This window comes from Passer montanus, unplaced genomic scaffold, assembly GCF_014805655.1.
Source record: "Passer montanus isolate IOZ18808 unplaced genomic scaffold, ASM1480565v1 scaffold75, whole genome shotgun sequence".
Classification (NCBI taxonomy): domain Eukaryota; kingdom Metazoa; phylum Chordata; class Aves; order Passeriformes; family Passeridae; genus Passer; species Passer montanus.
The window spans coordinates 3,574,977-3,646,435 of record NW_024372702.1 but is presented as its reverse complement, the minus strand read 5'-3'; the positions used below and the strand labels follow the sequence as shown (position 1 = coordinate 3,646,435).

General features: G+C 46.0%; 2 protein-coding genes across 8 annotated transcripts in view; one reads left to right on the top strand and one right to left on the bottom strand.

Annotated features, from left to right (window-relative positions):
* Positions 1–14,156, top strand: part of SYT13 (synaptotagmin 13) — a 17,894-nt gene extending 3,738 nt beyond the window's left edge. Inside the window, exons 2-6 of one of the 2 annotated variants that reach the window (XM_039731035.1) lie at positions 1,803–2,025; positions 3,930–4,064; positions 5,569–5,882; positions 9,741–9,870; positions 10,585–14,156. In XM_039731035.1, the coding sequence (XP_039586969.1) occupies positions 1,803–2,025; positions 3,930–4,064; positions 5,569–5,882; positions 9,741–9,870; positions 10,585–10,889 (1,107 nt within the window). In that variant the 3' untranslated portion in view covers positions 10,890–14,156. Of the gene's footprint in view, positions 1–1,802; positions 2,026–3,923; positions 4,065–5,568; positions 5,883–9,740; positions 9,871–10,584 lie in introns of both variants that reach the window. The other variant, XM_039731034.1, reaches the window with a different exon arrangement.
* A 5,890-nt stretch (positions 14,157–20,046) lies between these two features.
* PRDM11 (PR/SET domain 11) lies at positions 20,047–69,161 on the bottom strand. Of its 6 annotated transcripts, none has more exons than XM_039730950.1 (8): positions 68,584–69,061; positions 51,458–51,576; positions 50,972–51,075; positions 49,748–50,010; positions 48,890–48,957; positions 34,292–34,479; positions 30,542–31,192; positions 20,051–29,704 (listed from the first exon to the last, which is right to left on the bottom strand). In XM_039730950.1, the coding sequence occupies exons 1-8, from the start codon at positions 69,010–69,012 to the stop codon at positions 27,540–27,542; spliced, it is 3,987 nt and encodes a 1,328-aa protein (XP_039586884.1). In that variant the 5' UTR covers positions 69,013–69,061; the 3' UTR covers positions 20,051–27,539. The 6 variants fall into 6 exon arrangements, with proteins under 6 accessions (XP_039586887.1, XP_039586884.1, XP_039586886.1 ...); XM_039730951.1 differs by lacking the exon at positions 68,584–69,061 and adding an exon at positions 69,094–69,161 and having other exon boundaries at positions 27,540–29,704; XM_039730952.1 differs by lacking the exon at positions 30,542–31,192 and having other exon boundaries at positions 20,052–29,704; positions 68,584–69,058.
* Between the last annotated feature and the right edge of the window lie 2,298 nt (positions 69,162–71,459).

Here is a 71,459-nt window from a genome sequence, read left to right as displayed (position 1 = left end):
GGCAGGACAGCAGCCTGACACAGCAGCTCCTGGAGAGAGGACAGCAGAGGCTGACCACCACTGCGTGTGCTGGATGTAATGCATCTGCACAACAAAAACAACCTGCCTTTTCTAGCTGCTGTCAGTGATTCCTCACGTATTCTGCTTGGTTTGCTTTAATTTTAGAAGCATGGAACACTACATTTAAAATTTGGATGAGTAACTTCACATTTCCTAGGTATTTTAGGACTGATGAGGCTCACATCTCTATCAGAGGGATCTCACTTATGGCCCCACACCATGTAATTTACATTATATCTAAACTCCACTGAATGCTAGGTGAGGATGTCACACAATGACGTCTTTCTGTCTCAGCCCACTTCTCTTTCAAGGCCCTTAAAATTAGACAAGATGCTATGTTGCACAGTAGCCTTCCTAAACACTGGTGCACTGGCTGCCTTGAGAAGATGGAGTCACTGACCTGATTAGTTCCCTACCACTGCCAAGTGTATGCAACCAGGATCTCCACAAGCAGAATATGACTAGGCTAACATCCAAGACAGCCCTCTTTCTTCAGCTCTGTTTCTTGAGAGGTAGGTGTGCTTCCTCTGGACATACAAGCTGGGACCAGGAAATCCCAACACAGACAAGAGATTCAGGGCACCATCTACGTTCATTATCAATAGGAAACAATAAGACTAATAAAAAATTTTAATTACAGTTATGAACCTTTTCTGCCTTGTCCTCAGTCTTGACCAAAAATAGGTTAGCAGGCAGTAGGTTGGAGATAATCCCACTGCACAATAATCAACCAAAGTGGCTGTTTTAGTTGTGGTTTTGTCTTCCTTGTTTTGGAAACATTAATAAAATCTGTTGCAAGGGTTTGGGTCACTTGCTAGTCAGCTTTTGTTCTTCCCCATCAATGAATCCAAATAGAAATGAATCAGGAATGATTAATTTATAAGGTGGGATGCTTTCTTGGGACATAAGCAGAAGAAAACTGTTCTATTCCATTAAAATATTTTGTTTTGGGAGAACAGTAATGCCTTTTCTGGTAGCCTTTGCTTGGACTACCTGAGCATCTTGCAGGTTCTTCTGCTTATCCCATGTTCATGATTCAGCAGGGAATTGAAGTGTTAAGAACAAATCAGACATAAATCCAAGTTTCAGTCCTGGTATAATAAAGGGGAAATGTGTGTCTGATGGTCAGATGGAGCTCTCGTCCACAGAACCAAGAGGCTGACATGACCATAAACTCTTCTTGGTTTGCCAGTCCAGGGCTCATTTGTTCAACCAGCTCTCCTTAGTCTTATTGCATCAGGGTCATACTTGCTTCACGTTTGATTTATGTCTTTGCACTCTTAATGCTTACTATATACTCACATAAAATATAATGGATTCTGTGAGATCTCTTACTCTTGGATTTGACTTCAAACATCAAAGTAAATATTGCCATATCTTAATCAAAGCAAAATTAACTTTGTGGTTAATTTCTTTACTAAAATGAAAGGATTAATTTATGAAAATATTAACTGGTACCAGAACAGAGGAAAAATCAAATTACAAGAATATATATTTTTCTTATAATAATCAAACATCTGTAGAGGAATAAATCTGAAAAGAAACACACCAAGTACAAGGTATCATTGTTGGCGAGAAAGTCTCCAGACATACAGGCAGTGGTTTCTACAAGCCAAGAAAAAAATGATGGTAGGACTGACCACAGGCCCTGCTTTTTTCCTGTCTCAGCTCATCTAACGTTAAGAGAATTGGAGGAGTTAATGTAATTTGTGCAAAGTAATAAACAAAGCTTTAATTTTCAGTTCAACATTAAGAAAACTGCAGAGCCAGTCCAGCCTCGAGCACTTCTGAAGTTTCCCAACATTTATGGCCCCAAACCAGAAGTAACTTCACCTGAAATTGTTAACTACACGCAGTACTCTCTAAAGACAACAGAAGAAGCAGTTACTGGAAAACATACTGCTTTGGATGAGAATAGGATGAAGATACAAGTCAATGAGGAGTTGTTTGTTCTCCCTCAAAACGGTAGGAGCTTTTGGTCTTCAAACTAGCAATCGCTTTAGTGGGTGTGGATCTGTCATACTTCTAAGCATAATGTGAGTGTTGTCAGATAAATAAATGTGGAATTTATTGGATGCTTTTCGTTTTCTTATCATGAGCACTCTGAGTTTTGCTTTCAACACATTTGTTTAGTAGAAGGAGTCATGGAGCTCATAAGAACATTCTGATAACAAAGGTGTAGCTGTATCTTGTTGCATTTTTTTTTTTACCTAAACATTTTTTGTTTTGAAGAATCTGTCTCCCAGGTAGCAGATATTTTGCAGAAAAGCACATTTAGTGTAGTTGTGCTGAAAGCAGTAGCCAGAGTATGTGTGAAATATCTGGCCAAAATTAGGCAGAGTATCTCCTCCAGGTGAAATGCTATCTGTCCAACAACTGTCCTTGTCAGTGACAGTGGGGCTCAAAGCTTCTAATTTTCTCTCTCCTTTATTGCCATGGTTTGGTAAGATGTTCTTGGCTTATTGTAATGTGCAGTGAAACTGAAGGCTGACACCTCAAAAGTTTTTGCCAAACAGAATTCCTGTTTCCCAGCCAGCCCAAAGAGTAACACTCCAAATCCTGAAACATAAGACTTCTAGAGCCTGAGAGAAAATGCAGTCTTAATTATATGCATCTGTAGGCAACATGTCTGGGTTTCTTCCATACTGATTTTTAACTTCACAGCCATATTTTAACAGAGTAATTTACTCTTATGGTTACCACTGTAATAAAACCTTCCTGAAGGTTTGCCAGAGAGACAATGCCATCTGCCGCTATTTTTACTGAGTATTCTTTTTAGTTATTTTTAATTTTTTGAGATTCTATTTTTGCCCTTCTGGAAGGACAATTGCTACCTTCACCCCTCCAACCTGAGGCTTGTGAGTAAGGAAAAGAAAGTACCATGGGAATCAAATGCATTGGAGGAAGAGGCTGTCTAAGCCACATCCTTAGGTGTCAGGGAAAAGATTATCAGGGTGGAAAGGATGAAAGATGATAGCTGCATTTAGGCTAAAGCTTTATATAAGTGTTGGTGTAGGAGCCTCGCTGCACTGCTAATGGCACAAGCAAGTTTCCTTCCTGCTCTGCCTGATTATATAGCTCAAGTGTTGCTAAAATTAAGCAAGAATTGTTGCATTCTCCTTTTGATGCCACAATGAACTGGTCTGAACTGTGGCTGAGATTTTTAGGAGGAAGTGTGCTGGTCTCACTATTGTGTTCTGTGTGAATCAGAACTGACCTTGCAGATAACAGCTTTGGATGACAAAAATCTCTGGCTTTTCTTTTAGTCTTGCAACTTGCTTTATTTCAATATGAAATACATCCTCAGCTCCAAAATCATGCATGGAGAAACTGCCTTATGGATTTCAAAGTTCATTGCCTTCAACCTGATCAAGTGCTATGGAAATGGATGTCTTTTGCATGACAAAGACTTCATTGGTAAAATTAAAAGAAAAACAAAGCAAAATGTTTAGAGAGGTCTGACCTAATGCAGAGTTGCACAGCAGTTCAAAAGCAGACTCACATTCTTATTGCAGAGAACATAAGATTTAGTTTAATAATACCAGTTAAAAGAATATAAAACAAGTAATGAGTGTCATTCAGACACCTTGGTTTAGTCATAAGGTAAAAGAGCAAGTGTGTGAACCATCATAGAGCACAAGGTGGTAGAGAGCAGAAGTCTTGTCCAAATGCTGTAGAAAGAGCTGAAAGTGCAAGTAAACAGAACAAAAAGGATGTATGATGATGGATGAAGAAGGAAAATAAATTCTAGTCGTGCCTACAAAGTGCAGAAAGAGTGAGACATTTAGAAATGTAAAGTCAAGAGAAAGTGGATTTGCTGTCTTGGGAAGGGGAAGAGCTGCTTGCTAAAGGGGCTATTTCAGTTCCAGGTGTGGTCAAGGACGTGTGTGTCACGGAGCACCTGAAGCCCGAGCGGGCAGGCGGCGCGCAGCAGCCCCCCGAGCTGCACTACTCCCTGCTCTACGACCCACAGCGGGCCCAGCTGCGCGTGGCCCTCCTCCAAGGTAAGGGCACTTGGCCCGAACGGGGCAGCACACAGGGTGATTGCACCTACAGACAGCTCCCCTCCTATCTCAAGGCCAACAGGTGCCCTCAGGACCACTGGATGTTTCACTGGTGCTGGGCTGGCAGAACAGGAATAGCTGTCAATGTCACTGCTTGAAGAGAAGGCCTGGCTTGGGAACAGTTGTTTGCACAGCTTTGTCAGGAACTAGGATGGGCTCCTCCAGTCCAAGACATGGTACAAAGCAACCTCTTATTTTTATTTTTTCCTTTGGTGGCAAGACGAATGGGGTTACTACCTCCTTCCTCTCCATATCTTTCATGTTTTTCAACCTGATCCACTCCCTACTGCCCTTTCCTCAAGTCAAGCCAAAGCCTGAGCTGGAGATACCAGACTTATTTTAAGTCCCTTTGTCAGTGCCTGGCCAGGCGGCCAGGCTCTGTGTCACTCTTTGACAACTGCAACAGCTTCTCCACTCAGGGCTGGAGCATCATCAGTTCCTCTGGGAGAGTAAAATAAGCTGACTGAATAATTCATGCACAGTGTAGATCTCTGTGGAAACCTAATCAAATCACACCCTCTGAGGCAAGAATTGAAAGGGTGCTGAATGGCAGCCACTGCTGCCAGCAGCGAGCCTACTGTTCCCCTCAGGATGGACACCCACGCTGGCTGGCTGCCACCCTGGCACTCCTGTGCACAGGACCTGCTCTGCTCACCAGTGCTGAAGAGCCCTGTGACCCACAGGTCCTGGCAGTTCAGGAGCAGCTGTCCTTGGACTCTCTGCAGCAAGGACAACAGTTTTCCCCTCAAAGCTGTGATATTCAGTGACCCCTTGGAGGAGGGGGCGTTCCTCTTGCTGCCAGAGAAGGCAGTGCAGCTCTGTTGCTGCAACTGAAGAGGAGTGTGAAATGCCATTCTCACTCTAGACTTTTCAACATAAAAGGGATATAAAATTAGGGATGAATGTCTCTTGATGCAGGTCTTTTGGGCTGTGGGGTGGCTTCTGATGGATTCATTTACCAGAGGTTGGACCAGCAGAATGCAATGACCCTTAGACATTGGCCTGGAGGGATGGATGTGTGCCAAGGGAAGCTCTATCCCATTTCTGATGTCTGTGACTGACTTTCCTGTTTTTAAAGTCATTGTAAGGAGCTTTTTTGTGTGCCAAGGTAAAAGTAAATGAGAACTGCCAATCCCTGTTTCATGCTGCCTCATTTCAATACTGTTATACATCTTTCAACAGAATGTGTTTTCTTGAACTCAGCTGTTGCTCTCCCAAGCACTGGCAGCATCCTTCTGCAGTGGCACAAGGACAGGGACAATGTGCAGCCTGAGGAAAACACCACAGCATGGGCTCACAGCTTAATCTGCCCCCACGCAGGCAGGAACAGGGGTCAATGTCTATGCAGCTGTTTTATTTTATTGCTGTCATGAAACAAGCAATTTAGCCACAGATATTTCAGGGCTGTCTTTTGTGAGCGGTCCTTACCATCCATCTTTTCCAGCTATGCATGGCGGAATGAGTGGGGACCAAGACACTGGCTGCCATTGCTACATACTGGGCACACTGGAGAGCAAGTCTGGCATTGCTGAGGCCCAGACAGAGCTGAAGAAGAAGGTGCTTCACACCCTTTGGGAGGAGGTGCTGCAATTCCCACTAACAGAAGAGGAGATGCCAGGAGGAACACTGACTCTCACCCTGAGAAACTGTGACAAGTTCTCCAGGCACAGCATTGTGGGGGAACTGAAACTGAACCTTGCTGAAATGGAGGAATCCTTTGGGAAGGCCCAGTGGGAAAGGCTGAAGAGCCCAGAGAAGGTACGGACTCAGTCTGTGTTTGTAGCTCAGAAACCCTAATGATTAAGAGTTTGGACAAGAGAAACCCTTTTCCTAGACAGCTGTATGTGGGTGGGTGGCTTTATTTGTTTGCAGCAGGTTTAGAAGGGTGATGTTTGACTGCAGAGATCACTCAGCACAGCTCTGTGCTGGTCTGTAGCTCATCATATCAGAAGCCCTTCTGTCTAATGCTCCCAGGTGTTAATGTGTCACAACTCCCTCAACTCCTCCCCAATTACATGACAATCTGACACTGGCATCTGTAATTCAAATGCTATGTCTAGAAAAAGGTGTGTGAGCTTCTGAGAATTATTGACACAGGACTAGAGTGGCAAGAGCTGAAATATCAGAGTACCTGCAGAGCCCAATGGAGGGACTCTGCAAGGCTGGGTGTGGTAAGGTACACGATGGTACCCCAGGGAGCCTAAATCTGGAGTGAAATGGGACTGGAATGCTGGACTGAAAGACACTTACACTTACCAAAATCAATCCAGTGCTATTTGTTCTGGGAGATATCAAAATATCATTCATTGCATTGTCTTGGTTTCCTTAAACATCAAAACCTTCCTTTCTTTCCTTATCCACGTTTTGCCAGTTGCACAGACAGAAAAAATGGAGGGAAGAATTCCAACAGTTCTTGAAGTGGGTACAGAGGATGCTTCATGTGCACTAATTCCTTGCACATTTCCTCAGGAGCCTTTTTCCTGCCATGAGCTAGGCTGTACTTCTAGCAGCAGCAATTCACTTAGCATGGCAGCAGGATGCTGCTACCACTGCTGCTCGTTCATCACAACAAGTGGGACCACTTGTAGTCTGCTGTGGTATGGCTGAGCAATGCAAAACAACACCAGCACCATCACTAAGCACAAATTATTACCTGTCACCATCAGGGATGAGGGCTCTCCACTGAGCTGGCCACAGACACGGAGTTAGCATTTCTGATTTCCAGTAGTGCTGATTTATCTGATAACCACTTGAATACTAACAGTACTGTCCACACTAAAAAAACATCTGTCAGGGGAGAGGCAGCATAAACAAACGGGTGGTCTGAATGAGTTTAATAAGCTTCAAGCATGAGACTCAGTACTTGTCTAATAGCTACCCTCCTCCCTCCCCTCTCTCCCCATACTGAAGCATCTGCTTTTTTAGCAATACACAAGGCACATTTTGTTCACAGCAATGATAAGTTGTTATTCCAGTGCACCTGATGGAGTCCTGATATACAGGGAATTCTGCCTTGGTCCAGCTTCACAACCACACACAGAAACAGGACAGCATTCATTTCTTCTCCAGGCTGACAGCACAAGGTTAACACCAGCAGTACTGCTGAACAGTGCCCCAGTTTGAGCTGAGGATGTGCAGTGAAAGCTGAATTTGCGTCATCTGGGACCTGAGAGAGCCAACCATTGCACAGATAGCTTATGTATACAGATCCTGAATCATTCATTGAGAACCAGAGGGAGGGAGTGAGGAAGAGCTGATCAAAAAAGAGGAGCTATTTTTGACAACATTCATCCAGGAAGAAAGTTACTGAGCTTTGTCAAGAGTGTGACACTTCCTTGAAATGCCGGGAAGGGCAGAAAATTCGTTCTTACCTTCCCAGTAATTCTCCCACACAGGAGGGAAGGAGCCCAGAGTGGAGCTTACAGCTAACCAGGTAATGCAATTAGCATTCAGGAATTCATTGAGTCCTGTGAGCAATGCAAAGCCTAGATACTGGAGACTGATAGCCTTATCTTGTCTTGCTTCCCTCCCACTGCTTTGCTAATGACAGTAATGATAGTGGGTTGATGGTAGTGTGTCCTTGCATAGCAACTTCCCTTTTGTGATTTCATGGTGACCTGCACGTAAATCATTGATAACCCCTTGTTGCTTTTTATTCACTTTGCATAGAAAGAAAGAAAGACTGAAGCTCTGATGGTTGTATGAATTTGCAGGATTTCAGCACAAAATGTAGGTTATGGACTAAATAGAAAAAAAGAAACAAAGAAAACAAAGCCCAGAAGGGGAAGGGAAAGTACCTCTGGTTTGGTCTGTTCAAGCAAAACTCCAGCAGAGACCAACTATTGCAGGTTTTGTTTTCATGTGGATACAGGCTGGCCAAAAATTTGATCAGCACACTAGGAGCTAGAAAGTCATGAGTACAAGGTGTGATCCGAGTACAATGCGTGTGTTTGTGTGTGTGTGCACGTCTACAGAGCCCCACCCCCTCCCAATCTCCACCGCATCTGTCTGTGCCTGCAGCTACAGGAACCAAATTCTAGCCAAGAGCTATAGAATGGGACCTGCTGAGATGTGGTGGGGGTAAATAAACAAAAGCAGCTTATGACATGCCTAAACGCTGGGTTTGCATTGAGGTGGTGTTTGGGTTTGTCCCTGAGTGTACAATTCTTTTGTGGTGGGCATACAGGCATTTGAAACTGCCTCTTTTTATGTGTGAGCTTTTATAAGATGCAATTCAATTTAAGACAGGATTCATATAAGTGAAATGCATACAAGCCCTTCATTACTACCTGAGTGCATGAAAAAAAGATTTACTTGGGCTGACTAGGGATTGAATTTCAGGCTTCCTTGCTAATGCCCTTCCACCTGATTTGTGCAGGACAAATTAGTCATTTGAACCAGACAGTGATGACAGCCATGTTTTCTGGAGAGTCAATCAGCTCATGGAGAGCATACACGGCCTGTCCTTGCCTGTTTTGAGAAACTGGTTGAAAACTTAATTTGAAATATTTATGGCTCATTTAGTAGCGACACTGCAGAGCACAGAAATAGCCTGGAGAGAAGGGCTGTCTATCCTCGAGGATGTAGAACACGCTAAGGAGCCCAGAACTGTCTGTTGAATTGGCATTGGCTTTCTGGGGACTCTTCTGGGTCATTAACCTCACACTAAACCAGATTTCTGTCACAAGCTCCCACTCACTGAGAGAATAACTACTCCCCTTTTGTTCCTTGCCATGGGCTGTCGGCTCTGCACACAACGGTGGGGGATTTCTCTCCTTCCCTGCTGGCTCCCGAGAGGAAATGGCATTACTCTTTTACAGGAGAGCAGTGGTGGTGTGACTGTGACCCTAGGCTTTCCCCCCGGGGGCTGCTTGTCCAGGGCAAATGGAAGTAAGGGGAAAGGGAAAGGGAAAGGGAAAGGGAAAGGGAAAGGGAAAGGGAGTCTCCCACAGGGGATGCAGGGAAAGCTGCTCACAGTCCTGATGGAAGGCAGGTGGGAAGGAAGACTAATGTACTGTGCCCAGCTCGTGGAGGATTTCAGCTTGGCTGGGTTTTTTCTCATACCAAATAGGGTGTCAAGGAAGGTGTAGTCCAGGTCCAGGTCAGACTCAGCCCCAAGCACCATCTCTGCTTTCCCAAGGAGCCCTACATTCCTGAAGGGCAATGCAGGCTGGAGGCTGAGTCCAGTCAGAGCCTTCTGGGAAATGGAGAACCTGGAACCAAAATTGAATTACAAAAAGCATTAAAGGGGATAGGGGACATAAACACAGGACAGTTAGGTGGTCTCTCAAAATAGGAATTCCTGACTATTTGCACTGTTTGTCAGTGACAGATCTTCTTCTGATTAAATATTGCACTAAAAGTTGATGTCAGGAAGCAGTTACTTTCCAGTGCCATAAGGTTTCAGTAACTCACATTATGGGAGCCTTATGAGCCTCCGACATCTTTGCCAGGTTTATTCTCATCCAGCGTAACTGGAAAGATCTCCTGCACAAAGACAGAGAGACAACTTGTTTGGTCTATGTCATTCCACCCATCAGTCTTCTGCTGTTGTTTTCCTAATGTTCTGACCAAGATTATATAAAAAATTAACCCTTTCTGTGTCTCCATTTCCAGGAGCCATCCACGGGCCATGGGGAGGTTCTGCTCTCTATTAGCTACCTGCCAGCAGCCAATCGCCTGCTGGTGGTGATTATTAAGGCTAAAAACCTCCATTCCAAGCAGCTGAAAGATCTGCTAGGAAGTGGTGAGTGTTATAGCAAAGAAACAGATACTATTGTTTCTGCTATTATGTAAATCTAGAAAGAAAGGGGGAAGGGTGAAGTCTGTCAGGAAAAAAAAAAGCCTGGCTTAGAAAGCCAAAGAGATGTGAATAATTTCTAAAAAGTGAAAACCAAATGCCCCCTGACAAATATTTTTACTGTGCTGTCTCAGTTTGATGTCACCAGTGTAAATTCTCTTGCATTTTGGGGTGCAGATTCAGGCATCACATTGTAAAAAAAAATTAAGATATTAGAGAGTGTCCAAAGGATGGCCATAAGGATGGTGAAGTGCCTGGAGTGGAAGCCTTAGAAAGAATGGCTGAGATCACTTGCTCTGTTCAGGCTGGAGAAGAGGGAGGGGAGCCCCTATTTGTGGCCTTCAACATCCTCACAAGGGGAAGTGAAATGGCAGACACTGATCTCCTCTCTCTCATGGACAGGGACAGGACCTGAGGACACAGCATGAAGCTGAGTCAAGGGAGACTTAGGCTGGTCACAGCACCAGCCTGACTGAGTTCAAAAAGCATTTGGACAACACTCTTGGGCACATGGCGTGATTTTTGGGGTGTCCTGTGCAGGGCCAGGAGCTGGACTCCATGATCCTGATGGGTCCCCTCTAACTCAGCTTTATTCTAGTCTAGCCTAGTCTATTTGTTGCATGCTCATTAACATGGGGTATCTCTCCCCTCCTTATACAGATGTTTCTGTCAAGGTGACACTGAGGCATCAGTCACTGAAGCTGAAGAAGAAGCAGACCAAACGTGCAAAACACAAGATCAACCCTGTGTGGAATGAGATGATCATGTTTGAGGTGCCTCATGAGCTCCTGCGTGCCTCCAGCGTGGAGCTGGAAATGCTGAGCCAGGATGGAGCTGGCCAGAGCCATGTGCTTGGCAAGTGCAGTCTGGGCTTACACGTCACAGGAACAGAGAGAAACCACTGGGAAGAAATGCTGAGGAACCCCAGGAAACAGATAGCCATGTGGCATCAGCTCCACATGTAGGCTCATCGTGATTACTGACAACAAGATTCCCACCAGGCCTCAGAGCCTGGTGGAGTAAGCTGGATTTCATCTTCCACCTTCACCTCCATGAAATTGCTCAGCACAGCACTCTTACTACAGCACCCTTCTCTGATCTTCCTGCCCATGCTAGCCCAGGAAACTGCCGTGAAAATGTATTTAAAGGACAGGCTCTCACCTAATCAAGTGGTTGTCCCAAACAAGGGGTTGGCTGCCTGGATGGTTTGAATTAGTTTTATTTGCCTGCCCACTGTCTCTTCTGAGAGATCTCCATTTCTGTAGAGGAGCAGAGGGGAGGAAAGAAGAGCAAAGTTATCATGGAAATATAAGCCCTTTATTGGCATCTAATGCTGTCACCCAAGTCCCTTGATAAACGTTGGCTCCATAATCACAAACACGCAACTGTTTTATCAATCACTGCTTTTCATAATACTCCACAAGACTGAGAAATGAAGATCAGAAAAGTGACTGTCATGGCAGGCACAAAGAAGCAGTATGAGAAGGAGAGTGAAGCCAAAGTGCAGTAAATGGATACCTAGAAAAATATACAGAATGAAGGGAGAGAACAGAGGAAGAAGAAAGGGAGAGACAGTCAATACCCTCATCCTGTGTAGCCTTTGAAGCAAACACTGCCGAGCAAGAAGTCAATTACCTTCCTTTACTTTTGTTTCCTGGAGAGTTTGATACCTTGTATTTAAGGTTCATGAAAACTGCTGAAAATATGAATGTTTAGTTTAGCAGAATACCTGTACCATTTGTCTTTCTATGATGTCATCCAGGAAAATCCTAAATATGGACAAAAAGTTATTGTTGATTTTACCTCCTAAAACTTGGACCAAACCTTTCTGTTTACTGCCATATTTTCTGTTTGGGTTTATCCCAAGTTTCAAATATGCTAATTATATTCCAGACAACATCTAAAATTAGGCAAAAGAAGTGGGATCATTCCATACTTTAGCAGCTGATGGTTCTGGTTTGACAGTTAACTATTGCACTTAAATCCTCATACCAGCATTATTCAAAGACAGCCCTTATTAACTACCATGTATTTCATCATTTCCAGACAGAAGGAATTCACCAACTAGACAGACTCTCCAGGGCTTGTTTTTGTGTGCACTTTCAAGATTTGATGTGGCTTAAATGTTACTTTTAACTGTTGGGTTTTTTGTGTCTCTAGATGGACTGAAAGTCTGGCATTGGCAGTGATAATGTCATGACCCTGTAAGCACACTGCTTGTCCTACTACTTTTTTTTTTTTTAAGTAGTAGACACGATTTTAAGGGACTTCCATGGGGACAAGGCATCCAAAAATCTGGAAACAGAACCATATAATTTGTAGCCCTGAAAATCTCAGATTTTAATTTTTGCAAGGTCAGATTGCTTCTTGTTCAAATCAAAACATTAAGCTAAGTTTTAACTAGTATCCATCCCATTTTGATGGTGCAGTCAAATAAGTCTAGCAGCTTGTCAAGGGAAGGCTGCCATTCTGTTGGCAAAGAGAAAACAACAGAACCAGTGTCTGAAAACTGGCTGAAGCACCACCATAATGGTCATGAACTGGGAAATGAAGTTCAGCTGGAAGTCAGTAACTAGTGGTGACTGGGGCTGGTTGTGAGGCTGACAGAGTTTAGCACTTTCATAAATGACCTTGAGCAGGGCCTCTGCAGGTTTGTAGATGAAGCTAAGCTTGGAGTAGTGATTGATACACAAGGCAGTTGTGCTGACATTCAGAGGGATGCTGACAGAAATGCTGGAGAAATGCTGGGCTAACAGGAACCTCCTGAAATTCAACAAGGAGAAGTGGCACCTGAGGAAGAACAACGCCTTGCAGTGCAGGGGTGAAGGCTGACAATCTGTAAAGGAGCTTTCCAGAAAAGGACCTGGGTGTCCTGGTGGGCACCAAGTTGAACATGAGCCAGCAGTGTGGTCTTGCAGCAGAGAAGGACAACAGTGCCTCGTGCTGCGTTAAGCAATGCCAGCAGGTCAAAGGAGGGGAATCCTTCCTTTCAACTCAGTACCAGTGAGGACACTTCTGGAATGCTGTGTCTGTTGCTGGACTCCCCAGGGCAAGAAAGATATGGAGATTCTGGAAAGAGTGCAGCAAATGGCCATGAAGATGTTTAAGGGACTGGTGCATCTTCTGTAAGAGGAGAGTCTGAGAGAGCTGGAATTGTTTACATCAATATGTACAGATACCTGACCTGGGAGAGGACAAAAGAAGATGGAGACACTTTTCACTGGTGTCCAGTGACAAGACAAGAGTCAAGGTCACAAGTTGCAATGTAGGTAATTCCATTTGAACACATGAAAAATACCAAGAATAAACACCTTTTTTTTACTGTGAATACAATCAAATACTAGAACAAGTTGGCAGAAGAGGTTGTTGAGGGTCCCCACGCTTGGAGACAGTGAAAATTTGATGAAATACAGCATGAACAACCTTCTCTAGTTTATCCCACTTTGAGCAGGGGTGAGTTTGGACAATATGATCTCCAGAGGCCCTTTATATCCTCAGCAATGCTACGATTCTGTGAAGAAACTGACAAGGTTGATGCGTACTGAAAACTCTTATCTTTACACTACTATTTCTTTTGTGGGTGGTGTAGCCAGGAATTACAGCATCATTTTGAAGAGAGCAATAAAATCATCTTTGAGCAACCAGACAGACAGAAAAGCTAAGTATGCCCATGAACCTTACACCCAATATTTTAATCTCTGATATTGATCTATTGGCTAGAGGGCATGCAAACAAAAAAAAAATTGGTTTCTTGTTTTGCTCTTCTTGTACAGGGTTTTGTTTACTAACAAAAAGCTGTAGGATACTGTGAGTAACTGGACACAGGGGTCTACTTGATAGTGAATTCTTAATGCTTACTGTGATTCTGATTTGCCTGTAGTTGTACCTATATGTCTGGAGTAATCATTTCCATATAAGTGCAGAAATTATTGGAATGTTGGCCTAATTCACATATAGGTTCCAGGCAGCACAGTGATTTTTTGGAGGATAATGATCAGAAGAATAGCTTCACATAATGATGCCATTTGGCTGACAGTGGAAAGCCTGAAGGACCAAATATTTGCCTTGCTGCCAACTCCTCTAGTTCTGCATCCTGCTTGTTTCACTGAGCCTTTTATAACATCTTGATGAGTGATTATATGAGCATTATCTGCCTGTGCCCTGGTGATTCTGGCACACTCTCTAATAGATATCAATCGGTCCTATGGCATTTAAAAGCACAGATCCTCAGAAACTGAGCCTTTTATAACATCTTGATGAGTGATTATATGAGCATTATCTGCCGTGCCCTGGTGATTCTGGCACACCCTCTAATAGATATCAGTCGGTCCTAGGGCATTTAAAAGCACAGATCCTCAGAGTCTGACTTAGCTCTGGCAAAACAATGTCCTCTTTTCCAGCAGACAAATATGTGTATACACACTACTTAGCCACGAATGCGTCTAAGGAGCAAAGTGGTGCCATCAGTGTTAATGAACGGCATTGTTTCCTCCTTCGCTGCAGTGGGATTTAATGGGAAAGAGAGAAAGAGTGAAAATGCATACATCTTCCCCGGATGGATCATTCTTGTTGTCTGGCATTTTAGCCTGCAAGGAATGCTCCTCGCCATCAGCACAGCCGAACAAAGGCTGCCAGGAGTGCCTGGGAGGAGGCGGCCGCTGGCCGGGGCTGACAGCGGGCACGTACCGGGGACCAGGAATGCTGTGTGCGTGTGGTACCCGAGGGGCAGGGACAGACCGGCCTTTTGAGCTCTGCTAACAGGAGCTGTGTGTCACCCATCGCATTCCAGCGTCTGCCCAGGCCCTGCCCTCACCCCTCCGAACAGCCTGTGCAGCAGGGCCTGGGTGCCCCTGAGCCTCAGCACCCCGAGGTGCTGAACTGTCCCAGCAGCCAAAGGGCTGCGAATGGTTGTGGTAGGTGACAAAGTCATGAGGATAAGTCTGAAGTATTTGGAAATGCCATTGCATCAAGCAGCTTCAGCAACTTGAGCTGTCAAAGTATCACTGAAGTGCAATAAGGACAGAACCAGACAGGCCCTTGTTTTTCATCTCCTGAAGCTGAAAATGCAGGAGCAACAGCAAGCACCACTGTGTATTAAATTAAAGGATGCTGCTTGTAAATTGCATTGTATGAGAAGAAGCAAAAAAACCTCAGCTATGGCAATTAATGTTCCTAAGACATATGTGTGACCAAAAGCAGCCACAAGAGTCCCCAGTGGCTAGTTAGTGGCTGAACTGATTATTTTGCCTGCTATAAGCATTAATATGAAGAAGCTGTAAGCCAAAAGACTGTAGGGAATAACGAAGGAGGAAAAAAAAAAAGATGGTGTGAGGCAATCTACCTGGTCAGAATGAATGACCCTTTTCACTAAAGGCCAGAATTGTGAGTTTAAGGACAGGGATTCACAGTCCCTCATCCAGTGACAAAGCACAAACAACCAGATTACTGTAAAAAAGCCTGAGAAACGCAGCTCCCTTATATTACCCAGCTTTGCCTGGGAAAGGTGGCCTCCTGAGGTGGCCTCTGCTCAGGGGGGGCTGAGGCCAGAGGAAATGACTTGTGACTACATTGAGTTCCTTTGTTAAAATATAGACTGTAGCCATCTGTTGTTTTGCCTCAACCTGCCCTCAGAGCTAGATCTTCCTTCCCAAAAATGATCTAGTTTGATTTTAAGCAATTTGTCCTACAGTAGAAGGATTGATAAGCACAAATCATCAATAGTCACTAAAATATCTGGGATGTTTTAGACTCATTACTACCCTCAGCACCCTTCCCCAGTTGTAAGGGGAGTGGTTACAGCTGGTGCCCTGTAAGGGTTATATTTTTTCAGTGCAGGGTTTTCCCCTCAGTTGTTATTCCAAATAGCCTTGCATGCTAATAAGAAACATGTTTGCTTTGCAAAGGTAATACATCAGAAAGTAATGGAAAATTCCTTTCAGCAGGACTGGGAAAATTTTCAGGCTCAACTATTTTCCCAGGTTTTGATAGGCTTTCAATACCTTGAACAGCTGTACCTTGTATTTGCTAGCATCTGTCTTCAGTATTATCTGGCAGTAGTGTTCAAAACCACTCTTCCCCCCCGCACCAAAATGAAGTAGGTTGTCATTTGGGGCCTAGAATTACAGTCCAAGGTTTGCCCAAATTTTCCTAATGTCTAAGATGAGTTGACTACAATAAGATTTAATATGAACTGGAAGCTAAAGTGGCTTGGACCATGCTTCTTGCACTCTTTTGATAGTCAGTTTGAAGTCTGATTGAAGGACAGACCTTTGACAGCATTTTTATGTGTTTCAGAATTTAACTAAGTGTTAAAATGTATTTTGTCAATTTGTTGAAAGAAGCATGATGAGAAAATAGTAACACTCAACACTTAATATTATTTCTTCTGTTTTCAATATGAACAAGAAAAATAGCAAAGTGAAATAGTGATTTGTGGCCTTCCAGCATGAGGGGGCTTTTCTGCTTACTTGGTCCTTTGGTGTCCCAGTGTGTTTATTGTACAAAGCCAGATATTGTTTGTCAAGACTCGATATTGTTCTCACAATCCAAGGCACAAAAACAGAGCATGACGCTCAGCCATTGTGTCTAATATTACAGCACAACATGTAAAACACTGCAAGTAAATAATTCCAAGCTGTACCAATGCTGTGTCTGCATTGTTTACTCTACAGTAAGTCCCCTCTGCTTGCAGCTCATGTCAGGGGCACAGAGTGCTAGCATGAGTCAACAGGAGGTCCTCTGAAGGGTGTCATCAAAGGATGGGTGTACAATGAGGAGAGGAGGAGTCAGCAATAGAAGCCTGTCCTGAGCAAGCACAAGAAATCTGTTGGCTTTTTCAGAAAGGTGGCAGCTAAACAAAGCTCTAAAGGAGCTACAAGGAGATTAGAGAATGGGATCTGGGGACCAGTTTCTTCCCAGATACTGGCTCCATCTCTGAAACAAATCTAAGAAGTTAATTTAGAGGGGTTTTTTAATTATTATTTTGTTTTTTGCCAGTCTCAGTACTTTCAAGTTGGTGTTGATGATACTCTATAAACCATGCATTCATAAGGAGGAAAACATGCTTGGCTGACCTAATACCATCACCAGAATTAGCTGGTTCCTAACAAGATACACAGATCAAAACCTGCACATAAAAGTAAAAGAAAAGAGATTTTTGGAGCAGGAGTGGGAAGTATTTACCTCACTGACAGTTTGGGGGCACTCACCCATCATAGTCAGCGTTAAAGCACAAGGAGAGAAAACAAAGCCAGTCTGCAGAGCCCCAGGCTGTTGCTAGCTTTGCAAAGAGGGGTGCCTGTCAGCTGCACAGCGAGGCAGATGGCACTGAAGAATCTACTGTAGAGAGGAAGGAAAAAGCGCATTTTTGCTGCATAGTGAGCTGAACATGGGTGGTGCATCTGCCAGGGACAATCCTTCCCACCCTGGGGGATTTGCACAGGGCTACTCAGTAATTCCCAGCTCACCATATTGAAAAGCAGCAATAACTGCCGCAGAACCATTCTTCTCTTAACCCTGCTGTTCATTGTCACTTCAGATTTATTAGACGCCTTTTTCCCCCACGGTATTTAAAAATTAAACTGGGATTGTCCTGTAATCCTCTGTCTGCCAAGAGAGAGTAGCACCTAATCCAGCAGCTATATCACAGTATCGCCACTGCTAGTTCTGAAGGTCTGCAGCCAGTTCCTCCACTTCCCTAAACCCTTAGTGATCACTGAATGTGGAATAAACCCAGCAAGGACAGGGCTCCAAGATGCCCCTGAGAAAATAGGTCACACCTAAAACCAACACAATACCCAGTTCTCCAGACAGCTCTCCTGGACACCAACAAAGTGCAGCAGTGGCCTGGAGTGCAGCTCTGCCACTCCTGGCACTCTGCTGCACATGATTCCCCATCCCACCCCTGAGTGCCGCCAGAGGTACCACCAGTGTCCCCAGAAACAGGGTGTCTGGCAGCCATGCAGACAGCACACTTGTTTTTCTCCTTGATCAAAACAACTTCAAACAGAGGACTTCAGAGAGTCAAAAAGTCTAGCTAGCACATATGCTGTGCTGTGGGAGCCTTTGATTATCCAGCAGATATTTTTAGAGCCCTTTGTAAATGAGCTGTGGCTCCATTTGTGTGGCGTATGGCGACAGCTCTGCCAGAAACAGCCTCTGGTCCCCTGTGCAGAGCTGGGCCTGGCACTGCCCAGATATCTGCCTCTAGCCTCTGATTTAAACATCTTGGGGGCCACCTGTTTAAATCCACCCCTGTGCTCGGTTGCCTGTGCTTTTCCTTCTGCCTCAAGACAGTAAGATAGGGAAGATGGAGCCCAGGAAGTGCTGCAAACCCACTCTTGGCATCATAGGCTCCACACCTCCTGCTTCCAGGAAGAAACATGTTCAGTTTTTTGCTAAATGAAATTTCTAGCACCAGCTGCTAATAACAGTCAACTCCATGGAGCACATCCAGGACACCAGCAGAGCTGAGGAAGTGCGTGGCAGGCTTTAATGCTATGACAACCATTGCCGAGGAATTTTTCAATTTCCTTTTCACTCATATTGACATGAGAATCACTGGTCCTAAAAGTGAAGGGCACCTTTAGCCCTAGATCAGATGAATTTTGTGCAAGCTTCCATTCCTGATAAAAGCTCAGATAGTGCACTTTGCTTGAAGGGATCTTGCTTTTAAGTCCTTGGTTTGAAGTTACCAGCAAGGAGGCCGATCACTGCCAAGGGTGACTAGCTAGAGTCCACAGCACAAAATTGCCTGTAGGAAATACAATGCAGCAATGCATTTCACAAGCAGCTCTGACTCTTTACACATGGTTGAGCTGCTGAAAGTGAAGTATTGTCCTGCCTTCATGCTGTCAATTGACTAGCAAAGGCAAAAGCCCTAGAGATAAGGTTTTCACTGCTGACTGACAGGTGCCCAGGAAACCCAGCTGAAGCTAAACACCAACAACCACCAGGATTTCACTGGGCTTTCTTACTGCTCAAAAATAAGCAATTTTAAATCACTACAGTGAAAGCTGCCAGAAAATGACGAATTGCATGTAATATGTGGTCTGCTCAATAAAGTGGACTTTGAGGAAATCACTAAAACAACCTTTCCTATTAGACCTATTGGATGACTAATTTGGGGCTATTTTCACTTCTCAGCCAAGAAACTGCCACTCACTTCCAGCCCCAGTGGCTACTCTCCATTAAAATTTGGAGGCATTCACTCTGAACCCAAAATTTCTGCACAGGCTCTTCACCTGTGGGGATTGATGGGTCTACATGCACACTCCCCCTGGGCCAATTGGAAAACCAGATTCCTTCAGACAGGATTAAAGAGCCCATTCTGTTGATGCTTCCATCCCTACATACTGAAGCTCAGCAATACTATCAGTATCAACACTCACAGTATGCAGTGCCACACCCAGGATCTGCACCCTCAGCTGCACAGCCTGCTCCTTGTTTTCTGCTTCCCTCCACTGCCACATGGACACATTTACATCTGAGTGAGCAACTGTTTGTGCTGGAAGGGCTTTGTTTGCTGCCCATGTTTCTCTCTAGCTGTCACCCAGGGATGGACTAAACCTTTGCAAGGTTCTCCCTGCTTGCACTGCCATGCAAACCTGAGCCTCGGTGAAGGAAGGATGACCCATAGTCCCTGCGGTGCCTTTGTCACAAGGTGTATCCACAGCAGCAGCCAGACTCAGCCCATAAGGCAATGTTTTCAGCTGTTTGGACAGCAAACACAACCCACAGCCCAGGGCTAATCCATGGACACATGTACTTATTTCAGACATTGGCTCTCTTGCCCACAATGATTTAGCAGATGTAAGACCCTCCATGTACAAAGAAACCTCTTAATACATTGAACTGTTTTAAAAGTTGCACTTTTAAGCAACTGTGAGCCCAGTGTCAAAAACAAAACAAAAAAAATCCAAAGTTAAGTCAGCCCTTTCTTTTAAGGATAGAAATAGCCCAGCTTCCCCTGGATTTAGAGCATTCAGAGCCCACAAAAAGTCTCCCCATCCTTCAAACCAAAAGAGACATATATGTACAGCTTTGTCAATCCACATTACAAGCCCATCCCAGCAAAGCTAAAGGCAATGCCACTGTACCTGACTAGAAAGGGTGTGCAGAGCCTCAAGGGCAACCACTGTGCATCCCTACCCAAAAATAGCATGTGCTGATGTCGCTGCCAGTGCTGACCCAGAGCAGCCCTGGGCTGCTGGGAGGTGCCAGCTCCTGGTCTGCCTGCTGCAGCCTTGGCACAGCACTGGGATAACCCAGCCCAAGGGGAAACAAGGCAGCTCCATCACAGGACATGCTGAACCTGCTCACCAAGGTGAGGACTTCAAGGGGCTGCAGTGGCACTGGTATGTCAGGAGCCAGTCACTCAGGAGGGAGAACTACCAGCACCTCAGGGGGCTGCAGCTGACCCTTCTGGATTAATCAGCACTGGATCTGCTCTTTAATAGTCCTGGGCTGAGGGGAACAGGAGTGCATCAGCTTAGATGCCCTTCCTCTGGCAAAATGACATTAACCTCCAAGAACAATTTAAAAAATTAGCAACTCAACTAGATAAATTTAAATGTTTTTTTTTATTAACAATCATTTTACATTACAAGGATAATATGACAAAAGGAAAGTTCTTGTGTACATACCATGATATATCAACATAGCTCTATTCGTATCCAGTGTCCTAGGTCCTTTCACACAGGTACTATAAAGCATAGTCTGTAAAGTAATAACATTTTAATGTCTCCAAAAGAGTGATATTAACATATTAATACATATATAGTAATAGACGTCTAGATATTTTTCTCTCATTTCATATGTGTGTGTGTGTGTGTGGTGGGTGAGTGGGTGGGTGAGAGATCGCTTGAAACAGTTCAGCAGGGCTGTGCTTGGATGTGGATAAGGAGAGGTTTGAGACAAAACCTCGTTTTCTGGAAGTAGAAATGCATTTTTGCTAACTGTCAGGTGAGTCTATGAGGATGCCATGACTGGCAGAAAACTCCGTAGCCCTCCTGTAGCATTTGGGACATTACAGCATATGAGACGTGGTTCCCGCGTAGCCCAGCGAGCTTATTCGACATGAGGTGCGGTGCACGGGAGCCCCTCGCCGCGCGGGTGGGAGGCGAGGCCGCGGGCTGGGCTGGCGCGGGTGTCAGTGGCTTCGGAAGGAGGGGGCTGGAGTGAGAAAACTGTCTCTGAGGTTTGTGAGGAACAGGTGCTGAGAGCTCCCCACCGCTGAGGGGCTGCGGCAGAGCGGGGAGCCACCGCCGGGCAGGGGCGGCTGAGGTGGATTACCAGTTGTGTGGAGGAGAGAGGCCTGGGAGAGGGCACTGAGGTGTGTGACGGGGCTTGGGGACAGCTTGCACAGCGTTTGCTCATGCAAAACCAGTGTAACGATCCATTCGGATGTCGGAATTACAACTCACCCTCCTCCCGACCAAAGCCAACAAATAAAACAAACAGCAAGGAGTGCAGTGGTTGCCGGGCCTGGCGCAGAGCTGCAAAGGCAAACCTCCATGCTCTCCCTCCAACCCTTGTGGGGAAGCAGCTTGCTGACTGACCACCTGCTGCCAGACTGGCCAGAGGCACCTCTCAGGTCCTCTCAGGTGTCAGCCAAAGGCTTCAGGATGCAGCAGGGCCAGTGTCCTACGAATGGCTGCGTGAAGGGAGGGGTGGAGGGGTGAGACAGCTGCCCATCCCACAGGCATCAGCAGATATTCAGGGAGGGCTGATCCACCCCTATCCCAGCACGGAAATGCTGGTCATGGGAAAGCAGCTGTCTCTGCACGAGCAGGATAAGAGGGCTGCACCCTTTGGTGCTTCAGCCTGGCAAGGTCCGAACGCTGTGTGCTGGGGCCCAAAGGCACACGTGCGACACTGACCATGTCTTCCATACAATCACATCATTCCCTTTCCTCCAGAAAGCCTCCCTGGGCCCCTGGCCAGGCAGGCTGCTCATGGGCTGAGGAGTGGCTGTGAGACCTGAGGGACTGGAGTGGCTCCTGCAGCAGAACAGTGGCCAGCCTGACCCAACACAGCTGAGCACGCCTTCCCAATTGGGATCGCGCACTCTCATCCCTATCGCTCTGACTTCACAGTTCCTTCCCATTTGCACTGTTCCAGCTCCATACACTATCCCTGCCAGCTTCAACTGCATGGCTGTATCCCTTCCTCTGCTCAAAACTGCCTTGGCTCTCCTGCTGCCTTTATCCCAGAGCCACGACTGTGTCGCTGACTGATGCCCACAAGTGCACCCATGCTCTCGCTGGTGCCACGTGAGCACTGGCCAGCGTAGGGTCTCCCTGGCAGTGTGCTGGCAACTGCTGAGGAATGCCAGGTGGAACTGCAAAAAGCCACGTTTCCACAGCACCGGTGCCTGCAGTTGCCAACCACATCCATGCAGAGAGACAAAAGTGCATATGAGGGTGGATATGTGTCTGTCCAAGTGTGAACACACAGACTCTCAGCAAGAAGCTTTCTTGGAAGGACACAACTCAAGCCAAGCATTTTCCCCTACCAAGACATTCCATTATTAAACCAACCTTATTTATCACTTAGTTACCATGCCAGCAAGGAAACCCCTTGCCCTAAACATAGCCAAACCCCTCTCCATAGAGTGCTATACATGTAAATGTAGGCCTCAGTGTATGGCTAAAACCATCCCAAAGTCCAAAGTCTTCAGTGTTACGTGCCTTGTGCTAGAACACAGGCCCAGCCTTACACAAGGGTGGTTGAGTCTATCTCTATATTATATCTTTATATCTATCGAAAACATAGAAATATATAAATATATAGGATTTCATTTATAGATATATAAGCATGTGATTTTAATCTTTTGTACTGTGTGTATATGTACTGGGATGTGCGTATATACAATATATAGACCATATGCATATGTACTGTATACATACACTAGCTTACATGCACACACATCATACATGTCTCCAAGGGAGACAGGAATTGCATAGGCATTACTGCATTGGATACAATGGCTGGGGGATTAACGTACCATTTCTCTGCTTTTAAGACCTCTTTTAACAGGGGTGAAAGGGGAATCTGCAAAAGCAGAGGCTGTTGCTGCTTATTTGCAAGCCAGCTGTCTAGGCACTGGTCAAACAAGCAGCAATCCTCATGAGCTAAGAAAGGAGGGGGACTCCAAAGACCCCGCGGGCCATCTGGCTGAGTTTGTGCTGTGAGAAAGAGATGGACCGAGCCTGAATCATGTCTGAACAGTCATACCAGCAAAACCGTCACCAGTACGGGGGACATGGCTGCAACTGGCTCAAGACCCAAGGCAGACACCACATGAGGACCCTGTCCACCGTGTCCCCTCGCAGCCCCCGTGACTTCCGTGTGCTTTTGCTGGTAGGGGAAGAGCTTTGGTTTCTTGTGAGGGTTATCCCTGCTGAGGTCAGTCTCGTGGCTGGAGGGCCCGGACCCCCGTGGACAGGGGTGAGCCCTGCAGAAGGACATGTCTAAATGTGCTTCACAGATTTCTGCTTCACAGCAGGGTAAAAGAGGCAAGGAGCCTGAGCAAAAAGTGGGGAAGGGAAATTGGCAATCAAAAATCCCATGGGCTAGAAATACAAACCCAAGGGTCTGGAGAAGTGTGCATTGTTCACAGTCAGATGCCATAGCTAAGATGCAGGGGAAGGAGACAATAAAGAGCTCATTCAAGAAAAACTGAATCCTCTGTCTTTGTAGCCTAACCAGTTCAAGATGCTGTGGGCAACACATTCAAAACAGCTCCTCTCACTCTCTCAGCACAGCAGGAAAGGCATTGATTAAACCTGATGCATGGCAAACTTGGAGCCACACAGGCCTCCTTCAGCACCCTGCTAAGCTCTCCCCACGCCTGCTGCTGCCTCCTGGCCTCACTGCCACCAGGCTGGGCCCAGACAAACAGGGCACAGAGATGCACCTGCTTCTGGGAAAGGCTTGGGAGCCCTAGGAAGCCAGGGTGCTTTGCATTGATATTCCTCCCTCCTCCCTATCTTCTTGTCTTTGCTGATAGCCATGTTTCCATCCACAGACTATCCACGAAAGTAAGAGCTACAAATCTGAGATAGGCAGGTTAACCTGGAGAGAAAGCTTGCAAAGCACCTGCATTACCCTAGGACAAAGGTCAGGTTTATTTTCTGATGTGCAGCTAACAGGGAATTGTGTTGGAGGAGCTGGGATAGGCTGGGCTGGGCCAGCTGCTCTATGAAGCTCTTGTCTATCCTCAACACCAATCTAAGGAGTCTCTGACCTTTCCTATCACGGGTATCCACAACATCCAGTGGCAGGGAATCACTGTTTGAAAGCAAAAGTTATTTGCTAAAGGAACAAGCGCTCTGCCTGTGTCAGCTGGCTGCCAGAGAATATCACCATATGCTGCACATTTCACTGCACCATTAGAAAGAAAAGCTGCCAGTGAAAGGTGTCACTGATGAAAGCAGGATTTGCAAGTGAACCAAAGGGAAGGAGTGACAAATTGGAAGAATAATTTCTGAACAGGCCACTGGCAACTCTCACCTTGCCATTTCCTCCCCAGTAGTAAAAGTTATGAGGCTTTGATCGAGAGCTGTAAACAGGCTGCTTGGGCTGCTCGACACAAGCCCTGGAGGAGCATTCCTCTCTCCAAAAGTCTTCGGAGACTGTCTCCAAATGTTCCTTCCCTCCATGTGGGCCAGGCACTTTGATGGGCCTCTGTGCCAAGAAGCTTTTGCTGTTGCAAATGGAAAGGCAGGTGATTTTTCCTCTCCACCCATGAAAAGCTATGGAGTTCTATGGATTCTGTGATCTATGTTCACCTTACCCATCTCCAGTCAGAAACTAATGGAGCAGCAGTTTTTCTGTCTTTTTTATCTTTTTACATCTCAAGTTTTAAAAAGGAAGGGAGCCTGCCACCTCTCTGGCAGGCAGCAGCTCCAGAGCTTTGTGGCAGCACCCTGAGCAGAGCCAATTCAAACCACGCCTGGAGAGCTACGAGCACCTTGTGTGGAGAGGTCCCTACTCTTCGGTCAGGCAAACAACCACCCAAGGCTGTACAGCTAGCAGGGGGTTTCCAGTTTAATTTTCGCTCCTCTGGATGAATGGATCAACTCGATCATATAATTTGTAAGAAAATGCAGGAAAACATGAAAACAATGCCATTTTTCATGCTTCCTAAATGTGTCATATCAATGCCCCTGTGTTGCAACTGTGTGATGCCCTGATCTAGCTTGTGACATTTCCATGAGGACCACAAGGAAGAGCACCCAGCGCCTGCACCCCTGGTGGCAGTTTGGCAGCAGCTGGGTGGCCCTGGCACAGGTGCCCTCTCCTGCCCCAGCCAGCCTCAGGCTGCACGTGCTGTCAGAGGTAAGGCAAGGGGTGAGTGCTACAGAGGGTGCTGACCAGCCCTCACTGCTACATTCACAGGGTCCACTCTGCTCCCCTTGGACCATCTGACTGGAAGGCCCTGTTTTACAGCGAAGGGGCAGTGTCAGGACACAAGGACAGGCCACCACTCGTGCTTTGGGTGGGCTCAGTCCCTCCTCAGTCCCACAGGGACAGAGGCAAGCACTTCCAAAACCCTGACAAACACCAGCCTAGCTGCTCCTGTGTGGTCTGAAAGTTGAACCAGTCCATAGTGGCTTGGCTGCACACCTCTGCCAGTGCTGGCTGTGAAGTTCTGCTGAAGGCAAAGGGGTTAGCAGGAGGTGAGTGAGACCTAGGTAGAAGTGTGTGTTTTCCTGGGGAAGACAGTGCGTGAACCCTGGCAGTGAAAGTGACTCAGAGAGAGATCAGTTCCAAACATGCTACATCTCCATTGAAAACAAACAAAAAAGTTTAAAAAATAAAATAATATTATATATATATATATATTTATATAAATGAAAAGCTATTAACTAGCAGCAACGGTTCTAGAGATATCATAGCACCAAGACCAAGGGCAGGGGGGTAACAGGAGAAAGGAAAGGTTCAGTGTTGCTGATACCACCATCATGTTTCCAAACAACACAGCTTGGCACAAAGCTCATCCCTCTGGGAAGTGAGAACATGTTGGCTTGGACACCTTTTGTACAACACGTCTCACTCCCACGATGGTCTGGTCAGGTTGGTGCTGTCCATGCCACATCAGCAGGGCAAGGCACTAGCATCTGTGGAGTTTTTGCACCTTTTTTGTTTGTGTGGTTTTTTTGGTTGGTTGGGGGTTTGTTTTTTTTTTTTTTTCTCTTTTTTAACCTGAAGTGATATTGTGTGGATGGAGCTTGTTTACTTTAAAAGAATAAAACAAAGAAGAGCCCCAAGCCCACAAAACAATCTCTTTGTGATGGAAGGTGCAAGTCCCCCACTCACATTTCAGCTGGACTCTGCATTCCTTCAAGAAAGGAAGAAATATTTTGCAGGAAGAAGCAGAGCATCCCTTCTTTCTGCTGTCATCAGTCTGCTGTGCTGTGGAACATGTTACCTTGGTCACAAGAGAGTAAGTGAACCTTTGTAGGACATCACACATGAATATAATCCAAGATAAACTTGCATTGATAGCTCCTGCCACCAAACTGCAGCAGGTTTTTCTTTCAGTCATTCCAAACAAAACAAAACAAAACAAAACAAAAACCCCACAACAATCTAGGATTATAAAGACATGGTATAAATAATGTAAATTAGAATATAATTTTTTAAGCCTTTGAATCTCCGCCCAGAGGTGGCTCTCGACTCATTGGCTGTCTAGCTTCCACAGCAGCCCTGGTTTTGAATGAATAGTTGTATATATATATATATATATTTATCTCATACAATATAAAAATATAAATGCAAAAATTTCCCCCTGCCTTCTCTATTTTGCTATTTTATAGTCTGCACATGACATCATGTTATAACATATGTATGATAGACTTGTACTACGGTTATCATAAAAGGAGCTGAAAGCCAAGTATTACTCTACAGCCCAAAGGTAGGGAGAACTGAGAAAGAGTAATCACAGTATAGTGGAGGCATTTGTTTCTAAATCAGAATAAAAACCCAAAATAATGCCCCCAGCCCTCCTCTCCTGTCAGTAATTTTTTGAGTGAAGAAAGCTTCCACTCAACTGAAGAGAACTGGGTGGAGCTGGGGGCAACAAAACACACGGGATGCTCTGTCAGAAATCAGAAATCTAATGGTCGCCAACAAAAGGCTCAAATGGCTCAATAACTGGGCTGAACAATGGAAAGAGAGGCAGAGATTGAAACCGAAGGGAAAACAAACAAACAAACAATCAACCCCAAAATGAAACAAAACAAAACAAAAAACAACCCAGCAAACTGACAACACACATACAAAGGAAACCGCTGGGAGGATGAGGCTGACAAAGACCCGTTGTCTAGCTTATAGGTTGTTAGGTTTGAACATGTAGAGTATGGCCCCAGCACATGCTTCTAAAGAATGAAATGTTGCCACCTACATTGCAGCTGCCATGGTTGGAGACACCAGTAAATGTCTAAACATTGTCTCAATCTTTAAAATTCTGCTTAGCTTCTATCAGATGCACATAGTCTTAAATTTTCAGTGTGGGTTTTTCCTTAATATAGATAATATATATATTTTATATAATATATCAAAGTTTAGAGTATAGATTAAAAAAATTATCTGATCTGAGGCATTCCTTCCTAAATATCAGGGTAAAACTCAGAGCCATGGTCCATGCTCTGCAACATCGGCTTCTGGTCAAGAGATGACATCCTGCTCAGCATTTCGGCCGAGAGCGCGTAACTATTGCCTGACTTCTCCTCGAACCAGCTATCGAGTGCCCTTTTGCAATCGAAGTTGGCAATGGGCGGCCCGTTAACAGCAATCGTCAACAGGTCACTGAGCTGCTCCAGCGTGAGCCGAGAGCGGTTGTTCTTGCGCACTCTCTGCAGGGCGGTGCGCCCCTTCTCACAGCAGGCCGAAGAGGTGGGAAGGACTTTGAGGATCTGAACTATTTTATTTAGGAGGGGAAATCTCTGTTTGTATTTACAAATGTGACTGAGCAAGTCTTTAAAACCATTTTTGGTATAATAATCCACCTTGAGTTCTCGCCACTCCATCAGCAGACTCCCTCGGGTGTCCATCCCCTCTCGGCAAACCTCTCTGGAAAATGATGGGACTGTCTCCAGGTGTTCAAATATTTGTACCATATCCTCCTTCCCATAGCTCATGAGCTCATCAGTGCTTCTGGGCCAAGCTGCAAGGTCAAATACCTGACAGGCCTTCACAAATGTCCGGCTGCGGGAATCAAACCTTTGGGCTAGGATCACCTGGGTCTTCTGGCAGATCTTTTCTCTGATCGACTGGAATTTGGCTTCAGCCACCCGTAGATTTTTCACAGCAATGCCATTAAAGCTTTCACGGAAGTTTTCCTCAAACTCCTGCAAGTACTCCCCAGGGGAGTCTGCTAGCCGGCTGATCTCCTGGATGGCCTCCTCTATTTTATCGTCCACTTGCGACACAAGAAGGTACTCCCCTTGGAAGACATAGGCAAGGCGTGAAAGCACAGCAATCACATCCAGCAGGAAGTAGATGAGTTTAATTGACTGGTAGTCCATCAGGAACTGCAGGAGGGCCAAGGCAATGGCAGAAGCATCTGCCCTTTGGGTCTGGCCACTGACATCTTTGAGATGGGCTACAACCTCAAGGTAATCCTTGATGAGAGCGTTGAGCACGTTCTGCTCCCCAATGATCCACTTCACTGCTCGAATGTCCCCCAGGAACTCAGTCTCCTCACACAGAGTGGCAGCAGTGACCCTTAACTCACACATGAGTCGGGGAGAATAACGATAGAAACTGAGCAGTTGCTTCAAATTGTTTTCTAGCTCCTCCAGACATGGTAGCTCCTTCCCACTAATGGCATCCAAAATTTCCAAGTGGGGCCTATGCACCATAAAGGGAAGGCAGAGGAGCCAGGGCAAGGTCTTTCTGATTGTCATGAACAAGTTGGCTCTCAGGCTGGCGGTAATGTTAGCACCATCAACTCCCAAGCCGATAGTTGGCTTTTCATCCTGCAGTCGTATTCCCAGGCTGGAAAAAGCCCGGTCTAATGCCTGAAGGTAACTGTCTGTTGTAGAAAAGCCAAGCTCCTGAAGAGACAGGAATTCAGTTGCTGGAGGCCCATCACTGCTGGTGTACTGCACATAGACTGCAACTGTATCTGCAAGCAAGTCATCGCTCTGCCCATCCAGAATGATGCTGAGGAAGGGAGACTGCCGGATGCGCTCAACCAGGTCCTCTCGGAGAGCCCGGGCAATATGGTGAATTAAGATCTGGCAGTCTCCTTCATTCATGTACTGATCCACCACCTTGAGTTCACACTTTCTCAGTAGTTCTGCCAGAGGCCGAAAGTCGTAGTAGGGCCTGCCCTCCAGGGCCAGGTGGTAGGCTGTATTGAAGAGCAGGGTCATATTTCGGCACATCTCTTCTGTCTTCTCTGGGTGCATCCTGAGCTTGTAAAGCTGCAGGCACTTCTTGTGGAGGTTGCTCTGGCTGTGAAGCTTTATTGTGTGTATCTTGAACTGCTTAGAGCCAATGATGAAGGCTGAAGTCCGAGAAGATTGCACTGTGTACTGCCTACAGACATGGCACCACATCTCATTCAGTGTCGGGGAGTACCGCAGAAACCAAAACTTTTTAAGCCACTCTTGCTTGAATCGCCGTATCCTCCGGCCCGTCGCAGAAGACATCTTAGAAGGCTCATCTGTAGCAGCAATCATGTCATTGGAAACTGATTCATCGGCAGAATCCACCTCTTGGTCATCGTCCTCCATGATGGTGGGAACTGAGATGATGCTTTCTGAAGCTGTAACAAAAAAGGAAAAAAAGGAAAAAATATGGTATTTACAAAGTTGCTGAGCTAGAGAAGCATCCTACTGGTGAGAATAAGAGCACTGCCCAAAGAGCTGGCCACAACCTCTCTTCTTCTGCCCACAATACATTATAGACAGAATTTGAATCATGACTTTGAAAGGAAAAGAAATCAATATTTCTGCATAAGAACTTTGTCTCCAACATGCCACAATGAACAGCAGAAAAGGACACTACATCCTGGCCACTTGAACAATACACTGTGTGACCTAAATATTCCTTTTACTGAAGGCTCCTGGCTGCTTGACAGCATGTTCCTGGAGGAAATGAAATGTATCTTCAGAAAGCCACACGTGGTTGTGTTAAGGCAGTGGAGGAAACAAAGAGAGATTTCCAACAAGGGACACAGCAGGACATAATTTCATACACAAAGAGAGCACATTTCAGCATTACCACAGAGTCATTCATACTTTCTTGGTAGCTTGTAAGGCATTGTGGAAGGTCTTCCGCTGAAAGAGAATGCGTCAAAAATACAGCAAACAAACTGTCTGCAATGGAATGTCTTTTTTATTGGCAGTGCATTATCAGTTACAATGGCAACAAATAGAGCAAATTGTCATACAGAGTCTTTCCCAAACAGTGTTTTCCACTGTACCCACAGCATCAGCTCCTGGCCCACCCAGTCACAAAACCTGACAAAGAACCTTCCATGGAACCACAGGTTCACCTGAATACTCAGAGCAAAATGCTTTAGATGGGTACACAGCACACAGGCATCTCACTACTCTCCTTAGGCAGGGTTTGGAGAATGCTCTAACTCGGCAAGGCTTACCTGTGGGGTCTGAGAACTCTTGGAGCTCGGGTACCTGGGGCGGTAACACGGGTGCCTCGGGTAACTTCCCAGATCTCAGCATGTCTAACTCAGCCTGCAGCTCCCGGATTTTCTTCTTCAGACGGATGCAGTTGGGGCAGAAGGATGTGGTGGGGATTTCATGGGAGTTGCCTTGTGCAGAGGCCAGTGACAGCTCAGTTGGGCTGTCTGCTTTAAGTGACAGGGGCTCTTCTTCCTCATCTTCAAGGATGCTCATTTCCTTGGCTGAGATGAAAGAGGAACTGTGAGGGACCCTCCATTCGCTCTCCCTCTGATTTCTACTGAGGCTCAGGGAGCCATGCTGCATGGCACTGCCACACTGCTCAAAGATGTCTTCAGCCTGGTATTTAGATACTCTTCTGAGGGAAAGTGGTGTACTTGATGCTAACTGATTCTCTTCAAACTTAGCAGACTCCAAAGAAGCCTCCAAGACATCTTTGAAGATGAGGTCAATTTTTTTTTTCTTTGTTTGGGGGTGGGATTCTCCCTCGTCACAGCTGCGCTTGTAGGGGCTCTTCCCCTGCTTTAAGGTAGTGAATTGGAGTGCTCCCCTTGCATCCTCTTGATTTTCTACATTCTTTTCTGAGTTTTCGTTCTGTAACATTTTGTCTCCTAGAACGGAAAATGAGGGGTGGGGATTATCACTGGGAACGGACAACATCCCTCAATTTAAAACTCAAACAAAAAAGAACAAAAAGGCAGACTGAATCCCTGCAGGTCTGCATATTATGTTACAAGCCGGGGAACTGACACAACTCAGTGGAAACCGAGGCTTGCAAGAGAAGCCCCGCTAATGGGCATGTCTGCAAAAACAGAGACAGTCCTGGGTAACCACAGCAGAGCAGAACCCACACATTTCAAAGAGAAGAGAAACTACAGGCAGCTTGTTTAGCCTAAAGGTATAACCAACCTGTGTTGGAAGAGGACTATGAGGTGAATGACTGATCATGGTGGAAACTATACCCAGAGCCTAAGTGCTATTTTGGCTGGCTGGAAGTCCTGTGCCTGTTTTGACTTGGTAAAAGGTATCAAGCGTACAGCAGTGCAGAGAGAGATTTACACCATTTCATGACAACCCCAGTGTCTGTGCACACCATGGCACAAAGTTTGCAAGCCCCTTTACTCTTGTTCAGTTTGGAGGCTGCTCCAGAAATGCAAAGGTAAAGGAGTAAAAACACACACTTCCACACTTAAAACCTAAGGTACACATTGTCAACTAAGCTACAATGGGTGAATGCCCTCCAAGGATGGGACATCTAGCTTGTCCTGGTGGAGTTTGGGAGCATGAACATTCAGTAATTGAAAAAAAAATATTAAAAGCAACCTAATATAAATTATTAATTGCTTAAAATAAAGGGAATAGCCAGATTTCCTTACCTGGAAATTCAAAAGACGATAGGTTTGGCTCAATTTCCATCACTCTTCTATCTTGTAAAAAACTTCAAGCATTGATGGCTTCCCAAACAAGACGCTGCGTTATGCTGATTTTTGGTTTTGTTTGCTTAAAGTGCATTCATGCTTTCATAAGAGTTATGGAGCAAAAGCTACCATTCCCTCTCTAAGGAGAGCAACGCTCAGAATGCAGAAAAGATGTAAGACTTGAAAAAGTTAGAGTAAGGCACTGTAAAAAGGGCTGGCCTGGATGGATGGGATTTTGCGCTGGGTTTGTAGGCTGGCTAGGAAACCCAGCCACCTTTTTAGTGAATCCATTAACAACAGATCTCATTTTCAACACATTGATGAGAATTTCTATGGACAAAGCTTTCACTCTCTCTCTTAGTATTTCCCCTGTTATGGACCACAGCAACACCTGTGAGAGGTAGTGATTTAGAGAACCGGTTCTTCTTTCTTGGTGATTTTTTCCCCCAACCAGCCGAGTGCTTCAGCCCTATGGAAAAGCTAGAAATCACAAGATGATCCCTCATATTATTGGTCTCAAATCCAATGATGAGGCGGCTCAGAAATCATCAGCAGAAACAAAACCATGTTATTTTTCTGTGAGTTCGTAAAGTGTGCCACTTCCTTTGACAAACTCATCTGCAGGGATTTGAAATCTTTTAAATAGAAAGTGACTCAGCAGATTTTTGTGCTGCTTCCTGACCACTTCCCAGTGCCCTCCCAGTTGAAGCTTCGATGTCTCTCACAAGTCTAGCAATGGCCCAGGTGATGCTCCGTTTTAACATCTCTGTGCCCCTTTTGTGAAGGCAGGCTGAGCCCAGCTTGCAGCAGGGTGAGCTCACCAAGATGTCAGGGGGTTTCTGGAATGGTCTCCGTAGCCACATGAGTTTCTACCTGAGGGTGCATTAGGCTGTGGCAGATTCTGGAAAGTCCTGAGGCAGATCTTCACCACACTCGTAGCACAGAGCAGGCTGTGAGTTACTGTTTCAGCTCCCACAAACCATGACACCATGACAATCCAGGACTAAAGACGTGCTTGCATGGCAGGGCAATAGCTCGTAGCCTTGGTGCCCCTGTGGAGCAGCTGCTCCAAGGGCACAGACTGCCTCTTGCTGTACTTTCAGAAAGGACTAAGACATCTGGATGACTGTGTATATTACTGCAGCAAAATCACTGCAGCCTAATCACTCACTGGTACCTAATCACTCACTGGTGTTCATTGACATAAAAAAGCAAATTCATACCAATGTTAATTCAGAAGTGGGAATTGCCCAAGTACAGCCACCAAGGTATAACACTGCAAGTGCATAACAACCTTAAGGTGATAGAGATAACCAGCTTTTTCAGGACATCTTGTCCACACCATGACTGAAGAGGAGACACCTTTTACCAAGTCAAGGCAGCAACAGCAGCTGTGTAATAATATACTCAGGAATCATAATTACAAATTATATTTAGTGTGGCTGCCCCTCTGAGGCCCTTTCATTGTGCATCTAGCCTGGAAAGAAATGTTCCTAATTAACTCGAGGTATCAGCACTGTACAGATGAACAGATGCATTAAGAATTTTTGCTTTCCTCTAAAGCTTCCTATATTGCTGACAATATGTGGACCCAAAGGACTGCTGGGTTTGTTTCAACATTGCTACTCTTTAGACAAGATAACAATTTTTATCCAAGGAAGAATCAGTCTGACAAGTACAAAGCCTCCTGTACGTTGTATACACATTCTAAGGTTGTGAGACTAAGGAGCTGATGTCGCGCTGATCCCAAATTATCTTTCTGAAGAAAGAGGAGATAAATTAAACGAGGAAAATGGACATACAAACACACCAAGGAAATCTCATTCATATGGACACAAAACCAGCCAGAGCTCCCTCAAACAGGCTGCTCACAGGAGCCAGAGAGAGCAGCATATTCAGAGGAAAAACCTAATGCTGTCTTGTAGGATCATCAGCTTGGCAATCTTCAGGCCAGAAAGTCTTGTGATGGGGTGCTCTGTGATCCCCGGGCATTGCATCAGGCCCTTGCAGCACACACACACACAGCATGGCACAACACAACACATGACATGACACATCACAGCACAAATCTTTCTTTCATGATCTCCATGACTGTGGGTATCTTATTCTTCTTGTACACCCATCCATCCATGCCAGGCAGAGCTGAGGATTCTCACCCGGAGGTGCTCTGCTTCTAGAAATGCAGCTCTACTCCCACAACCTGTGCAAAACCTGCTTCACCCACCACACTTGGCCCCACTGTGGGGCAGCCTGAGGGGATCAGGAGAGAGGATGGAAAGGGAAGGGACTCACCGCTTGTGCAATTTCTGTTCATGGTTTCCTGGGACATACTGTGCAACCGCTTCATGTAATCCTCACTGTACCAGACACGCAGCTTCTCCCCAGGGTGGATGTCACGGCAGGCACGGAAGTAAATCCTCTCGCTGTGCTGAAAGGCCATCAAGTTCTGCTCCCTCTCCTCCCGGGAGATGATGACGTATCTGAGGGTAAGGGGACAAGGCAGGTGTGAAGCACAAACGTCTCTCCTGTGCCCCCCCTTGCATCAGAATGACCACCACGAAGAAGCCAGAATGACCTTTGGAGAGAGACACCAACACAGCCAGGCTGGAAAGCATGGAGTTATAAGCAATGGTGTGCAAACGAGCATGGACATCCAGGGAACACTAAGCCAGTGGTGCCGTTTTTTGCTGGGGAAGGGATGACACAAATGCACATCCAGTCTGAAGGGATGTCTGCCAGCAAGGGTGACAGGCCCTCCCAGTCAGAAATATCTTTGCCTAGAGATGGAAACAAGGACTTCCAGACTTCCACTGTCACTTCACGTCCCAGGGCTCCCTCCCTTGTTCTCAGGAATACCTGGAATATGGCAGGGCTCCTCTCCCTGTCTGTTTTCTGAAAACACTGCCTTTTTACTTAGCTGGTAACAGATTTGCTTGCTTCTGTCCTCTCAGGCAAGCAGAACTGAGATTCTAAGGACAGAAACATGGATACCTAATGGGCACGGGCGTATGTGCTGGGTGTCCAAGGACATACCAATATACTGGAAGGTTTTGCACTTTGGAGTTCAGCAGGGTGTGACATAAGAAACCAATTCAGCTCTGCAAGTGGAAACCCCAACACCACATTGTGGGGATCTCCTGGCAGTGCTGACAAAAAGATCAGGATTTATTTCCCTGGTTTAAACCAGCTTCATTTCAGCTCAGCAGAAATGTATTTATTCCTAGTCCCAGCAACTGGCCCTCTGTGAAAGTTGCTAAGACAGAGATCTATCACTAGGGTAACAGTCCCCATATTCCTGCTAGAGGACATGAAAAAGGCTTGGTAATACTGGTTCCAGTTGCCACCAGCATGAGTTCACAACACCTACCCAGGAAGGAGGCCCCATCACAGCATGTGTAGACCCCAAATCAGAGATGAACAGCTCATAGCTAAAACTTATTTTTCTCTTATGCTATTTGCCTTTTGTTCAGCACGCCCTGCTGCAGCAAAGGCAAGGAGGCTGCAGGGGAGCACATGGCTCCTCTGACATGTGCTGCTATTAGTCCTTGCCTAAGTTCCCTAATATATACAGGTATTTCTTTGGCTTAAGAAATTTGTCAAATTTTTTGAATAGTCTGCCTTCTCTAGCCATGTGAATGCACAGATAAAGACACAAGTCCACCTGCACGTGATCCCAATAACCCACACATATAAGGTCACAAACTTGGTGAAACTTCCCACAAAACAAGTCTGCAGTGGCAGTGTCTCAGACTGCCTGAGGCTCTGGTTTTAATGTTAAGCAACTGTGCATGTGCCTGCAAGCAGTTGTATTTTTCCTAATGTGTGCTACCCAGGATTCGCTGCCATCTTCATTAATTATTTAAATAGCAGACTGGTACTGCCAACACTGGCTTTTATTAACCTTTATTTACTTCTGATCACAAAACAAAGGAACTTTTGTAGCACCAGTTTGTGTATTTGAGGAGAGACCTGGACCAGTGGGGTGGGAAGGAGGCCCTGCAATAGCACACAGCTGCCAGGCTGTTGCTTTTGTGTGCTAGCTATCACTCCTCAAAAGGTGTATCAGGCCTTCAGCCAGCCATGAGATACACAACCCTTGAGACGGACCAATGTGCTGGTGCCTTGCAGCACAGATCCTAGAGGATGCTCTCTAGTCCAAGCAAAATGTCAGGACGCTTCCCAGCACCAGCTAAGGAGAGACCCTGCTCTGGATCCCACCATCCACAACAGATCAGGCTGCCCCTGTGAAGATTTACTAACCTAAAGTCACTCAGAGATCCCAAATATAACATACAGGACCTGTACATCTAGAGCCAGTGGCAGCAAGGAATTCATGCAGCAGTGGCAGGATCGTCTAGTCCGTTTTCAGCAAACTGTATTTGACAGTGAGATGTAGAAAATACAGCTTTGAATGGGAAGTTAGCTATGCCCACCAGGGCTCATTTTTATTATCAAGTATTTTGTTAAGCATGAGCTTTTTCTCTTCACTGCTCTCCTTCTGCCTCTACAGTCCTCCACGGTTCTGCCCAAGTATCCTTCATCTCTGCTGCCTGCATCCTGTGGCTCTGGCCACCTGCTGGAGCAGCAGGGAGCTGGGAGGACAGTGCAGGCTGGAGGGCATGAGCTGCAGCACTGCTGCAACACGGCAGCAAATGCTGCCTGGCTGCTCATCTAGGTTCCTGCAGCCGCTGCCACAGCCACTCTCATCAGAAGCTCCAACAGAAAGTTCTGGGATAATCCAGTCACAAACACGTTTCTTCACAGCCACACCCAGCTAGCAAGTGGTTTACACTCCTAGTAAGGAAGCTTTCCATCTGTGATACTTCCCTGAAGTAAAGTAAATGGGGTGAGATCATCCACACAAAAGAAACAGTTTTGAATCAGCGCTGCCCAGCCCCAAGCTCTAGTTTCCCCAAAGGCACAAAAGACACAGGTTACAAAGGACTGCATGAACCCCACATTCCAACTGTTGGTCTAAGGCGCTTAGCACCACTGCACACCACAGCTGAGAGGCAGATACTTTCCAAGGATGGAAAAAATCATTCCATCAAAGTGCAGCCAGCTTGGTGAACCAGGGGCACAAACCATGTGCTGAGGCATGATCAGCCTTCACTGACATACATCCCAAGGTCAAAGTGCTCACATCCTGAACAATCCAACCCTTCCTGCGAAGGCTGCATAGTGTCCAGTCCCCTTCCCAATGCCAAATACTCCATTTGGATTGAAGCAAAGAGGCTACCTTGGTTTGGACACCCAGGACAGGCACGGTTAGGCTGACCCAAGCACTGCACACTGATGGGCAAAGCTCTGCTTGCAGAGCAGGTTTCCCAAGGGAGGATCCTCAGAGGAAGAGCTGTCATACTGCTCCTTTGGCAGACCCAGACACCCTCAGCTGCACCTGGTCCTGCAGGGAGGCATTGCCACCAGTCATAAATCTATCATTTCATGTCCTGTCTAGTCCTTGGGACAGGCCAGCCTCCCAAACACCACAGTTCTTGACCAGGCTACTCAGGACCAAACATAACACCAATGGAGACCACTTCTGACTCATCTGCAGCTACTGGGGCTGGGATCAACCCCACAGCTGTCAGAGGCACAGCTTCTTCCTCTGCAGGAGCACCTTCCCCACAGACTCTCTAACTAGCAGCCAATAAAAATCATTGTTGCCTTTTTACTAAGGCCCAGCCCACTCAGGACACCAAATTCCCAAGTTCTGGGATGAGAAGTGAGCATTCCCAGAAAAAATAGCAAGTTATTTTTCTGCAGCTGGGATCATTCCTCCCCAGGAGGGGAACAGAGCCTCTGGTGAGGATCCAGAAGAGACGGTGAGGAGGGAGGCAGCTGGAGGGAGGCTCAGGCTTCTCCCCTTTTCCTCTCTACTATTGCCCTGGACTTGCCTCATGGCTCTCTGCTGCCCACTCCACAGCCACTGGCCTTTCCCAAACCAACTTCAGGCACAGAGCCAAGGCAGGAGATCCCACGCAAGACAGCAGCCACCAGCCCAGGCTGATGCCATGGGATGCCACCCATAAACCCTGCCTCCATGCTCTGATGCCAAGTGTCTCCAGGAGACCCACATCTGTGACAGGCTAGTTACCAGCTCAGGCAAAAATATAGCGAGAAACAAACGACTCAACAGCAGCTGTGTTAAAAGTGTTATATATTTATTGCATTCTTAACAAAAATACTTTTAAAGAAAGAATTTTTTCAGCATGTACAAGACATGGAGATACTGGGGTTGAGCACAGCAGTTTGCTTTGACAGACACTTACTTCAACAGCCAGCTAACATGACAGGTGCAGGAAGAAGTATCCTTTGTGAGCCAGTACAGAAAAGCCACTCCACCAAGGGGTCTACACAGGGCCCCAGGAGATATGTTCCCAGATCTGGGCCAATCTGTAATAGTCCACAGAGGAAACTAGGGGAGACATCAGGCAGTTTATAGTAAAAGGTCCTTTCTCCTGACCAGTACCCAGCCTTTGGGGATTTGCATTAAGGGCTGTGCATCCTGCACCTGGATGCTCTCTGTAAATACATCTGTGTGGTCAAACTGATGGCAGCAATAATGTTAACTCCCTCCAGTGCCCAGCACCTGCAGGAGTCTCCTTTGCAGACCTGAGGGTTCCTAGAAGGGATCCCCCTGGCCAACATCAAAGGAGCTAATCTTACCACCACACCCATGGGAGGGCATCAGTAAAGACCAAATATTATAAAAATATAAAATACTAATATTAATATATAGCAGCAGCACCATATTGACTCAGAAAGCCTTTAAAACATACCATCCTTTTTTTCAGCTCTCTCTGATTCATAAATTAGATCCACTTCTGTCAGATTTCCCAATCTCCCCTGCAACTGAAGAGAGGCTGTGACTTTTGCAGAATATCAATGTTTCAACAGAAGTAAAAGGATATCCTTAGTGGAAGGTGAGCAAGTTCTGCCCTGGTCTGGCACCAGCACTAAAGGGAATGTCCTCTGCATGAAACCAGTTGGGTCATTCCTCAGGAATGAGGCTTTTTTCCTTGCCAGACCACTACTTCCTTGAGCAATCTTTTATTGCACCACTAAAAATAAATTACTTGAATTAGAATTACAGAACATCTTAAAAAAAAAACCAAAACAAAACAAAAACAACAAAAAGAAGCATGTCATGAATGCCTGACACAGCAGATATACAATGGACTTCTCAGGAAAGAAGCTAGTGCACTATACTTTCAAAGGATGTCAAGAGCCAGACAGGTTAAGATGACCCCTGAAGGCCACACAAAACAAGCCATCCTTCTGCTACACTGCCCTGCCTATGTTCAGTTTCACAAAAGTTTCTGTAAATTTTTTGCCAAGTCTGTAGCCCACCTATGGCATGATGATGCACACTCATGTTAAGTGGAACAGTCTCCTGAAACCAACCTCCAGATACTTTAGAAGAGCCTGGAGAGCATGGTGTGCTGTGTGGCTAACAGCTTGACCCTTTTCCCTGCTGGAGCTTATCAGGATAACAGTCTGGGTTTTTCCAGAGATGGGGGCAGCATGCTAGATGCAGAGGTGAAAATTAAGGAGAAAACAGACATATTATTAAAGAGCTACCACATACATTATCACCACCTGAAGTGACACTATTAAAGTGTTGTACATGGGAACCTCACACAGCTCTAGAGTAATTCAAACGTTGTAACACAGTTCTTTCTTGCATCTATATAGGGAAAGAAAGCAGTATAAAACCAACATGTTTAAGATTTTAACCTATGTAGCTGTGAATTTAGACTGTAAACTCCTCATGACAGGAAAACACAGTACAGATCCCACCCTAAATAAAACTAAGTGCAAAGTAACTGTACTGAAACTGACAGAATTACAGTAAAACAAAACCAAACTAGCTTGATGTCAGAAGCAAGCCCTACGTCTTTTCTGGTTTCTGTTCAGTCTCCCACATTTTGAAGGGGTGAGTTGGTTCAAAATTGAAGATCTGACAACATTCAAGAAAATAATATGATTCAATTATCTTTAAATGTTGTCATATGATGAAATATGTATTGTAACTGCAATTATGAAAAATAGGGGTTTCAGACTGGAGCAAACAAAAGCTGAACTCTTTAACACAAGTGCATGTGGCACTGCAGGATCCTTGCAAAGGCCTATGCCTTTGCAACCCTTTTCAACAGTCCAAAACCCCATGGTGTTCAGACCTGTCCTCAGAATCATGCCTTCTTCCCGTCCCTGCACAAGCTCTGCTTTTACACTCCTCTCCCCAAAGGTGTGTGTAAGTCCCAGACAGCCCACTATCACTGAATGGAAGATAAAAGCAATGATCAATGAGAGTTTTTATCATCATAAGGCTGTATTTCTGCACATACTGCATATACTAATATTCAGGAAGATGATGGGAATGCAGTAGTAAGATAAATTTGTGAGTTGATTGCAAAGGGATCTCTGTAGCATGCTGTTTCAGTAAATAACATTTCACAGGAATGGGAAGAGATCCAGGTAATCATTTCTATTGCATGTCTTAGTTTATACAGCATTTAAAGCATGGGGAAGCCAGTGAAAACTCTTAATCTCTATGAACCCAAACATGTCCTACATTCCAAGCTCTACAGATTCCTCTTTGCCATTGCAGAGGGCCAGTCCTACAATTAGCTGCCATTTTCATACTGCTCTATTAGCCAGCAGGGGGATGGATGGGTTGGGTCAGCTGTTGACCTTCCCAAAGAATACTGATACACATGGAGAAGCCATGTGAACATGCAGCAGCTCAGGAAGGGGCATCCTTCTTTACTTTATGTGAAACAGACTAAAAATGATGTTTTCTTTTTCGTGACCTGGTGGCCCGTGCAGGAGTTGTCTGTTTTAGAGGGTTTTGGTTAGATTCTGCACTGGGCTCAGGGGGCTGTTTAGAGCAAGCTGCTTGCAGACAGGACCCTGGCATGGCACTAGGATCTTGTATCCTATGGAAAGCCCGGACCCCATCACGTATTTCTGTCAGTGTCTGACACATCTGGCCAACCTGGCTGGTGAGGTCAGCCACGCTCTGGCTGACGGCATGCATGCTATCTGCCATGTCCCTGTGAATGGCCACCAGCTCCTGGCAGAACTGCCTGAACAGGTCTGTTTGCTGCGCATGGGAATGGAGAAGCTGGCGGTCGAAGCTGGAGAGGGGCGGGCTCCTTGTGCGGGGGTGCGGGGGTCTGCAGGCCGAGGTGGTGCGTGGGGATGGACAGCGCAGCTCCTGCCTTTGGCGGGCAGCTTCCGAGGGCTCTGACGAGGAAGGAGTGCGAAGGAAGGAGGGCCTGGAGAACGGACTGACACCTGCACCAGCCCTCGGCAGCGAAGCGAAGTGGTGTTCCTGAGAAGTGCCTGGCATCTCTTCATCTTCATCAGCTTAAACAGAAGAGGAAGCATGAATTATTAATGTGAAATCCCTCTCAACACTGTGATATCTCAAAGAACGTGGGAAAAGAGTTTTCCCCTCCCCCCAGCCTGCCAGTTCAGACAAGCCTGTAGCTTCTGATGCATAACTCAACATGCAAGTGCTGCAATGTTAGCATGTATGTGACAGCTTAGCCATGAGAAACCTGAGAGTGGGTGGACCCAAGCTATTGTGGTATTCTGCACAGAGCACTGTTCAATACTAGAATATGAATTCATTTCAGACAATAGCAATCGCTTCTCTTCCCCAAACCCATAGGTAGCTAGCACAAATACTCTGGAGGGACACAGACTTCTCATGTAAAAGTCTTGCTCCCCCATCATATCTCACATTTGCTGCACTAAGAAGAGCATAGATGTTGTATTGCTGCTCTCAAAGTGTGTTCTGCAAAGCCACTATGTGGCCTGGCATCACTAAGACAAAGAGGCAATCAGACAGAGCAGCAAAAGACCCTATGTTAATCAGGCAAATACACTTGATGCAAAACCAAAACTAAAGCAAAATGCCACAGGAAAACTATCATTAGTCTGATAAATATCTAGTGAGGTGCCAGTTCACAGGTACAGGCATCTGAACAGTAACAAGAGACGAGGTTTCACCTGGTGCAGCTGTATTCTGCATAGCATAACCTGTATTCTTTTTACCTCTGAAATAGTTCAACTGGCTTCCAAGATAGATGCAAAGAATGACCAAGTCCCACCTTGTCAGCTCTGGAAGATTTTGTTCTTGCTTTCCCACTAACAGCTTCAGCTATGATTCAGACCTAGTGTGGTAGGAGAGTGCCACCCATGAGGTGTTAGTTGACTCACTTCCCAAGAAGCTATTGTCTCCTCTCCTTTGTAACCCTAAAAGCTCACAATCAAGAAGATGCACCTCCACAGAAGAAAACTGTGTACAAAACTATGGAAAGAACCTGCACAAAGCAGCTTGTGGTTTAGCACTGGAAGCTGTCTGAGAATTGTGGTGTAAGAAGATTAACTTCAAAAGTGGGGCCAGCAGTTTCTTTAAAACCAATGAAGAAGGAGTCATTACTGTCTACCTTTTTCACAGTGTTCATGCTGATCCTTCAGACCACTACTCAGAAATCATTAGTGGCCCAACCTCAGCAATGAACACCAATGATCACTGAGACCCCCAAAGCTCTCTTGGAAGTGATCTACTGGCAAGAGGCAGATGCCTTGCAGTTTAGTAGCATTGCTATTTTATCGGGGTGAATATATCCTAATCCTTTACAAGCACTTTTTCCACAGACTGGAGGCAGTCATACTTCAAATACAGATGCTCACTTGTAGGATTAATTCATCCTTATAATCCATTATTTAATCTCAGATGACAGTATGGAAAAGAACTAGATAAACACATAAAGATGACCTTAACTTGGAAACAATCCATCTCAACACTCCACACCCACCAGAGCAGGAACTAACCACAGCAGAAGGACAGGAAACCCAGCCATCTCACACAACACATAATGTTCTTCTGGTGTCAAACTGAGATATGCAAGCATGAGACAAAGAGGTGTTAAGGCAGTGATACTTACAGCTCGTTGTCGGGCTGTCAACCACGTCCAGGTCCGCTCTGGGGCAGCCGTGCCTCTGGTGGGATGAGTGCAGCGCTGACTCGATGGCTCTCTCGTGGGCGGTCAGGACGAGGGCTGAGGGCTGCCCTGCGCTGCCGGGGCTGGAGAGGGACCTCTGCATGAGTGCCAGTTTGTCCTTGGTCCTTCTCTTCATGTCGTCCCATCTGTGTTTAATGTCTTTTACGGACCTGGGGACCTGGCTGACTGATGTGATCTGCCTGGCTATGCCTTCCCAGATCTTGTCCCTGTCAGCATGGGATAGACGCACTGTCTCCCTCCCAAACAGCATGGCTTCATTTCGGGTCACCTCAGTGACCAGAATGTCCAGTTCTTCCTTGGAAAACTTGGGCTTCCTCTTTCGTTCAGCCATATTCCTTGGGTTGAACATCCCACAAAGCATAATTGGGTGAAAGGAAATCAGTGCAAAGCAACCCCCTGCATCCAACCACTTGGCCAGCGCAGTACTGGGGCAGAGGAGTTTGCTGGGATCCAGCTCCCCCGACCCACAACAACCTCACCAGGAAACAGCAGCTGTTTTGTTTTTAGAAGGTAATTTTCAAGCTTAAGAAAAAAAATACCAAGCAACACTAGTGTGAAGGAGCCTTCTCAGCTTTGAAGTTAAATCAAATTTTACACATTGTCTGATGCCCTGACTTACATATGAGATTTTCAGTTCACCCTCACTTCACTTGCCACAGTTTGTGCACAGAAAAAATGTGAGAATTTGCAATCACAGTGGTGAATTAGCTTCTAATGTATCACTGCTCGAAACTTAGAGGAAACATGTCTTATTGTTCTACCTGACATAACATGCAATAGAAACTTTTATATCACCCTCTCTGTTACAACTTGCAGGATGTCACGAAAAGGCTACACCAAACTGGATTTTTTTTTGGGTAGGTAGGTTTTGACTAGACTGGTGGGCAATTTCTGCAACTTGCTTTCCCTAAGGAAAGATCTGTTTTTTCAGTATTGGGATACTCTACATCCAGCTTCACAGCAAGCTCTTGTTTCACCCAGAAATGGCTGCCATTTCTCATTTTTCTCAAAAGGAATGAGGCCACCCACTTGATTTTCCTGGCTAGGTTTTCCATCACTGCCACTGACATGAGCCTGCACCCAGTTTCTGGTGCTTCAGATGAACAACTTGTAGCCTCAGCCCACTGAGAAAAAGTGGCAGCTATCTTGAGAACAAACAGTTTTGTCCAAAGGGGATTTGTGTTAATTTCTCCAGCCACAGTCAAAGAAAATTATAAAAATAAACAAAACATTAGTCCTAACTATGTTTTGCTATTGGGAAAAAAAACAAGGCAGTAGATCTATTCAATAAGGAAGGAGAAAACAGACTGTCTGAACCTACAGAAAGGTGCTGATTCATGTCATTCTAGTTCCTTCCTAGTGTCGTTAACATGGTTGTTTAATCAATCCCACTGACACTGCAGCGTACCATCAGGGCAAGTGTCCGTTTGGTTAACGCTGGAAAACCAGTAGGAGAAGCTGCTCAAATCCAGGCCACATCAGGGAGAGCTGGGACCTAAGTGCACAGATGCATTTCATGGGAACAAACATAAATGACATACTGTCTTGGTGGATCTTTGTTTGTAGAGAGAAAGAAGGAACATTTAGAGAAGATGGCAATGAAATGATGGAGAGCCAGCAAAGCACCTGTTACCCTGAATCTCAAAAAATCCCAACCAAAAAACTCAAACTTAAAAGGAAAAAAGGAGTTCTCCCAGCTGAACATGAGCAGAAAGGAAAAGGCTACACAAAACATTGAGCAAAGGAATATTTACAGTTAGACTTTTATTGCATTCAGCAAAACTGGGCTTGGTGTAAGTCCTCATCAGGTACGCATGACTGCACAGTATCATCGGTGCCTTCATGAGGTGGCAACACACCTTCACTGACAAGCTGCTCTGGTGAAAAAGAGTAACAGTATTCTCCAAAGTGCTCTGAGTAGAGGTGAGCCTGCAGAACATAACTGCTCTCGGGAAACAGGGGGTCACAAAACCTGGTGTCCCCTCTTCTCTGCCAAACTGACGGCTGCTGTCATCAGCAAAGCTGCACCGATGGGGAATTAGAGCCCTATTTGCTCTTCCCAGACAGGATATCCCATCAAGCGCACTTAGGACAGCTTATGGTAGGCCTGGATATTCAGATTTTAGTGTTTCCACTCATATGCTGCAGCAGGACTTAGGTCAAAACAATCTAACTTACATATTTCAATAGCAAACTTGCCACACATCGAGTAATGAGCTCTGGCCAGTTTTAATCACAAATTCAATTAACCTTAGGCACATCAACCTCCTCCTTATAAAAATGCAGACTGTGTTACTATCACAGGGATCCTTTTCTGCTCTAGCACGCCTTATGTCCCTAGAGGCAGTCACTGACATCTACAAGTACCTCTCAGGTGGTGCCATGAGGGTTTCAGCAAGCTCCAGAGCAGCCCCAGCTGTGAGGTTGTGAATTCACACCTCAGCCCAGGTTAATCTGAAAGTGCAAGACACACTGAACAGTAGGCACTTAATGATTACCCCACAAAAATATCAATCAACTCTACTTTTCCTGGCCTCCAAGAAACAAGCACGTAATTTTTCCCAGGGCTCTGTGAGGATCACAGCCCCATAGTAATTTAGGGGGGGCTTTTTTATGCTCTGAGTAAATTTGACTCTGTAATAGATAAGAACATTTGTGCCACAAGGTAGCAGAAATCAGTTTATGACGTTCAACAGAATGACATTCATAGGCTGGTGGCTTTTACTCACCCTGAACACAAGGGCAGTCACAGGAACCCTGCCTGTTTTCTAAATGCTTATTTTTAAAAGGTTCTGTAAAGTTGAAAGAGCAGCTCCATACGTAAAAAAGATCTACTAGTCAAAGTTGGTCCTGCTGTAAGCAGGCTATTGGAACACCTGACCAGAGCTCCCTTCCAAGCTCTATTATTGTATAAAAAGCCAAATTAGAGATGCCTCCATTATAAGGAGATACAGGAAGATTTACAGGACAGTCTGGCCCCCATGATCTCTGCCACTATGTTTGGAGAGGAAAGGGGGCAGAAAAGAAGGCAAAGGAGAAAGCAGTGAGAAAGTCTTACTTCACCCTTTTCATTAGCTAAGGCAAAGGATGAATTTATATTGTGCCAAAAGCCTAAGAATTCAGGAGCTCACATGTAAGAAGGGTAACAGACTATAAATGCTCAAAATATCCTGGAAACCCCAAACATGAGGCACTACAACAGTGAGTTAGGCACTGCCAGTTTCTATCCTACATCTCATTCTGGGCCAAGTGATGCATACACAGAAAGATGAACTTTCCTGGACTTTCTGAATTACTTCTATTTTTTTTGACAGATCCATTATTTTTAGAGGACATCAACAACTAAGTAAGAGAATTTCCTCAGAAGCTGCCAGGAAAACGGATGGTCCTCTGCAACCCTTCAGAAGCCCCAAGAACTGCCATTAGCAGCAATTTATGGTTTGTGTCCAAGAAAGCAATAATTTTGCTTGCTGCAATCCATGGTAAACAGCCACCAGAAAAATAAAAACAGAGGAAGATGTTTGCATATGTTGAAGTCATGGAGTTTCATGAAGTATTGCAAACACCAGGGCTTTACTCTGGACATGAGTAAAGCTGGCACAGCTGGCACACCCTTCTAATTGCAAACACCAGGGCTTTACTCTGGACAGAGATGAAGGGTGCATTAGCCATGTGCCAGCAGCCAGCTTAGGAGAACATGCTCCCAGCATCAGGATTTTGTCTTAACTAACTGCCTGATGAAGGAAAGGACAAGAGGATGTTACCATTGCTATGCCATCTGCTGTACTTGTTACTCCTTCCTCCCTGTCATCCACTGCCTTGGGTAAACAGGCACTTGAAATTAAACCAGCAAGGGCTGCAGTGTATATATTGTCCTCAGGCAACACGAAAATGGACTCAGGTGTGGTATTCAAACAACAGAAACAATAGCCAGATCTACAGGAAGAGAGAGGAGTCAGCCCAAGCTGCCCTCCCCATGCCATACCCACCTACCAAGAAGGTGAGTAGATCTGCTTTGCAAAGCACTCCATCTGTGAGTGATAGCAAAGAGCACCATCTGAAAAACAAAAAGAGCGCTGTGTACAGCGTCCTGAAAGTCAAGCGTGGTTTCTGTGTGTGATCTCAGTGTCAGGTGATGTTCTAGCACAGACTATTGAGCACGCTTTAGTCTAAAAGGTGCTAACAAACAAAATCAAGGCTTTTTGAGGACTTCTATTACCACTTGAGCTGTCAGTCAGACTCTACATAACACTACTGGTTATAAGGACTTTTCAAGAGTAACATCAGAAAGGTCAGTAAGACTGGTATAGCCTGCAGAGACCCTCTGATACACCCTTCCCATGAGGGGTCACAAACATCCCCCTTACACAAAGCCACAACCTCCACGCCTTTCAAGGCTGCACACAATGGCCCAGACCACACTCATACTGAGACTGAACCATGACAAATACAAGTTTAGGCAAGAATATTCTGCTCTTTGGTGTTAGCACCGCAAGTAGTGCCCATTTAAATCCAGACATCAAGCTTCTGTTCACGGCAGTAGGAAAAAGAGCTCATAATAGAATTTTTGCTTTCCAAGACTGTGTTTTGCCCCAGATTCACTGTCATGCAGACCACAAAGATCCAGATCTATGTAGATTTTTGAACTTTGCATTCTTTACTTCTAGATATATGTCTGCCTACCTATCTCTTCACTGTATCACTGCTTCTTTTTGAAGTGATGACTCCAGCCTCAGCCCTAGTCTAATATTTTATCTCATCCAGCAGTGAACAAATGTAACAGCTGGAATCCTTACCAAAAAATGAAATCCTTCGCTGAACTTTATGAACATAAATGTCAGAACAGCTGCTATCCATGTGAAGACTGAAATGGCCAAACGTGGTGTAACCAGATACGACCAGTTAGGCCAATCTTGCATTTACCTGTAGTTCATGCTTTTTATTCCCACAACGAGGGACAACTGAAAATCCTAGACACCCTGGCCAACAAACCACGCTGCCTTACTCTTGTAGGAAATGCCTTCCTGATAAAAACCACTTTTAAAGTTCCCCACAGAAGCAGCACTGGTCTGACGGGCCTCACCGTACAGCAATGTCCCGTTCTGGTGACTCGCCACACGTACGAGGTCTTAGTGACCGGTGTCTTGCAGATACATGCCAACACAGAAACACTGCCCCATGGGCCCACACACACACACACACAAACACACACACACACGTCCCTCCGTGCTGCAGCGGCCGGAGCAGAGCCTGCCGAGGCGCGGGGCCAGCAGAGGGAGCGCAAGCACACGCGCCAGCCCTGCCTTCAGTCGCCCAGCTCGCCCTTCTCCTCGCACAGGACAGCTGACACTGCCAACCCACAGACAGCACCGACAGCTGCTTCAAATTAAGCCCAGAAAGAAAGGAAAAAAAAAAAAAAAAGAAAAAGCATCTCTTTTAGTATCTGTCAGATGAGTAGGGAGAGGAAAAAATAAAACTCAAGCAGAATCAAACATTGGGAGGCAGTGCAAAGCATTTTGCAAATATTTGAACATAACATAAAAAAATGAGTAAGAAAATGGAGTGAGACCTGTCAGTGCTTGTAAGAGTGGATAAGTAGGATCATCTTTAACATTTATTCACATACCAGAAAACAGTGATCCTCCATATATACATTCTTGTCTTTTTTTAGACCCTTTCTTTGAATCTGATGCCAAAGATACTAATTACAATAAATACTGAAAGAATACCAGCATACCATTTGCAAAATGGTGGTGACATTTTAGTTACAAAACAGCAAGGAGTATTTGATGGCCTCTTTCTAGAAGACAGAGTCCCAAAAGGGAAGGCAGAAGAGAACTGGACTCACCTCATCCAGTTTGCTTTGGTTTCATCTGTCCCATCAATGGATTTGTAGCGGTTGTTCTTATCAACGATCTGTGGAACAAGAGAATGGATGCAGCACGTCAACCAGCTGGTCCAGGCAGGAGAAGGTCTATGAATCTCAAATCACTGCTTTAGTTCTAGCCTTGAGTCATGGTGTGAAACTATGCTGTGAATCTCAGCTCTCCTGGTACTACAGGCTACTGACCTGGAGTGCGTAGAGGCTACTCTGAACTGAGAGCTGTTTTTCTATGTACAAATATCTGTGGATGCAGCTGACAACATCATTAACGATCCTGGGATAAAAAATATTAACTTCCTTTTTGGGGCAGGGCTGAGACTCACATTTGTTTTACAGACAGAAAAGTGTGAGGAGCATTTCACATCAGCAGCTCTCAATTTTTTCCCAATAATAACTCAAGTCCCACATTGCAATTCTCATAATTAACATGTGTTGATCCAGTGATCTCTCCATCTCATATGCTAACCAAGTCGTGTACTATGAGGGGAAAAAAGTTTTGGTGCTCGAATCTGCATGTAGATCAGTTCCGGATGGACTGGATCTTTTTTCTGGCTTCTTGGACACCTCCTCTGCTCAGGCAGGCTGGGAGAGAGTGCTAGGGACCCATGAAAGAACCGTGCAATCTCTAGATCATCTATCTATATACCCTTAAGCTGCTAATATTTATGGCAGGTCGATGCTGATGTAGTGCCCATGTGGCCAGTGGAAGACCTTCAGAAAAGGGGGGAAGATGGCTAAGGTTTGGCTCCACAAGCCCATGACTCTCCCAGCTCTGAACTGCATGGCTGAGGTGTCACTTAGCTGTGGAAACTTGTCACTCACCAGCCACGAGAAGAATCCTGCAGACCTGTCCTGGCTAGAGATCTGCCCCTCGTAGGGCCCGAAGATGTGACCTTTGGGGATGACCTCATTCATACAGCGCACGTCGTTCTCCCCACTGGGCTCTTTAACCACCTCCATTCCAGGCGGGATGGTCAGCGCTGCCCGGTCCGGAATGCCAACGGGCACTGGGGTGTCAGACACAAACACTGGGGGGCCATGGTTTGGACACTCATCCACAAAGTACTCCTGGCAGGACTCACAGACTGCAGATGTGAAGGAAACAGGGATTAGGTAGGGCACACATGATGCACAGCACTCAGGACAGCTCCCTGTCCTCCCCCTCGCCCAACTGAGCCCCCTCCCCAGACTGCAGCCTAAACACACACAGATGCTTCACTGCCTGCTCCCTTGTTCTGCCACCACACCTCTCAACATGGGCTCTGTCCCATCCCACACCTCCCCTTCCAACACCTGCACCTGCCTGAGCCCTGGTGCCCTGCATGCATTTGCCACTGATGGCTGAACATGTGCAGAAAGACTCCGTCACCTCCTGCAGAGACAGAGGCTGAGGGCTCCCTGCACATCCCTGGTTAGCAGTAAATCCTCCAGCCAAAAGGTTTGACTTCCCACACAGCAGAGGGGAGCTAGAACAAGCATCCCTGAAACAAATACCCTCATCACACCAGTAAATCCTCCAGCCAAAAGGTTTGACTTCCCACACAGCAGAGGGGAACTAGAACAAGCATCCCTGAAAACAAATACCCTTATCATATAGCCTTCATTCTGTGCTTGGGAGAGAGACGGCATCCCAGGCACCTGTCCTATCTCCAGACAGAGATGCAGGTCTACCAGTCAATAATTCATGGGTATGCCAAGATAAATGTCACCAGTTTTCTTTCCAGAATATGAGGGAAACAGTTGTCATCTCCCCAATGTTCCCTCTGCAGTTTCTGAATTCAAGTAATTGGGTTTTCCAGACTCTCAAGGTTTTCCAATGTGCATTTTCATGTTTCCAGCTTACTTTTCTCCTACCTCCCTAATTCTGCCTAGCCCCAAGCTGCTTCTGTGCAACAATTCCCCTACCAACCATGCCATTCTTTTCAGATAAGAATGCAAATTTATCCTTGGCTTTTTTTTTCCCTGCTTCCTGCCCCTAACTGACAGGGAAAACCAAAGTCTACACAAGTAGCAGTGGTGCTTTTCCCTCACTCACAAGACACTTACACCAGAAATCCACTTGCTGAAAACTCTTGGTCATGATTACATCCCGTTTTCCTTTCAGTTTCTTGGGTTCCATCTCCATGGACTGTGGGTCAGGCCTTCCAGAGCTGAGGAGGGAACAACACAAGGATGATGTTAACCTAGCAAGATGTTGGGACTGCACACAGAGAGAAGCTGAATCAATGGGGCCTGACCAACTCCTTCAGTCCCACAACTGTAGTAGAGAAATAACTAAACTTGCCACCCAACCTGCCAAAAGCTGGTGTATCAGATCTTTAAGGCTAAAGCCCACAGCAGAAAATGGCTTCAGCTACAGTAGGTGCACATGAGCAGGTGACCACCCCTGTCAAACACCCCAAGGCAGACCTTACAAGGAAGAGCTTTAATAACTTCAAGCAGCTCAAGTATATTCCTCAAAACCACCTTTAATCTGGGAGGTAGGTGGAGAGAAGGGGTTAGAGTACATCAGACTAAAGCTCAGCCACATACCAAGGCTGTCCATACTCCTGGTCCCGGCGCGGAGAGCAGGCCTCTGTTTTTATCGTCACCATCTCCCCTAAGGAAGCCTGGGTCTGGATCAAACAGTCCTTCAAGTTCTCACTCATGTTCTAAAAAAGAATGAAGGAAGGGAGTAGAAATATGAGTAGCTGAGAAATGACAACCTTGCTCCCCCAGGAACCACAGCCTTCTCCCCCAGGCCGGGATGCAGCCAGCAGATCAGGCTCCCTCCCAGCACCAAGAGTTGCCATCACACACCAGAGCACCCACACGTGCACATGGAAACCTCTTCCTGCACTGGGGAGGGAAGAGCAGTTCAGCTGCAGGTCAGGTAAAGAGCGTGAGACACCACAGAGCAACCTGAGGCATGGAGAATCTGAAGTATGCTTCATGGAACCCATTAAAAACACACATGGGATTTCCAACTGCACATGGAATTTAAGAGCGATGGGTGCGATATGTTATGTGAGCATGGAGCACCACCACCTCAGAGCAAGTCTTTGGGGGCAGAAGGACAAGAAAGAGGATTGCAGAACCAGGATCTGCCTACAAACCTTACATGTGCCAGTCTCCATCTGGGAACAGAATACAGAGTACTACACCCCTGCAGACAGAGCTTTCTATGTGCTCTCAACACCCCTGAGGAACAGATAAGTGCCTACAGCACCCTTTGGGACTCCACCAAGATTACACAAATCGTGCTTGTGATGTTCCTTTACAGCAGCCAGAGCTGAGCCACCACCACCCTTCTGGCATGCAAGGCTGCCGTAGTGAACATGCCTCTCCCTCTGCTCAACACAAGAGCCAGGAGGCACTTCACAGAATCATCAATCACTTAATGATGTTTAAGGACAGCAAGCTCCAAAACAATGGAGCTTCCCCTCCCATCATGGGATGGTGCTTAAGAGAAAATATAGGTATGTCAACTGATAATAATGTGAAATGGATTTAATTTAGATTTTTGGAAGGGCCACTAAGCATAAGAGCATCTCAGCTTGAGAAAAGGAATAAATTAGAGTGCTGCTCATCTCTTCATTTGCATTTATCTTAAGACTTCCTCTAAGGCACACAAACTGTCTGCTCTCAGGTACCACACCAGATCAGAGAGATTTCACAGCTCCCCCCAAATCCCCTGTGATGGCCCCTTCTACTTGAGAAAAGGAATAAATTAGAGTGCTGCTCATCTCTTCATTTGCATTTATCTTAAGACTTCCTCTAAGGCACACAAACTGTCTGCTCTCAGGTACCACACCAGATCAGAGAGATTTCACAGCTGCTCCTCCCAAATCCCCTGTGATGGCCCCTTCCATGTCCTCTGCCAGATGACATGCTCTGTTATGCTGCATACTTGCAGCTTTCCACAGCTCATCAGACCACTTCTGTCAGGGAAACTGGTGGAAGAGCCTACCCCCATCATGACTTGGCTCAGGGCATTTCTAAATTCATGTTCACAAACCCCTGAAGACAGGAATTTTCTTATTCCACATCTGCTTGTATGGGCCTGAACACCATGGAAGTCTGGTCTGCATTTCTGCCCTATTTACCACAAGAAGGAATGCCATTCCCAACCTCTCTGGCTCCGCTTTGTGCCAGGGGACAAATGATTCGCTTTTCCAATCAAACTTCTCACATGCCAATGTGCAGCCTGAAAGAAGTTTATCAAGCCTTTATCAAGGAGTGATACTTAATACTCATACAGTGGTCTGAAAGCAAAGCCCCAGCATAAGTACAACTAAACACATGCAAACACATGCACTTTTAAGCCTTTACAGGACGTCCAAAACAAGACACATTTTCTTTCAGAATTACCACAGCCATTCAGAAGGAAAGCAATAGTAACGCCAAAGACGGGCTCATTATTTTGGCAGGCTGAGTCCCTTGTTTGAGCTCTCTGGAGCAAGAGGAAAGCTCTGCAGTCCTGTACCCATTCACCAGCCAGGGTTGCAATCAGGGCCTACCTGGCCTTCTCAGAGAAGAAAAAGTCTTTTCTGCAAAGTCTACAGTAAAGCCGCTGAAGAGGGAGAAAGCTTGGGGAGCTGGAAAATGTTAAAATACAAGAAGAGATAGGGACTGCCCCAGAGCTGGTTAGCTGTGGGGCCTGCACTGTCACAGGAAAGGTGGATGCTGGCTGTGGGGCAGATTGTTCAGTCAGAACAACCACCTGTGCTGGAAGCCTGGCAGACAGGACACCTGGAGTTAAAACACCCATATCCCCCAGTCATTCAGTAGGAAGAGATGCATACATTTGTTTACGAAGATAAAATGACTTCTCCTTTCCCACTCTTGCCCCATGGAGTCTTACAGAGTGAGAGAAGCCCTGTGATGACAAAGTCTGACCTCCTGCCAAGGAAGGTCACTGTGCTTCCTTCAGCTCTGGTTAAACTACTGCATAGCTCCAAATAAAGGGGGAAAAAAGAAGAAGAAACACTGTGTTTACTTCACACACACAGTGTTTTACTGTACAGCACATTATGCAGCCTGCCCCTCTCCTGGTCCTCCCTGAACTCCCTCCTACTTATCAGCAACATTCCTGTGCAGCACACTGGCAGGAGCAGGACCTTGCACCGAGATAACGCCCTCCCTGCCCCTGCTCAGGATTGCCGTGTTTGTGTCCAAGAGCTGCATTCACTTTCTGGTCACCGTGCCCATCTGGGGTTCTGTTTTCAGCTGGGGCTCTGTTTCCAGTGAACCACCGTGCTGCTGTAAGAGTCCAGGACACCAACAATCTTAGAATCAAGAGAATCATTTAGGCTGCAAATGGCCCCAAAAAGATCATCATGTCCAACATAAATCTAGCTCTGCCAAGTCCACCACTAAATCATAGAATCATTTAGGCTGAAAACGACCTTTAAAATCATAAAGTCCAACCATAAACTTAGCATTGCCAAGTCCATCACTAAACCATATCCCTAAGCGCCATAGCTACATGTCTTAAATAACTCCCAGAGCTGAGGACTCATCTACTTCCCTGGGCAATTTGTTTTAATTCTTGATAACTCTTTTGTAATTTCCAATCTAAACTTACCCTGGTGCAACCTGAAGGCATTTTTTCTCATCCTATCACTTGTCAATAGGGAGAAGAGACCGACTTCTGCCTCTTGATTAGTACTGAGCCAAAAGCCCAAAAATTCCCAGCTGAGACTACTACACTAGCAGCAATGGGGCTCCTTTTGTTGCCACACTGCGGCCCTTTAGTCAGGTTTCCTTCTATGTATGGAATCACAGAATGACTTGGGATGAAAGGGACCTTAAAGACCATCTAGCTCCAATCCCACTGCAGAGACAGCTTCCACCAGACCAAGCTGCTCAAAGCACCATCCAATTCAGCCTTGAACATTTCCAGGGATGGGAAAGCCACAGCTTTTCTGTGTTCCAGCGCCATACTACCCTCACAGTACACATATTTTTTTTTCCTAATATCTAATCTAAATCTACCCTCTTTCAGTATAAAAGCCATTCCCTCTTGTCCTACTGCCACAGGCCCAGATGAAAAGTCTGTCCCCAGCTTTCTTAAAAGCTCCCTTCAAGTACTGAAAGGCAGCAATCAGGTCTCCCTGGAGCCTTCTCTTCTCCAGGCTGAACAATCCCAAGTCTCTCAGCCTGTCCTTGCAGGAGAGGTGCTCTAGCTCTCTGATCATCTTCACGGACCTCCGGCCTCTGGACTCACTCCAACAGTGTGTGTGTGACACAATGAATCATCCCACCTATTTATTCCCATGACTTGTTGCACAATTTCAGTGCATTAAACATGCCAGACTTACCAACAGCTTTACCTTCAGTAAAATTATAGCAACACCAGAAAATCATATTACATTAGAAAAGAATGATTTAAAAACAACCTATAAAGACTGACTATTACAATTAATACCCCTTAAATCATGACCACTCTGATCCATATCAGCTGTTATGTTATTTTACTGGAAGCAAACATCACACTGTGGCTAGCCTAGTTTAATTTTCTCAGTTAAACTTGACATTGGCCTACTCACTTATGAGTAACAGACATTTTTTTAAGTCTAACTCATTATACATGCTTTTATTTTTTAAAAATTATTTTTAAATTAGCATTTATGGCTCAGAGAGCACTGCTCAGCCAGGCCTTTTAAAATCCCTGGACGCAAGTAAGCCAGAATAGCAAACTTTGACATGTATTGCTGTAATAGTTTCTATTTGCTAATTTCCCAAGCTACTGCTACGATAGAGAGCATTACACTGCTGCCGTAACTGGTACCACCTTCTAGCTTTTCTTCCGGGAAAAAAAGTATGACTTTTCTCTAGTTCCAGACCTCAGCAGATAACAGTGCTTTTAGGACTCTTTTCGCTTCTGATGTCTTTAAAATGGTGTTTAATTTTTTGTAATTTCACTGCTCATTAGTTTCTCTTTCTTGCCATTTCTCCTCCCCCTTTAGCTTTCTACAGCTACAAGAGTCTAGTTCACCTTCTGCAGTTTTCACTCCCTCCACTTCCTTGTTTTGGGGTTTTCTTGGCAGTTTTTATAATTGTGTTTGTTCTAGCACCTAAATATGAAGAGTCTCTAAAGATTTCAGATGACATGAAGAAGCACCATGTAAGCATAGGCAGAGTAGGGTCCTTGGTTACTGCCGAGGGTATTCCCAGGGTGTACTTGGCCTCACCTGTGCATGCCCCTGTGCCTACAGGACATTTAGCCTTCCCAGTGTTCAGTGGGCACACAGCCTACTCCTATACCCTAGCAGCATGTCAGCAAGGCCAATCCCTGGTGAGAGGGATGCTGTGATGACCCAGGTGCTGTCTGCACACAACACCAAGTGCTTTGGCCAGCAAAGGCAGTTGTGCACAATGGTCCCTGGCAAACCCAGGACACCAGCATGACTGCTACAAATCCCAAGAGGCATCCCTGGATCACCCCTGGGTTCACAGGCCATGCCACATAAGCCCTCCTGTTTTCTTTACAAAGCAGGCAAGGACCTGTCATGTTTCTGCACAACACGCATTAAAACCTCCATTGGCTCTGCCATATTGCTCAAAATCAGGGAAGTGGAAAACACAAGAACATCTAAGCTATTAATCTCCAATACAGGAAAAAACCTTCAAATGAGGTTAAGCATGAACGAACCTGTGAATTCCTGTCCTCAAGTATGCTGCCTTTATCACTGCCACTCTTGTAGTTATTAGTTAACAGTCACAGGCTCTTATCTGCATGGATCAGCCTCCAAAACAGAGCTTTAATTTTATATTTTACTGGCAGGTTTCCCAGACTGGGACATTCTTTCATGTGAAACAGCCATATAGGAATCCATCCCCTCCTCAGCACACAGCTCCTTCACTCAGCTTCTCACTGCTGACCTTCTGGAGGTCATCTCCTCTTCTTTTAAGGCAGATCTTACATAGCTTGTACCACATTTTAAAGTAGAGGCCCATGGTGAAAGATGGACATGAGTTCGTACGCTTTTTTCTACAGTTGCATATTATTACCAGAAATAGTAATCCAGAACAGTCAGCTACTGACAAGATGAGAACAGGGAATAAAGCAGAGCATTCAATGCTCTGAGCTGCACCCCCCACAGCCATGGAAGGCCCAGGCTGACCATTCTCCCTGAGGTGAATGCCCTTACCAAGGTCCTCGGCCATGCCAATCACTCCAGGTCACTTTATGAAGAACCAGCTGGCTATGCAGCTCATGCTTACAGCCAGCACAAACTCTGAAAGACCAAACATCCCACAAAGTAAGAGGAAGAACCAGCTTGCTCAGAGGATGACCACTGTCCACAGACAGATATAAGCCAATGCTCCACTGGGAAAACTGGTTTTGCCTAGACGGCTGCCACAGCACTTTCCCCACAAAAGTACAACATTTTTGTGGGTGAGGCTGTCCTCTACCCAGGGGTGCAGTGGAGCAGAGTCCTGGCACAGCAAAGGCTGGTGGCAGCAGGGCAAGATCCCATGACCTGCCTCCCAGCCTGCTGCAAGGCCAGGACTCTTCTCTGATGGCCACAGAGCAAGGCTGAATGCAGCCAGCACACCTGGCAACAAGCTGAAGCAGTCACAAACTCAAACTTAATTAGTGAAAATTATAGGTCACACATGATGTAGGATTTGAGCAGCCATGGGCTGTGACCAGGACTTGTTTATCTCATTGTCAATTACCCCACTACACTCAGGAGCCATAAATTCAGCAGAAGTATGAAATATTTTGTTTGAGTTTCAAATTCTGAAAACACTGAAGAAGGTCAGGACTACAAGAAAGATACCTGGAAACACCACCAGTTTTTCTGCAGCTTTCTGAAGAAGCTTGGAGAGTAAGCTTCAAAACAACAAAACTTAAACCTGTTTTACAGCAGGAAGGGCTGAGAGTTCACAGTGGTTTTAACTTGCCCAAGACCAGCAACTGACATGACAAACAGGATGGGGTGACACAACACCAAATTCCCACTGATATCCTCACTGCAGATAAGTTGGGAAGAGGGAAATTCTGGTTTCCCAACCTGGAACTGCTCCTGTAGTCTCAAATCGATGGGAGAAGAGTTCACACTGTCACTCTTACATGGTTCATTGGCAAAACATGATACCAAAACCCTCCATGATCTGCTTCATGACAGACACGTTTCAGAGGGGCAAGAAGACAGCAAACCTCTGAAATAACCCCTGAACCAATCTTAAGTTTGCTTTATGATGGCTTCTAGTGAAGATGGAACATACTGATAACTTTACAAGATTTGTCACAAAATTGTATGTTGTGGTCTCAGAGCATTTGCCCTTTGTTAATCTCGGAGACAGTAGGAAAAAGATCCATGTGCTGGTGCATGCACTGTCATGGACCAGCACAGCCTATGCAAAGCAGGTATTACTTGAAGCAACTTCTCCATGTTAAGTGTTGAGTAAGGACTCAAACAAGCAGGATGCTGACAATGTAAAGCCCCCATGCAGCCAAAAAGCCTCTGAAACAGTGCAACATGCCACAGAACCAAGGCAGGTACTTACTGCAGCTGAAAGAATATATAAGTGACTTGCATTTTTGAAATACATGGAAACTTCTCCTTTTTCCTGTACTCAGCTCCCTGCATTGATCTCACAGAGTCACAGTCTTAGGGTAGAAATGAGAATTAAGACAATCTGACTGATACCCCTTATGTCCCACTCCTTTCCTTTTAGCCTACGAAAAGGACAAAATTCTCCATCTGAGATAGCAAGAGGAAGAGAAGCCAACATTTCACAAGTTTATCTCAGTTCTTAATCACCATCACAGACAAGTCATATGTGATTCTTTTTAGTTCTGGGCACCAGGCAACAGTTCTTTCAAAGGGCCCTGAACCTGATGGGAAAGGGTGAAATACCCAGCATGCTGGGACACTGCTTTGAGTAACTGGAAAGAATTGCTTCCCAGGTTAATGGCTGTAATAAACCTCACCATCTTTGGTCAAAACCACCAGTTGCACTTCTTTGCCTCTGGCTTCAACATAAATATATACCTACATTTATAAAGTTAAAACAAACAGACGCAGAGCCCCAGTACTAAAACTAGTTGTTATTTTACCATTTTTCTCCCTAAGGACAGAATAAGAGTACAAATAAGTGGCAGCTGCAAGCCTTCTTCCTTAAGGCACTACTGAAAGGTGTTTGGATAGCAGTAGTGGTAAGCACTGAATAAAACCACATACAAAGCAAAGCCCTGGATACCCATGCAGTATCTTCCTAGCTCGCTTTCCAACAATTTGTATCATTCCTCTGTGTAACTCTTCCAATTTTCTCTGTATTACTTCAAGATGCTGGCACTAGAAGCCACGCTGATGTAAGACTGATTCTGAAGTAAATATAAAGTTTACAGAAGTAAAATGACCTCCTCACCCTGATTAATTACCATCCTGCTTGTGTCCAAAAATCATGGCTGTCTTTTCCTGCTAGGACCTGGCACAGAAAGCTCCCCAGGGCCGCCTGCCCACTCTGATCCCCATGTTCTCACATGGGACTGCTCAGGACACAGCCTCCCTTCACAGATCACGTTCAGGACATGCCTTTCCAGGTTCATAAATCTCCACTTGTCTGCATGAAAATGATTTGGTTTCAATAATCTCATTTACCAAACAAACTACATTACACTGTCCTGCTCCTATCAACAGCTACAATTCACCAAATATGTTTCATCTACCCAGTTTGCCAGTGATGAGTCATGTCTTCTGCATCACTGAGTAAGTGTCAGGCAGAACTGGCTTCTCCCTTCCCCTTATCTGAGGAGAAGGGTCATCAAGTCTACTTCTTTGAAAACACAGCCTCCACATATCATGTTGCAGAGACTCTTCTGTAAAATGATCAAGCTCTAGCTTAAAATAGCTGGATTATTTGCTCCCCTCATCTAAGGTGGCAATGCCAGAACCGTGATCTTTTGATGTTGAAAAGATTATTTTCTACATTCATCTTAAAGTCAATGCTCAAACAGTTGATTTATTAGTGTGCTAGTACTGTCCTTTAGCTTAGAGTATCCTTCAACCTCCTTACTGTTTATACTGCCACTTATTTATTGGATGCTGGTTCTCTATCAATTACTCCATTCACTTCCTAAGCCACATATATTTTATTGATATTCTCTGGCATTGGATATTAATTGGGTTCTCACACACTCAGCTGCCTTTTATACGTAATTATATATCACATCTAGAGATGTCCCTTTAAACCAACAGTAAACTTCTCCAAGAACAAAATCAAACCTTTTTAAGAAGTACAAAACACTTTCCATGACACAAATTTTCAGGCATGAATAACTTTATATTTACCCAGGATTGGTGTCATGCTACCCAGCTTTTATTTTCCCAGGCCATCCACTCGGCAATTTTCAAAACTGCCCCAACACAATCACTCACCCAGTCTCCTGCATTTGCTGCAATCCACCAAGACTGATTAAAAGTGAACATGAGCAAGCTAGAGACCTCCTCTCACTCACCTAGTGCTCACTATATATATTTCAAGGGAATGCACTTTTTTCCTTAGCACAGTTGCCAGAAAAACTCACAGACAGGATACCATGCTACGCAACTCCCACGTGGGTCCTTGGATCCTGACTTGTAGCACTCAACTTCTGAATAATGAACTTATCCTTCCCTTGCTGCTGGCCCAGCTGTCAGCCCCAGTGGCACTCAAGGGCACACAGTTCCACAAAGTGAAGCAGAGATGTGAATTTACTGCCCAAATGACCTTTTACTCTCATTCATGGACAGACAAAAAAAGCTGGAGAGAGGAAGGGTTGGTAAGCACATGAGGCTGGGCCACTGTCACACTCCTGCTCTTCTGCTGTGTTGGGAGAGGGAAAACACACTGGAGTGTCTTTACCATTTTATAAAACATGTGCAGGAAATTCAAGATGCCCCGGGTCAGGTCCTGCTAGCATCACTGGGCACCTGGGGCTCTGCCACATAGCACTGAGCATCTGCCTGCCACCCCACTGCCCACAGTCAGGTCACATGCACCCACAAGACCCCTGCACCAGTGCAGGCTGGTCAGCCTAAAAGGTTTTGTGGATAAGCAACACTAGTGATTCATGTATTTCAACAATGATGGAGGTAAAAAGGGAAAGAGAAGGGAAAGCGTGGGGGTGGGCAGGAAACAAACCCCAGACATTAGTTTCTAAATAGCAGATGTGGCTATTCTGGCTAGCAAACTTCCACTTTAATTTCTAACCCACAGAGATGGGAAATGATTCATGAAAAATCAACAGGATAAAATTAGCTGGAAAGCAGAGGGATAATTCATGCAACCTAACCGTCATGGGCTGAAGTGCCAGCACTACCTGGCATTTCAGCCTCCGGTGCCCTTCAGTCACTGGCACCTGGCCAGCAATCAGCTCTACATATATTTCCTTAGTGTCAAAATTAGCCCCTCTGAAAGCACATCCATCTTCTAACAAGATGGCCTTTCACTCAACACTTTTCCAAAAGTTCCAGCTTTTCCTTTCTTTTAAAAAGAAAGATAACCTGCAGTATGCTGTCTTTTTCTTCCACTGGCGAATGTTTAGTGGTGTCAGAAGACCAAATGGATGGACAGGCTTGCACACACGTCTGTGAGCCATGGCCAAGCTATCCACTAAAATCAAACTGCCCCAACAACTCAGAAAATTCAGTGCATTTTTCCACAGCTCCCTTTTCCTGCACAAAACCAACAATCCACTCAATAGCAACAACCAAGTGCTGGTCTGCCTTTACCAGTGATTTTTTTATTTGCTGCTAAATTTTGTCGCAACCCACTCAATAGCAACAACCAAGTGCTGGTCTGCCTTTACACACACCAGTGATTTTTTTATAAGACTGCTGCTAAATTTTGTCAAGAATCACAAAACACGATTTCACTCTTGATACAGTCACATGACAGAAAGTTTCTTAAGCATACTATTACTTATAAATCACAACCCAAAGCTCTTTACCCCAAAGGCTGATGAGAAACTTCCACTCCTACAAGAGACCTCTGGACTTCCAGGAGGCAACTGTTTATTGAACAACGCTCCCTCTCACCATCCAACTCAACAGCTTCAAGAATCAAACATAGAATTGTAAAGCCTCTGGAGCACCAATACCTCTAGGCAGGCAGTTTCAGGTGCAGGGGAATCCCTATTCCATTGGGACCTATGAGTACAGGTATAAAATAAAGCTAAAATCCTGCTTTGGCACCATTTATCTAGTTAGTGCCTGTTTCTGTGGAAGGATGTTACAGGACAGCTCCTCTATGCTTGCTACAGTGGTTTCACTCTATTTGGACTTCAGGATATGGCAGGCAGCTCCTTTCTTTTTACTTGTTCAGCAGATAGGGAAAGAGTATGTGGGAGAAAATGAGAAGGCAGGAGCAGATCTTACTTTCACTTGTTCCCAAAATTCTGACCAACTAGCTCAGTCCTGTAAAAGCACTAACAAACACAGCAGGCAAAATGAGAACACATCAACTGTTCCACAAAATGCAGAGGAAGCAAAAGCAAGAGCAGTATTTATTTCTCCTCATTTGTACCCTCTTGCAGGCCATTAGGAAGATAAGATCTCACAGCACAACAGACATTATTCAGAGCTGGTAAATCTGTCCACAGGTTAGGGACTCATATTACATGGCTTGGATGAGTAGTGGTTGAGCATGGGTCACACCGACCCCCTTTTCCTTGGGGCAGGCAGCAGTCCAGATACTCCCAGTGTCAGATCTGCCAAGAAACCAGATATCCGTGTGCTGAATTCACCACCACCACAATTTGATCTGCACATTCCCTTCCATACAGAGAGGGGTGTTCAGACCCTGTATATCCTAACAAGCTAGCTAGAAAACACTTCCAGCAGGGGCCAAGCACTTCTGGTCTATACGTGCAACCTTAAGTGCATCTTCTACATAAAGGTACTGGGTTGCACAGACATACCTGGTCCTTTACACTATGGACATTTTTAAAACACTGATTAGCAGAAACGTGGAAAGAGCCCAAGAACTCATTCAATTCCAGTCCAAAAAGCAGAGAGAGAATGTCAGAAGACTTCATCTGTGCAAGTCACTAAGGCACTACAAATATTCACCAACTATCCTAGAAGAAAAGCAAAATCTCAACACCTGACTAGTAATGAGACTGAATTAAAAAAACCACCCAGCCAGTTAACCCCATTGCAGACACATTAGCATCTGTCTCAGCACCAGGAGATGTAATAAGTGGATTTGCTGTTCTGGAGCTACCACCTTTGCAACAGCAGCCAGTCTCGGTGGTGACCTGAGGTAGAATTTTCAAGGAAACGAGCAACTTACAAACATACCATACATAATAATGTTGTCTTTACAATTACAAAGGGAGGAGAAAAATAGTAATTTTAAAGCTTCTAGTCTTCAAAAGCTGATTGAACTAATTTGATCTCGGAAAAGATAATCAGCAAGCCTAGGTGTGAAACATGACAACTATAGAACACATTTTATTGCTCATAAAAGTATGCTTCTGTGTCATCAGTATGGATTTTTTCTTCAGTCCATTTCCCAGTGTTTTCATTAATTTCCCCTGAATTAATAAGAGGACTGGACTCTGCAAACTGTGGAGTATTTAGCATTCTCATTAGTATTTCCAAGCAAGGAGTCTCCAAGTCAAACAAAGAGCAGACCACATGAAGTACTCCAGCAGCATCAGAAGAAATTAAAAAACCCAAACAACAGCAAATCCATTTGATTTACACAGACATGAGGAAATCAAGGTTTATACAAATGCAAGGTGTAAAGAGGAACATACTGGGTCAAACTTAGGACATCTTTCAAGGAAGATGCTGTGAACACTTAGTTTTGAGTCTGCAGTTGAAGGCCCACATTTAACTCCACCCAGAATATTATGATGCTGTTTATATGATACATTTTCAAAATAAAGCTTCAGTGTACTAAAAGAGGAAAGCACGGGAAAATATTTCATAATTATTATCAGCCTGCAGATGACTGATGGCCCTGACCAATATAAGCTCCAATTAGCAGCCTTCCACACTCTGAAATGGTGTTAGTGGAGGACCACTGGAGTTGTGTGTCCTAGAGCCCTGATCCATAGTCAGGAGCCTGGAGCCAGTGCCCTGCAGCCCACAGAGATGACCTGGCTGGGGGACCAGCACCACGATGCTCAGTGCCTCAGCTCCCCACTGTGCAAGGCAGGAGCACTGCTGGGTCTCAGGGAAGCTAATTACAGCAACCCTAGAGCTGCTTCATGAGTTAATCCCCCACATCACCTCCTGTGAACTTTTACCACTCTGTCCTTACACATCTCCCCCACTACCCACAGCCAGGTTTCCACAGGCAGAAGCCAGCCCCAGCTGACTGCAGCACAGGCAGCAAGGCAAGTGCTGGGAGTGGCAGCCCCAGCAGGGCTTGATGCCAAGACTTTAGAACTGCAGCCCCTCCTCTGGGACAAGTCACCACAGGCGAAGGAAAACCAGCCTTGCTGAAAAGCCAAAGCCTGAGGAAGGGAGAAGAAAGGGGGCAGAGAAAGGAAACCATTTATCAGAGCATGCTCAAATTGGACAACTTGGTTTATGACAGACCCTTCTGATGGGCCCCTTACTGACGGCTGTCCATGAGCGAGGAACTGCACTGAAACAGTTCTGCAGTACACATTACTGATTGACTGCTGGAGGCTGCCAGTTTCTGCAGCTTAAACCTTAAATTATATCTATAATGCTTTTACCTTCTGACTGCAGAGGAACTGTTCTGAGCCTGAGTACTGCCTCCCAGCCTTGCAGAGAGAAGTGCCCTTTCAGCAACAGCTTTGAAAGATACAATTATCCTGCCCCCACAAATGGAACCATGACCAAGAAACTCAACAGCAAAGCTTTAAGTACCAATATTTTGAATTGTTTGACTGTCTCTGCAAAACATATGTTCTTGTACTTATGTGACGAGCTCAGGATAGAAGTTGGAAAAATGCCTGTGCTAGTACCACCTTCAATTCTAGCTGAACTTCAAAGCCTAGGTGCAGAGGACAGTGACCAGACATCTAAAAAACCACATGGAAAATGTCATTCTAGTTGCCAAGTCAAAATTTTTCCCTTCATCTCTGCTTTTTTTACTCTCAATTCTCCCAGTCTTTTCCATCAGTATTGTCCCTCATGTGGCGGGCATTAAAAGAAAAACTTCTCCAGCATGGGATACTTGTGTTGCCCTCCTCACCAGGTTTCTTCTCCATCCACCTTGGCTGCCTCTACCTTTCAAATATGCCACAGGATTGCTCTGTTTTCCATTGCTCTTTGGCCTCCTGTACCTGCAAAATTCTTCCCTTTCCAAAGCACTTTTCCCTCATCTTCTTTCCGAAGATGCCATCCAGGACTGCATGAACCTGTCACCTTGTCCTGCTTTTCTTAGGGCAGTTGGACTTGCTACTGGAATCCACTTGCACAGACAAGTTTAACTAGCAGGAATTCCTGAAAAGCCACATTTTACTATGTAGCTTTAAAAGGAACATTTCTCTAGAGACTGTATTTAAAAACACCTTTGGTAACAGAGAAGAGGTCACAGGGAGAGCAGAAAACCCTGTGAAATTAAAGCCTTCTTTACTCCACTGCTGCAGAGGCATCAGTGCAAGAGGAGACACTAAAACTGCCTGCAGCTGCACAAGAGCTCTGGTCCAAGAAACTTCACCCTCTACGAGCGAGCCTCAGGCAGGAGCGCCGTACAGTCGCGCTCACAATGAGAAACGCCACAAGCGTGACAAGGGGTGAAACGTGAAGCAGCAAAACCAGCATCCACAGCAGGGCAGCCCAGTTGCAGGCCAGCAGGAATTCTGCCACTTGCTCAATGCCAGCAGATATTGCACGCGCTGACTGCCCTTCACTGGCTAAGCCTGTGCCTCAAGCAGCTCTCAGCCTGGGGGTCTGAAGGGTCTGTGCTCAGGTGAGAGAGCAGATCAGACAATGCAGCACTGATGCAAGAAGATACATCAAGCAAACCCTGAGGCGTATCCAGCTGATTCCAGATTTCTTAAAATGCCAGAAAGCTGCAATGCAAACTGAAGAATAAAAGTGGTATTTTCTTGTTTTGGCTTTACTTAGAAAAATCACAGATCTCAGGTACACACATATTCCCAGCGCAGAGAAGGCATCAGAAGTTCCCACCTGCACTCACTCCCCTGGAAACAAAAGTCACTACTTCTCACTGGTCCAGTCTTCACATCAAGTTTTAGCAGCTTATCTTTGTTCTGAAGGTCCCCAAGTTAACCTATAGTATTACTATTTGATAATCAAACAAAAAAACAAACCCAAACCATTCTTTCTTTGGGACTACATAGAGTTTCTCCATGCAAATTTTCACACCCATGTAACACCACTGGATTGGCAGTAATGATTTTAAATATGCTACCCCAAAATGTCACAAATATTAGGTAGCATTTTAAGAGCTCTGGGAATGGCTTAGTAGCACCAAGGGACAGGTCTTGCTAACAGCAGCTTTAAGAATAAAGAGGTAAAAGCATGTACTTCTCGTGCATAAACGGACATGGGAAAAAAAAACCAAACCAAACAAACTAAAACCCCACAACACCACTTTGGAATTAACCAGCATGAGAAAGAAGTTACAAAAAGAAAAAAGAATATTAAAAAAAAAAAACAAAAAAACCAGAAGGATAAAGTGTACATGGCACTCTCTATAAAGAGACCAAAGACCTCTCTTGCCTGGGCTTGCTGTATTTCTCATTGATATAAACACTTTGATTCCTGACTCAAGAGTGACAACTCCCCCTCACCACAATGCCTGTATCCCCCTGATCGCAAAGCCAGCCTGCTGCAGTGCCAGAGCCCTCCTGCTTCAGGCTGCTCATGCAGTGTTCACAACCTTAACACTGCTCCTACGAATTTCAGGCAGTTCCATCACTTTCCAGCAAGGAATACAAGCAACAAGCTGCCCTAATCCCATCCCAGTAAGATGGGCCTTGCATCAGTTCATAAAATACCAGGTTTTGAAGAAGTCCTTGCTTTTGCCTTCATTATTTAAAATCAGGTACTATCCTCACAATACTCCTTCACGTGTTAAAAAAGTACAAGTAACTGCTATCAGTGAGCACTAAGGCTGATATTGAGAATCCCCCACAAACCGTGCCAGAAAGCACCATGCTTCATGCATGGTCCACAAAGATGCCAGAGGAACAATAGGCCAGTATCCCAAAAAGCTCTGCACCACAGCCAGCACTGAGTCAGGAGCTTCAGAAACTCCTTCATGCTCAAAAAAACAGTTGGAAGGAGCGGTAGCCTTTGACATGACTCCTGGGCAGGAGAAAAAAACAACTTGCCAAGGTCCTGCTACTCCATGCCACAGTGAGATGTGTCAATTCAGCATTCAGCCAAGAGCCAAACTTTGGCATCTCCCCTGGCTACCTCAAATCCTCCCTGGTGAGTGGCTCCAGCAGCCAACCCCTCCTTTGCCAACACAGTCCTTGGCCATGCCAACACCTGAACTCTTTGCAGGCTGCATGTATTTCAAAAGCTCCACGCCACTCAGCCCTGTGCTAACTATTTCTTCTAGAGCAGGAGCACCTTTGGTCCAAAAGCACCCGTTGCAAGAAGCAAACACCCATCACTTCAGTGCTTTTGTTTCTGACTGCCACTTGCACTTGAAAAGCAAAAGCGGTTTATACACAATTCATTACAATGTCAGGAGACTCATTTCCCTTTCCACTTTCCCTGCTTATAATCTTGGTCATTAGACAAATGGAAATTTAGGGGGTGTGAAGCCCAACCCAGGCAGTGAGCTTGCGCTCCGCCAGTCTCACAGGGAATTAAACCTTGCTGGCAGGACTGGATCCAAGGGGCTGCTGGATATTTTGGGCTGGGGCTCCTGTGCTGCTCAACAAACCGCTGCACACACCTGCAGTGCTGGAAAACAATCCTATCTTACAGTTAGGCTGGTATTTTTTTAAGCTGGTTCTGCCAGTTCTCCTCCCACTAATGAGAGGCATTAATCACAGGAAAAAGAGGAAGCAACAGTGAGCCAACAGTTTTGCCCACAGGCCAGCTTTTTTTTTTTTTTTTTAGGGATCTGAAAAGGGGACTCTGGAGGCATCTTCCATTTCCCTCTGAAATATAACTATTTGCGAAGAAACTTGAGAAATTCCGTAACTTAAAAAAAAAAAACCAAACCCAAACCCACAGAGGGAAGAAGGCCCAAGAAGGCGCATCTGGAATTTTTTCTGCGAGTTAAGAGAGCATCCCGGCTGAGCGGAGCAAGGGCACCTCTGCCCGGGCTCTGTGCACTGGGGCTGGAGTGATGCCGCAAGCTGGGTGCTCTGGTCCCTGGGAGTGCCTGGGTCCCGTGGGGGTGCCCGTGCCCCCGGGAGGTGCCCGTGTTCCCGGGGGGTGCCTGTGCCCCCGGGCGGATGCCCGTGTCCCCGGGGGGGGTGTCCGTGTCCCGCGGCCGCCGCCCGGGAGCGCCCCGCGCCGCCCCGCCCCCGCGTTCCAATGTGGCGCGGCGGGGACGGGCCGGGCCCCGCGCAGCCCGCCCCGAGGGGGGAAAAGCGGGGCGGGCGGGGAAGGGGGGGAGATACCTGTGCCCGCGGGTCTTCAGCGCCGCCCCACCCGCTGCGGGCACCCCTCGGCCGGACCTCCCCCCCGGGCTGGGACGGGTTTCCCCCCCGCGCTCCGCAGCCATTTTCGTGGCCACCTTGGCTACCAGCGAGGCTGACTCACCTCGGCACTGCGGGCGCGGGGAGCCCGCCTCGGCGTCGGGGGGCCCGCTCCGCCCGGGAGGGGCGGGGGGAGCCCGGCTGGCTGCGCCCTCCCACCCCGCCGGCCCCGCTGGCTAGTCCCAGGCGAGGACGGGTCCCGGGGCCGGGCCGGGCTCGGCGGAGGCGGCAGCGGCGGCTCCCTCCCTCCCGGCCGTGACCACCATCTTATTAGCACAGGAAATGACATGGAGAACGGAAGAGAGGGGCGTTCGGGGGCCGAGCCCGGGGACCCCCCGAACCGGGGGGAGGCGCCGCCGGCCCGCCCGGCCCGGCCCGGCCCGGCCCGCCGAGGCTCTCCCGGGGCCGCGGCATTGCCGCTTTCCTTCCAAACACCCGCGGTGGGAAAAGAGGAGGGGAAAAAATAATAAAAAACAAACCCCAAAAGCCGCATACAGCTACGGGGGAAAAAAAAAACCACCAAAAAACAAACGCAGAAGAAGCCGAGCAAGCCCAAACCGCCCGCGGTTCCCACCTCCTGCTCCGGAGCCTGCGAGTTCCGCGCGGAGCCGCCGGCGATCAGCGCCCGCGGCCGGCCGGGGGCTCCGGCGCCCAGACGTGACCCCCGCCCAGGCCGGCCCCGGGGCTCCCCCGCCCGCCAGGGCCACAGGCGGCGTTGCCCCGGGGCGGGCGCCCGTTCCCCCGGCAGCGCCCCGCGCCCCTGGCCGCCCGTCGGGAGCCTCATGCTCTTCCGCGGGAAAAAGTGAATGGGAGGACGCGCTGTTTCCCCGGAGCTCGATCGTATTTCAGATTACACCCCCCCCCCCCCCCAAAAAGTAACCCACCCAGCAGCAACAGTAACAACAAACCCTACCCTCGAGCTCTGCGCAGAAATTGCGGGCAACATGACGGATGACAAAAAGTAGGCACAATTTAATAAACAGAGGAAGCATGTCTCACCAATAAAACAAATTCTAAATAAAAACCATCTGCAAGCATTAAATTTGAAACAATGCAAACTCTTCAGCTGCTTTGCCAAAAGAGGCACAACGGGGGGTAAAGAGAGGAATGGATAAATAGCCATAATTTTCCAGTTCCTTCAGTTGACAATGGACTTGTATGCAAACAGGGCTCTGGTGACAATGTGCCGGATTGGATTCTTGGAACTACTTCCCATTTTCTGTAGCCCTGAGAAACACCGTTTTCTGCAGTCCTGAGAAATAGATTCTCTCCTAATACTCTCCACTCTGAAGTGACTACTATACAAAGTTGGTGTAAAGAGGAGAAAAATTGAGTGAAGACAAAAAGTAAAAAAGTATATAGCCCAAGTGAAATAGAGGCCTGCTTCTGCCATCCTTGAGCTGCTTCCACTACTCTCACTTAGTGTTGTGGGGTGGCAGAACTTCAGGGTTAGGTCTTGATGTATCACTTAATTTAAATTGCCTGGCAAAACAACAAGGAAGGTAATCAACTCGGCTTCAAAATAAGCTCTCTTTGCAAAAGCAGCCAGCGTGGCACAGATGATTATTCGGAAGTTCAAATGAGTATCAGTCCTCAGATCTCCAACTGTAGTTTGCTTTTTGTTCCCCATTTCTAACCTCTGGGGAGAGGATTCGTTCTCAGAGGAAAAGTGTGCGGTGTCATTTTACCCCTTCCAGTAATTGCAGATAGATGGACTTTGAGGCACTTGCACTTGCCTTGGGAAGACCATAAGCTGTCAGCACCTTCCGACTCCTCAGAAATATTAGAGATCCTAATAGAGCTGCCCTAGTTTGCAGTTTCTGTCTGTGTGCTGAAATGTGTGAGAACACTCAGCTGGCAGTGAGTACAACAATGGGTTTGTAAATATGATTGATGAATGAACCAAGAGGAAAAATAATAACTAAAAAAACCAATAAAAATCAAGTGAGTAATACAAATGCACACTGAATGCCAGGCTAATTTGGAGTAATAGTTTAGTTGTAGCTATTGTAGTCAAAGGCTGCAAGGGGAGGCTCAAAGGGAAGCATAAAGCTTTTATTTGTAAAGAAAATTAAGTATGTAAATGCAGTATAAATAACAGCTATTATGTCTTCCTGTAAATACAGGCATGCTAATTTATTGAGAGGGAGTTGCCTTGTTTTAATGTGTGCCAGTTGCTTTATATGTTTAATAGTCAGGTATGTTGGGTTTGTGTGGCAAGGTGTGGGTAGTGGGGAGGCTACAGGGGTGTCTTCTGTGACTTTCTCTGGCAGAAAGTTTCTGTTTCTGCCAGAAACTTCCCCTATATCTGACAGAGCCAACTCCAGCCAGATCCAAGCCAGACTCACAGCTGGCCACGGCCGAACCCATCAGCGACTGTGGAAGCACCACTGTGATAACACATTTAAAAAGGGGAGGAAAAACTGCAACAGCAATTGCAGCAATTGCAGGAGTAAGAGTGTATGGGAGAAACAGCTCTCCAGACACCATGGTCAGTTGAAGAAGGAGGGGAGGAGGTGCTCCAGTGCCAGAGCAGAGATTCCCTGACAGCCTGTGGAGAGCACCATGGTGAGGTCCCTTCAGCCCATGGTGGCCCATGGTGTAGCAGATATCTACTTTTACCCTCTGAAGGATCCCACACCAGAGCAAGTGGATGCTAAAATCAGGCTGTGACCCTCTGGTAAGCCCATGCTGGAAACAGGCTCCTGGCAAGACCTGTGGAGAGAAGAACCCACACTGGAGCAAGTATGCTGGCAGGACTTGAGACCCTGCAGGAGACCTGCACAAGAGCAGTTTGTGAAGAACTGTGGGAGGGGCCCCACACAGGAGCAGGGAAAGAATGTGGGGAGTACTCCCCCTAAGAAGGAAGGAGCAGAAGAGAAGATGTGTGATGAACTGACTGCAGTGCTCATTTCCTGTCCCCTTGCACTGCTGGAGGGG

Bases quoted from the DNA above. Each gene is read 5' to 3' on its own strand.
- PRDM11 (XM_039730950.1), bottom strand. From the start codon at position 69,012: ATGCGGCTTTTGGGGTTTGTTTTTTATTATTTTTTCCCCTCCTCTTTT. The intron at 51,577-68,583 runs GTGAGTCAGCCT...ATTCTTTTTTAG, and splicing joins CCCGCGCCCGCAGTGCCGAG to AACATGAGTGAGAACTTGAA. The intron at 34,480-48,889 runs GTGAGTCCAGTT...CCTTACCCTCAG, and splicing joins ACCAAAGCAAACTGGATGAG to ATACGTCATCATCTCCCGGG.